Here is a 72,089-nt window from a genome sequence, read left to right on the forward strand (position 1 = left end):
ATTTAATGGGGTATAGGAAGAAACACTCTACTAAAAGATACAAAGTTGTCTCTAATAGCTTTTGTTTTCTATATATGTTACAAATGCATTGATGTTTTTATATTTTTAATAATTTTTTATGCGGGTTGGTTCGCAAGCCATCCCTTATGTGGGACAAATCAATAGATTCAATCCACATTACTTAAGTGAAGGGGCCAACCTGACCCATATTTCGTAGGCCAATGTGGGATGGATTTGCATTGTCACCCTATGTTCGTCTTTAATCATATAATATTATATACTCTTATATCAACACACAATTAAAATATCAAATAATAAAATAATCAAGGTAATTTAACTAAAATACATTAATATACATAATAATTTATTATTTAAACTATTTAAATATTTATCTAACTCATTTCATAAATTCAAAATAATTCATATAATTTCAAAAAAATTCTAAAATAATAAAATAAACAAGATAAGGTAACTAAAATACATTAATATACATAATAATCACTATTTCAACTATTTAAATATTTATCTCACTCATTTCATAAATTCTACATAACATATAATTTTAAACAATTTCTAAAAACTTCATTACTATCACCTAAGACTAATATCTATCTATATAATAATGATTTGTTTAACTATGAAATTTCTTCTCATTTTAATATTTACTCACAATCCAAATTATCAATATGGTAGTTTTTGAAAATTTTCACAAGACTTAATACTTCTCCCTACCTTGGATAATTAGAAGAAAAAAAACTTCATTGACTTCTCACCACGAATACTTTTATGTAATTATGGATGATGAAATTAATATTTCATATAATGATAAATTTGGTAAACGAAATCAATAACCAATTGGTTATCGATTTTTAGATAGTATGAGAGAACCATAAAATTATAAAAAAAATTGGCCACTAAATTTTTAATTACTTTAAAAATATCTACTTGAATATATATATATATATATATATATATATATATATATATATATATATATATATATATATATATATATATATAAACGGTACACTTCATAATCATATATACTTCTTGATGTAACATCCCAAAAGTACATTTAACTATTACAATACCACTTCTAGTGGTTTCTATATAAATTTGGAGTTTTTAAAAAATTTCCTAATACATAATTAGAGCTTATAGAAATACAAATATTTATAATATAAGATTCAAAAAAATATCTTAAAGCCCTCTAGAACCTCCGACTCTTGTATGATGATTTGCTCGTGTACATAATACAATCATCGTTGTTCACAACACAATAAGAAAAAAAGTAAGGAAAAGCTAGTAAAAATATTTTTTTATAATATACACAATTCAATCAAAAGAGAAAACCAATTAATTTCTCAATTATTCCATCTTCTTCAAATCCCAACATAAATCTCACATGGATCTACACATCCAGGATATTCAACAAACAACAAACATAATAACAACTAACGTCTTCCGGAAGACCCGTATTAAGTCCTACCAGAGACTAACATCTGATCCAAAGATTACCCGCGAATCCAAGATAAAGGATCGGGTTAAGTTCAATACAACCCAAGTCGTGCATCTCATATGTCACGGTGTGCATGAAATCCTCCATCATTTTATCACCACCTGATATCTTATTGTATGTGACTTAGATCATCAATGAAGCTCAAAGATTTTGTTACCACACAGGCATCAATACTTAATACACAAACAAACATCTGTCCATACATTATCCCAAATGTATGAATTAAATTTCATATCATTTTCAATATCATTCAAAACACAATCCAACAACATCCAAAATCCTATTTAACAAAAAAAACACTTAAATACTAAACCATAAAAATCTAATATTTCTACAAGTTTCAAATAATATATAAACAAATAACACAATATATAAACAAAAAATATGTACAAATGTGTGTGTGTGTGACATATTTTTAATGATACCTAAATATTTTATTATTAAAATGAAAATAACATATAAATAGAAAGTTCAGTTATTCAGGTTTTATTTCAAAAGAACCACCATCTCTCTAAAAGTTTCATTTTTCCTTTCATCTCTCTTCTCTCTAAGATTCTGACCTCCTCGCTCATTAGCTTAATGATCAGAGTCCATCATTAGACTCTAGACAGCAAAGACTACAAGACTGCCCGATTAGAATCTCTGATAGAGTAAGTTCAATTTTACTCTTCTCTTTGAGTCAAATTTTGAACTTGTAGGTTTGTCTCGATCTAAGTTTACGCATGTGACACTTTTAGCTTTAGGATTAGTCTTTGTTAGGTCATAGTCCTAGTGGTATAGTTAGATTTTTTATCCCAACTTTGTGGTGCATGTTAAGCTACTCTTGAAGCTTTTGGTAGGTTTAGAGCTCTTAGTAAGCATCTGTTCAAGTAAAGGCAACAAAAGCCAGTTTAAATTGCTAATAGAACCCTAGACTATAATATCTGGATGTAGGGGTAACGTGGTCACCAATTTAAAATTTTCTTGCATGATTTCTTGTTTTTATGTAGATTGGACTTTGTTTGAAATTGAAATGTGACATTTTAGATATAGTAGATGTTGTAGAATGTATATGAGTCTGGAAATGAATGAGTTAATGAATGTATTTGAATAAGTTGCTGTATCAATTTAAATGATTTTTTTTATGAGAATTGGTTGTTTAATTTTAAATGATTTTGATTTAGAAATCATATATATATATATATATGTATAGATTGATATACTAGCTCAATGACTCAATGAGACTGCTTGTATAATTCTGAGCAGGAACTCTCAATGTAATGTGTAGATTTATAAACTTATCAATTGAATGAAATGTTGGTTTAGAATTTAACAGGTATAACATGTTTATGCAAACAAATTTTGCATATCTCGCTCAACTGAGAATAAAATGAAAATGAGGTGCTTTCGGGTCCCTTCTCGCTCAAGCGAGTAAATTTTCGCTCAAGCTAGATTATAAAAAAAAAACTAAAGTTTTTATATTTTCTTTTAAAAGATTTGTTTATTTATTTCTATATAGTTTTACTTATAAATTAAGTAAAGTTTTATTTCATGTATATTTAATTGAAAAAATCTTTAATTAGATATTTATATGATCAGTAAATAAATTGTTTGTTTTGGAAATTATAAACTTTGGTATGATTTATTGTTTTATTTTGGATATTGTGAGATTCAGAATATGAATTTTAATCAAGACATAGTATTTTCAGGAAAGAAAATATCATGTTAAGATTGTTTAGGATGTGCACTGACTAGGGATTCTCCTAGAAGTATATATTCTGAGATAATGAAATCATATAGATGAAGTTATTCATGTGGTGAGAGTCGAAAGAGGTTCATATGAATGAGTAAGTTGTTTGAAAGATAACTAACTTGACCTGTTATATGACTTAACCCTGTCATACTAGGAGAGAGATGATATTTAGATTATTTATGTGCATAACTGTGTGGATTTCACAATGATATATATAGTATGACAGGTGCAGATCTCTGAGTCTAAGTCAACGCACGAATCTTCTGGAAGTATAGTCAAGTGTTTATGTGTGATGAGTTAGTAGAAGTCTGACATGTGAAATATGACTTATGAATTTTAATAGACATTTGATGGTTTGAGAAATTGTATGAGACTTGATGAATTATGTTTATTAATTTGAAATTGAAATTATATAGAAGTTTTTATATAGCTAGCTTACCTTGTTCTTTGTTTGTGTTTGCTTATTTATTTGTGATGATCGTGTTTTACATGAGAGTATATGAGATTGCAGGTAATATAGTTCCTCAACAAGCAGGAGGATGCGATAGTTTTAATTTGAATGCTTTGTTTTGTTTTTAAAAACTTTGGGTGTATATATTAAAATTCTTATGAAAAGAGATATTTTTTTGAAGATACAATAGTTGTATATGTTAATTAGATATTGCCTGTTTTAATTTTATATTATTATATATGAGTAAAAAAATTAGGAATGTTACCTGTATCATTCATAATTTTTTCAATTTAATTTTTTTTAAAATATTTATTATTTTCTTATTTGCGTATTCTTATTAAAATAAAATAAAAATAGATTGCTAAGTATTATAATTTATTTGATTTTCATAAGAAAAATAAAAATCAAATTACAACGTGAAATAAATAAAAAAGTAACAAAAAAGACATAATGAGAGTGAAAAACATAAATTTGTTTGGTGAGCCACAAATTTATAGTAGGAGAAAAAAAATCTAAATAATTTATATATATATTAATTATATAATTTTGTTTTGCACAATACTTACCCATGGAAAAACAGTTTTCAAAACAAATTTAAACTATAATATCATTCTTAAAATCAATTATAAAGATGAATAAATTTTATATATAGATATAATATATTCATATTTATTAAAATAAATTATAAATCTATGCAAATAATATTTATTTAATTTTAAATATTAGTTTACTTACGTTGTCCATTATTTAGATTATTTACAGATCTAAGTACTATTTAGGATCCAATATTTAGATTATTTACAGATCTAAATACTATTTAGATCCAATATCTCTAAATTTTTAAGAAAAATCATGTAATTTAATCATTAATATTAATAATTATACTAATTTTATAAAAAAAATAAAATTACATTGATTAGATATTTATGGAATTTTACTTAAATTTCTACTACATTTTAAAAGAATTAAATTTTAAAAAAATAAAAAAATAAAATAATATATGTTAATAAAAGTAAAATCAGTAATTAATTGTATCCACTAGTAGTTACAAACTATTATAGATATATAATAAAAATAATTCTTTCAAAATTAAAAATAAAAAATTCAAACAAAAGAGGAAGGGTAATAACATCATCAAAAATTATTTCCAAGTTTAAGAAAAATTCTCATTTCTAAAATCTTTAGACTGAATATTAAAAAAATAAAACTTTTAAAAATTAAGGTTTAGGAAAATCACATAGATGTACAACAGTTATTAGTATTTATTATTTTGCATTCAACATAAACATCAATAGAATCCTATTTCAAATTAATTTAATTTCTTAAAAATTTTAATTGTTTTAAAAATCTTAAATGATTTTTATTCTGCATTTAAAATATTTAAATAGATATGTATTTATTATAATTTTATATTTTATTTATTTAATAAATAAATACAGAAGAATAAAATATGTTAAAATATTTATAATTATGATTATTCAGTGGTTAAATAGTTTTCTGAAGATTTGAATTGAAAATTGGTATAAGCTTGGTTAGTAAAAAAATTAATTAATAATTAGTTGTGGATGAAAGAAAATGATGAATGGAAATAATGTAAATATATATGATAGAAATATTTTCTCTTATCAACTACAACTATGAGTTCTAACATACTATTTTATTAAGTTACAATAAAAATACATTAAAAAAATTAAATTTATAACACAATTAACATAATTATATTAAAACAATTATGTGATTTGATTCATTGTCAGGACTTACAAATCACTAATCTTGATTTGTAACTAAAATAAAAGGAATATAATAATGAAAAAAATAAGGAGAATAAGAAGAGAAAATCTTGTAACAAACTTAAGAAAATATTTGTTTTCTAATATCTTTTTTCTTTTCCGCAACAATGTCGTATTGCAACGTCAGAACACATCCATCCTCCCCTGTCAACACCCACATCAACAATAACATTAAGATATTCTACAGAACTTACGGTGGCGATCCAATCAAAGTGTTCATTGTCATAGGCCCTTCATTATTGCTCCATTTTTTTCTTAATTTCTTTATAAATTTGTTCTTGAACGGGAAAGAAGGTCGTGACAACATCCATGTAGCAAGTTTGACAATCACGGGATATCGAAACTCTGTACCTATGCAAAAATCTGATTGCTCGCGAGTTTTTGTATTCAAGTAACGGTGTGAGATATTTTGCTTCTCTATGTTCTTCCTCTTCGGCTTGCACTTGTTGTACAAAGATGAAAAACATAGTAAAAGAAATAAAAATGAGGAACATTAATAATTAAACAATCAAAATTTATAAAACTTGCTTTGGTTTATTAGAACAAAATAAATAGTAATGACATTGGTTCAATAAGAAATACATTTATATTGACGAGAATGGAAAAACAAACTTAATTGTTTGTGGTTTACATTCATTTTTTTATGTTTCTTTTCTCTCCTCAACTTATTTTTTTTTCATTTTAGTCTCTTTTTTTCATACTTCTTTCAAAGTTTTCTTGCCTTTTTGTCCCGTTCCAGGAAGTTAAAGTAACTGTCCATCAAACCACGTTTCAATTCAAAGTTCAATTTGACTCATTCTTATGTAATGCACGTCTCTCAAACTTCTTTCAAATTTAATATTAACTTTTTTTTAGTTTTAAATTTAAATAATTATAAAATGACAAAATAATCAAAATAAAACAATAAAGTGAAATATTGATATAAGGATAAAATAGAAAAAAAATGTGTACACCAAAAACAATGACGAATCATCTTTATATATAGATACAAATTCCTAATAATATTGATACTAATAGTATTATTAATATTAATGCTACTACTACTATTATTATTATAATTAATATTATCGTTAATAATATTATTAATAATATTATTCTTATTTTATTAATGTTAATAATATTAATACTTTTTTAATAATAATAATTATTAGTATAAATATTATAATTATTTTTATTATTATAAATATTATTATTATTATTATATTAATATTTTCCAACCGGTAATATTGATGCACATTTACCGATGGATATTATCCATTGATTTTGATTTTACCGATGAATTTTATTAATGAATTTTGTGTTCATCAGTAATTATCAAGATTGTCAAACTCGAGAGTTTATGTAGACTTGTGGGAGTTTCGTAGATTCGACTCGTAAACTCGTAAGAGTTTACTTTATTTGAAAAAATATTTTAATAATATAATTATTCAAAGTAGTTAAAACAAATAAGTCCACAACACTTAAATAACTACATATAGTAGTGAATGAGAATTATATAACTTCAAAGTATCTCAAATAAAGAAGTTCATACAAATACTATAAAAGTTAAATGGTTAAAGTCATAAAAATTAAATAAAGTAAAAATGGACAAATGTCAAGTTTCTATGTCAAATCCTTTAATGATATCATGTTCTACTCCATCATCTTCTTCATGACAATCATCATCTTCTCCTAATGAAAATTGTACATCCACACTAGCATCAAAAGTTATATTATCAAGTCAAGTGCATCTACAGTTGGATCTCTTGTTCCTTCATCCAAGTGAACATTTTGACCATTATATGCACCTTGAACTTGCTCAATCTCATCTCCCTCCTCAATTATCCATCCATCATCTGAATGAATATCATTAAAGGGAAGAGCAACTGTTTTTCTAATTTGCTTATTTTTCAACTTCATGTAGTACATCACATACACCAAATCATTAATTTTTTTTATGCAAACAATTTATTCTCTTTGTATAAATCTATAATTAAGTAGGAAATTTAGTAAATATATAAAATAAATAAAGAAATTGTAAATTGTAAATAACTTAAATTACCATTTCAAATGAACTCTAATTTTTCTCACATCAAAAGAGCCACAAGTCAAGCTTAGAACTCAGATAATAAACCTTTCTAACTCTGAAGTTCCATCCCCAAACATCTCCTACCATTCTTCAGGAAGTAGTGCTTTCCTACATTCATTTGCATTATCAATTACAAAAAGTCATCTAGCTTATTGAAACTCAGCAAGTTGCAAATTAATTTTTCTTCTTTCTACAACATCCTTAACCAATATTTTCATGTACGTATACAACCCTTACTTCACATTCGAATCACCAACTCTAAACTCAGGTTCATAAGGGAAGTGGGGATTGAGATAATAAGCATATGCATGCAAAGGTCTATGAAGTTGATTATCCCATCTTACATCAATTATTTTCCAAACATCTTAATAACTACATTCAATATCAATTATCATATATTAAAAATAATTTCACCAATAAGTAATTAAATTTTGAAAGATATACGCCATAGAACTTTTACCTTTTCTTAATATGATTAAAACTGCTCTTAATCTTTTCCTTTGCACAATCCATCTCTTCATATTTGAGTGCACCAATCTTAAAACATCATAAGATGGGTGACAACTTTGAGGCACATGGAGACATTCTTCCAAAATTGACTGTCGAATATCACATTTTTCAAATTTTCTCCTCACTTGTGAAGTTCCAAACTTGTTTGTTTTCCATTCTTCACAAACATGGTCAATAATGATGCTTTCAATTTATGAAGAGTCAAATAAGTCGTGACAAATCTAGTCACACTCAGTCTTATCAGACACCCTTTGCATTGCAATTTATTTTCCAACCAATTCAACAACGTCATCCAACATCTTGAAAACTTTATTTGATGTTTTTTTATATGTTTAAGGTGTCCAATGAATAGATAAAAACAGTCACTTTAGGACTATTCACCAAGAAGTTACAAATATAATGTTTTTTTTTTATCTGTCCACCCATTAGACATAATTGTGCAACTTGTTCTCTTCCACTTATTCTTATATTCTCAAAGTATTAAACCAGTTTTGTTAACTGCTTGTTTTGAGAGCTTTTCTCTAATATCATGATAAAATGGAGGTTTATAGCAAATTCCATATTTTCCAATTATTTCACTCATATTTGCAAAAACTGGAATTTTAATTAAATTAAATAGAATGACACTTGTGTAAAAAATTAAGCAACTTGAGCATCCACTTCTTCTTTATAACCTTTTTTCATCATTTGATTTATGGTAGCTTGAACTTTCCCTACTACTATCAACTCTTTCTTTTCCCTATAACCAAATATACGTATTTCTTCAAGCCCCTCACCTTCTTCATGATCTTCACCGATTATATTTAACTTTCTCTTCTTCAATGAAGCTTGTGTAGTTTTTACAACAATTTTTATCATCAATTTTTTTATTTCTTTTGAAACAGAAACACAAGGTTCAAAGTCCTCCTAGTTTCAGCAAGATGATGCTTGAATCTAAATATTCTTCCACTCAGAAATTTTCAACAATAATTACATTTCACCTTTTTACCATTTTTATTAAATATATTTGATGCTTCCATCCAATATTCGATATATTTTTTTAAACATTTTTACTTATACTTTTAATAGATGGAGATGGACTTGGATTTACTCTAGTTAAGTTTAATCCACTCTCAGACATTCTTAAAAATTCATGAAATATTTTTAAATTAAAAACAAAATTCAATTGATTTTTTTAGTAATATTTATTATATGTACTACTCCAATCTTTGCCAAATAAAAAAAAATATACACCAAGTTTTTCCCAACTTCATGCACCCGAATTAGAAAATAAAAATAGAGCACTGTATCCTAGTTGACCAAAAAAATTACACCAGAGTTCTCTTAAGCATAAACCTATACTAAAACCTAATTCCCACTTAAAAAGAGAGCACCGTCAACAAAACAAACAACAACACCTCTAACCTGATATGAGATTTATTTTTAACTTTAAATTCATTAAAGTAAATTAGTATATAATTTATTTTAGTAGGTAAATTTTGTTAATGTTTCCACATGAACATTATATCACAATCAACTTTTAAAGAAACAAAATATTTCTTATAAATGAAAAAATAAAAATTAATGTGTAATAACATTTTAGAACTTATCTATATATTAAAAAAAGCATTAATATATATATATATATATATATATGTGGGTTTATTGGCCCATTAACACTTAGCAGGAAAAGGGTTTTGGTGAAACCCTAATTCAACCCTTCTTCTACTCTGTTTTCGCATGCCTGCAACTCCACCGTGTAACAAAGGAAGCTCCACCATTTTGGTTTTCACCCCTCGCCAAGTTTTGTTAAGCAACCAAACCATGAAGCACACTGCTCAGAACGGAACTCCAAACTCGAAGCGGGAACCCCTTCACCAATCCATTGCCCGTTACTTGGAACTCCGTGGCTTCTCCAAGACGCTAAAAAAATTTCGCTCCGAAGCGCAAATCGAGGTCAATTACATAACCGAGTTCGACTTTCATTATGTTGAACCCTATTTCTATGCTTGAACAACTTTTAGTTAGATATAGGATATTTCACAAAAAGACTGTAATATTGTGCAATTGGCTTCGAACTTTTTTTAACTTCCATTTCGTGGTTGTCGGGGGAATCTTTAGTAAATCATGCTTGTTTTCAGCTCATACAACGTGATATTGATTCATTAAATAAGTTGGAATGCACAGGAAATGGAAAACCCCTTTCTTGAGCACATATATAGGTTCTGTTTGGGTTAGTTCCTCCGTAAACTCCAGTGAGAAAACAAAATACGAAGTCACTAAAAACTAAGTTTCTCCTATTTAGAGAAGTTAGATGAGAAGACTTTTATAATAGTTGAGTGCACAAGTTGATTTTAGATTTGTGAAAGAATCTCAATTCGTTTAATCTTCTCACTTTTATCTTCTACAAGTGGTTTTGATGATGTCCAAGTAGGGAGACTACGAAAATGAGCTTTGTATGCTTGATGCCACGTTTTTACCAGAAATCCTCAATGTTCCATGTTTTTTATTCCGTATCACTGCTGAGTAACAGATTTCATACCACTGGGTCTTCCTTCCGTGTTTTACTTTGCTGCTCATGTTTGTGATGCAGAAAAATGATCTGGAGGGATCGCCAGTTGATCTAGAAGAAATGTACCTCAAGTACATTGAAGCATGGTAAGACTATTAATGTTAGCTTTGCATTGTGAAGTAGTTATTTACATCACATTGTCAATATTACGGGGAATGAGTACTCATGACTGTGAAAGCAATATTTAAACTGTGGCCTGCAACATCCTAAGAAAGATTCCAATTTATGGTTTTTAAGGATATAACTGTAAACCAACTAAAATATCATTATGCCAATGTAATATTGTTGCTTTTGGAGAATATAACGAGTGTTTTCATGTTTGAAAGTTTTCTTCATTAAAAATGTTGCTTTTGAAGAAGTTCCTTTGTTAAAAATCTGTTTGACCCATATGATTTTTTCCTGTTGATTTTAGTGAGATTATCTAGAATATTTCCTATCTTAATTGAGAATATTAAGCAGGAAAAAGTACAATTGTGACTGTCAAATATCTTCCAATCCATTAAAAGTAAAAGAAGGCATAAAATCAAGCTGCCAATGAAAAATGTATATTATTGATTACTTGTCAGAACGGATGCTCCTTAAAAAACTGCCAAAGTCCAAACTATAGCTCCAGGGAGAATATGTAAACCAAATCATATTTCTTGTGTAAGGGCACAGAGATGCCCCCTGAAGATGCTGTTATTCTGCTTCATTTAAATACACTGCTGAATCCTATGATCTGCAGATTCACTCATTATGTTTCGTTATTATTGTGAAAACTCTCTAAGCATACAATACAAAACTCTTCCGAATATTCTTTGTAATACTGAAGCTGGCCCGTTAGATGTCACCTGTGAGAATCCATGTTTTGAATAAACATGGTTATTACAAATTAGAATGATTGATTGAACAAATAATTTGAAGAGGCAGTGCCATTCTTCTAATTTCTGATGCACCAATTAGTCTCGCATGAATGATGTTTTGTATATTTAACTGATCATTTCTGTGTCATTTGTATGTTAATTGAGTTTTTCCTTGTTTTCATTCTGTCTTTTTTCAGTGGCAAAGATGCTAAGGCAAATATCAATGATCAAAATGAGCAAGGTAAGCTTAAATTCTTTTCTTGTCTTCGTTACTTCCTTGACAGTTAAAATTGTTGCTTTGTGACATAGAGGTCATGGTAAATATTGGAAATGGTCTCTTCAGTTGCTAGGGCATGGTTATGTACGTGTACCCTCTTAGACTCTATCACATTAGAGCCTTGGCCTCTGGGACACCCTTTTATTGTCATAACATTAAAAGCCTTCGTATCTCATTACGTTACTTCCTAAGCTCTGGCAATTGAATCTTTACATTGCCACTTTTGCTTCTGGATAGTTGCAGATGTGCCGGAGAAAAACAAAGAGGGTAAAACCAAGGAAAAGAAGAAAAAGAGAAGCAAGTTAGTTTCTGAGTCCCTTGCTAATAATGTGGAAGACAATCAATTGGAGTCTGTTACTACTGTTGCAGATGATAAAGGAAGCGCTGATGTTTCCACAGATGCCAAAGTTATTAATGGTTCTGAGATGCAGAAAAAATCTAAGTCGAAGTCGAAAAAGAAAGACAAACGAAGTGGTCAAAGTGATGAAATAGCTCATACTGAAGAAGAGAATATTGAATTGTCAAGCAAAGAGATGACACCCGAGGAGAAAAAAGATTCTAAGAAAAGAAAAAGATCAATTTCTGAAGAAAATGGTCAACAGGTTGCAGATGTAAAGGTAGATGAAGAAAACAAACGCAGAAAAGTAGAAAATAAAAATGCATCTAAGAGAGGAGAGAAGTCAACTACAACAAATGAAAACCAGGGAAATGATTTTAATTCTAATGAAGAAGATATTTTGGCAAGTGGTCAAGTAGGTGGTGATCAATTACAGAAGGCCTCTAAGGAGCCAACCAATGGAAACTTTGAGAACACTGGAGGGAAATCTTCTGTACAGAGGTCTCAAAAGAAACAACAAAAGGGATCAGTTGAGGTATGCTTTAACTTACCTGTTCTCTATATATGTCACTTTCTGCTTGCTAATATATAAAGCTCCTCTGAATGAAACTCCATGCTTATTTTTCTATCGTTTTAAGATAGAATAAGCCTTTTACTTTTTGCATACTTGCCTTCGCCAATGTGATTGGTTTGAGTTAAGTTAGCCTTCATTATTTTTGTTGAGGAAATATATGTTTGTAATAAAGAATCACATCATCAATCAATAATAGGAATACTCTATTAGACTAAATAGAGTGTAAAACTTAGGTATTGTTCCAGTTTGTGGTGTAACTTTAAATTGAAGTTTAGTATTGTAAATTCCTGAAGTTTGTCCAAATGCCCATAGTTTACTAAGTTTCCAATATCTGCTGTCTGTCTGTCCTTTTTAGGTTTTTGCACTGCTTAATTTTATGTTTTCTTTCATTCTTTGCCTATGATTACTGTATTCTCCAATTTTGGTTTGTTTAGTTATATGAACCTAAAATAACAGTTTCCCTGATGAAGCTAACATGGTGGAATTCATGTGTTTGTGATGTTATGACTGTAATTGCAGCACAAACCAGTGAAGGCGGCATTTCAGCGAGTACAAGTTGACAAGATACAGTTTACTGATGAGAGGCTTCAGGATAACTCGTACTGGGCAAAGGTGTGATAAATTGATCACTTCTTTTTTTATTGCATTTGGTGTTGTAAATTTCTCCCTTGTTGCATTCTCCAACAAATTGGTGTATCTGTCTGCAGGATGGTGCCGAGAATGGTTATGGTGCTAAAGCAGCAGAAATTCTTGATCAAGTTAGAGGAAGGTTTGTGATTTCATGAGTGGTGATTTTTGGCTTGCATGTTTAGCGCTTTTACGGACTGTGTAAATTATAAGCATGGTTGCATTAGTTCTATTTTAACTTAGATTTTCATGTCATTGTGTATAATTAGAATTGTCATTCAGTTCTAAACTTCTGTTCAGCTCACTCAATATAATTGTTTAAAATACAGAGCCATGTCTTTACGCACAATATCTTTAACATAAACATTCTAGATCTGTCTTTTCTCTCTGATTTTTGTGTGTATTGACATCGAACTTTTTTTCTCTGATTCAGGGATTTTCGTCATGAGAAAACCAAGAAGAAACGTGGAAGCTATCGGGGAGGCTATATTGATGTACAATCTCACTCAGTAAAGTTTAATTATTCTGATGAGGAATGATGACTGGGAAGCATCTAGAATTCTTATAACTCAATTTTTGTGATATGAAATTTTGTGATCGGGGAGAATATTACAGCCAATAGACATTGCTAGCTTGTGGTAAACAAGTTGATTTTCATATGCATGTTTTCATTGTCTTTTATGCCTGATAGATGTTCCCGAAGGAACGAAAAATTTTGTTGGCAAAATGAAGCAATCTTTGCCTGAATGTGATAGTAGCTGAATGAGATCTTTATTTGATTTTCTATTATGTGTGGTTGGTCGAGTGTTTTTGCAGGTCAAACCGTGATATTAATTTGAGTTGAAAGTGTATCAGCCACATATTTTTTGGTGTGCACTGTCAAATGTGATGCTAGACGAACTTTAAATTTTAAATCATAGTTCTACTATTTTTAACAATTTATTTTTAATTGTAAAAGTAGCATCTTTAAAAAGGTACTATAGTCAATATATTGAGAATGTATCCATGTAGATATATTGTATATTTATTTCTTTGTATCGTATGTATATTTATTTTTTTGTATCTTATATTGGCATTCTGATTTAGTTTTTTATATTATATTGTACTAAAAAAGTGATAAATTTCATAATAGAATATAATATGAAAATAAGGAGAGATCTACAATCCAATCTACTAACCAAAAATAATATAATTTGTAACTAATAATATGATACATATAGATAAAAAAAAATATTCGTAATTAATAACTATGGTACACACATTTCTCAGCACTAATAGTTGATTCATGTGAATTTAAATTTAAAATATGAAAGGGGTAAAATTTATTTTTTTAAAAAGTGTAGTAGAATATGAGATTATTGTATTGAATTTTATTCTAGGTTTAATTGGTATTTTTAATACTTTAAAGTATAATATATAAATTTTAATATACAATTTTTTTAATTTTTTTTATATTCGTTCTTCGTTGTAAAATAGGTTTCTATAGATTGTATTTTAATTATAGTGAACATGAACTAAATTGTATTTTACTAATATGTATAACATTATTTAAAATAAAAAATAAATATAAAAAAGAGAAGTTATTTTATAAACTTTGTTTAATTTATTTAAATTTTAAAAACTAAATTTATAAACTCTGTTAAATTGACTATTCTACCTTTATTCTAATACAATGTGTAAGAGAGGAACAGTTGAGAATTTTGAGAGGAAAAAAAAAGTTATTTTCATTATTTATAAATTATATAAATTGATAATAAATATTTATATGCATATATTTCAAAAAAAATTTTAAATAGAAAGATGTTTTTTCAAGACTAGTTCAAAAGAATTTATTCTTTATTTTTATAATTATAATAAAAATTTATACAATAAATTTGAGTTTTGAGAAATTATTGTATTTATCTTTTTTAAAATTATGTTAAAACCGCGTTAGAATTATTACAAATTTAATAAATATTTTTTGAATTGAACACTTTATCGATAAGTATACAATGAATATCAACACCGATAAGACACGTCATTTAAGAAAAATGTCCGAACTTAGTAGCTTCTACAATATCTTACAAAAGATAAATAAAGACACAAAACAAAGTTTTTATTTATTTTTAAAATAGGATTGGCACTGATTATTCTAAAGTGCTTAGTTAGAGACAATTAATCACTCTTGTGTCACTAAATGTTAACAACAAAACACAGCTAAGATTACATGAGATATCATAGCAAGAGGAATCATCTTTCACAATTCAAACTCTGAATATTAATTTTGACAGCACAACAAGAACTGTGCAAGTGGTGTCTGAAGAAAAATATGAAAAAGGAAGACAGCAGAGAGTACTTTGAGTTTATCTGCGAAAGAAAAATTATGTAAAAATATAACATAACTCACTATATTGCTAAAATCATGGAGAAATGTGTATTTTTTTTTATGAAACAATAGATTGCGTAACACCCACAATTAGATACGAGACTTCACAACCAATTATCTCCAAAAAAAAAAAAAAAATTATGGCCGTTTTTATTTAATTTTTATTACAATAATAAATAAATAAAATTATTAACAAATAACAAAAATATTTTTGTTCAATTTTTTTATGAAACAATATTCATTTTCTTATTATTAATTTTCTCTACCTAACAAATCATAAAATAGTATTTCTACTTTTGTGCCTATTGCTTAACATGCGTTTCACTCCAAATGAACGTTGTGGAAAAATAAAAGGAAGAAAATTAATTAAATAAGTGGAATGAAAAGTCTATTAAAAAACTAGTTGTTTTGCTTTGGAAAAAATTTCAATTATAGGACCGTGGTTGACTTCATATTAGTGGTCTAGGTTCTCTACAAATCTAATTATTTACTTTGTTTTTATCTCACTCTAGTGTTAATTTTATGAATATATTATCATACTAGACTAATTAAGGTTATGCTTTACTCAACTTTTTATGGTTATAGTTATTCTAAAATTGAATTTTAAAATAATAATATAATAAAAATGATTTTAAATAGGTATAATAATTATTGATATATTTCAATTTTAGTATAATAAAAAAATTACAATCTTATTATAAAAAAAATAATTCTTTTTAATTTTTTAATAATTAAATATGTGTTTGATTAGTGTCAGAAATATCACGTCGAGATAAGAATATTTCATAATATATAAATAGTTACAAACTATATATAAATTAGTAAAATTACATACTAATTTAGAAACCATTTATCAATAATAAAATATAATTTAGATATCAATAATTTTTTAGTTTTTAAAATAGTATCTAATTTAACAATTAATTATTTTTATCTCTAATATTATTTTTTATTTAATAATTTTTTTATAGTATATAATATAACAATAATTATCTTATTGTCTTCGAACTCAATTTTCTTTAATCAAATAAATATGCTAAATCGATTATATCAAAATATGATACATATCCTATTATATTTGTGTACCTAGTGCACGTAAATTGTTTGATTATTTATGATATCCCCTAGACTCAAATAAAAAAAAACTAATAAACAATTAAAGACGACCTAGAATATCAAAGCTCGTGTATACGTCAATGACTTTCAGAAGTCATTTGTCAAATTACCGTGAATTTTCGGTGGATGCAATTTTCTTGTTCGATTATAGAATACATGAATATAATATAGCTAGTTTCTTCAACCACTACAATGCCATCTGCATCACACTATTTATGAAGCAATTGAGTGTCAACAAGACACCCCAATTGTTAATCTAAGTAAGCATTTGTCTTACATTGTGAATTATTTTTAAAATTAATTAATGTGTATTCCTTCTTCTTCTTCTTCTTCTTTTTGTTTACTTTCTCTTTATTAGATTATAATTATTATTTTAATTTACTTATTTTAAATTTTTAGAAAAATTTTAGAAAATAGAAATTAAGTCTAACTTAACATCACAATATTAATTTTTAAAATAAAATTTACATATATATAAAAGATTTGTTAAGTTATTGTAATAAGAAAGTAAAATTTAAATTTAATTTAATTCTACAAAATTGAATTATAAAGTAAGGTTTTTATTCTTTTATTTATTAGAATTTTATTTTATTTTTAGTCGATTGATTCTTTAGCATGCTTTATTGTTGATGATTCCACATTAACTAAAGATAATTAATGACATTTCATAGCATTCAAGTAAATGCAAACTTGAATCTCCAACACACCACCTCATAAGTCCAACCAACTCTTGCTTCTAATACCATATTAAGATGCAGACTTTAAGTTTTACTCAACTTTATAATATTGGTTAATAAGATGAGATTTACATTCACTTTAATCGCATAAGTGCAGAGAAACTCCACCACTGTGTTTTTTTCCTCTTTCTTTACTCTCTCTCTCTCTCCATATTCTCTTCTCTCTTATTTTCCTCTCCCAATCTTGAGGATTTAAGGAACATTATACCCTATCAGATTTTCAAACAGAGTAAGTTCATTTTTGCTCTAAAGATCCTTTGTTATCTGTTTTTTCTTAGGATTTAGTCATTAATCTTGGTGGGGTCAGTTGAGAAGATTAATCCTCTCAACTTATTCTACTATATACTGAATTTTTGTTATGTTTGGATAACTTGCATTAGGCCCTTAAATTTTGAAGCTTATCCAGACTAAGAGACAAAATATTCTAGAAGTTGCTTGGAAAACAAGCAATTAAGGTAAGAGAAGCTCAATTTAATTTTTTATAGCATCGTAGTCTAGAAGATTTGGATATGGAGGGGACGTGGTCCTAATATTTAATTTCTCTTGCAGAGATGTTGTGTATTTATATATTGTGTTGTTTGTTTATATATTATTTAAATTGTAAAAATATTAGATTTTGATGGTTTAGTATTTAAGTGTTTTTTTATGTTAAATAGACTTTTGAATGTTATGGATGAATGATATTGTATGATAAAAATGGTATAAAATTAAATTCATATATTTGAGATAATGTATGGACTGATGTTTGTATGTGTATTGTATTGATGCTTATGTGATAACAGAGATCTCCTAACTTCACTAATGATCTAAGTTACATAGAGTAAGATACCAAGTGGTAAGAAGCTGATGGGGGGGTTCATGCACAACTTAGGTTGTATTGAACTTATCCCAATTCTTTCAGTTGAATTCGCTGATAATCTTTGGATCAAGTGTATTGTTGTATTGAACATTTCAAGTATGGAATAAAGAAGAAGTCCAGATCATATGAGAAGCAACACAAATTTTAAAGATAAAATCATATATCTTTAATATTTGATTCTTTGTTTTATAGTTGCATTAACTATATAAGTGTTTGATTATCATATAATGGAGATGTTGATGCTTTAAAATTTTATTACCTGATAATGTGTGTGGTAGAATTGGATATCATAGGACTTTGTATACGTGTACATGAAGTTTGTCAATAACCATATAATTTGTACAAACATTTGTATGTTAAGTTTAGAATGTGAATAACATTGATTGATCTAAGATTAGTTCTGAAATCTTGTAACAAAATTAGGTTTAAAGCGAAGATGGATAATGTGCTTCTCTGTTAATAACAAAGAGTGTGATGAATTTGCAAAATGTTATTAACCTTTGTTAAGGTATAGGAGATTAATTTGGCAGAAAAGAAAGATGAGATGAGATTAAAATAAAATAAAAATTGGCTAGAAATGATTGGATTGGAACTAGGAAATTGCTAAGAATTTTCAGTGTTGTACGAGCTGCTTAGTTTCACATGGGGTTTGCCTGTTGGACAGTTCTTGTTCTGTCAAAGCTCAAGCATCCTATGAAAATGAAATTGAGGTGTGACTTTCTTTAAATTTTATTAAACATTTTAAAGTGCCACTAATTTATATTTGGATGTTTTAAAATAAAATAACTTATTGATAATATTATCATCGAATGTGAAAATTATTAAAACTTATTTTAATTTAAAATTAATTTTTAATGTCAAATTAAATATGTGAATATGTATTTAAAATTTATTAGCCATTTATTAACTTTAATAAAATTTATTTCCCATTAGATGAATTTTCTACTCTTTTAGAAGATATCAATGCCATTTCTCTTTGGGTAATAATACATTTCATAATCTAAATTTTTTATACAATATATTGATGGAGAACTAATAGGAGAATTACAGAAAAATTAATCCAAAATTTAGCTTCCATAAGTAGACAAATTAAAAAAATTCAAAAAAACTAAAATTAGATTTAGAGTGTGTTGTGTCACGATCCAATAAACTCACAATCACATTATAATTTCTAATACTATTGTTTTAATTTTCTTATATCATTTAATTTTAAACTTAATTTTTATTATATACATTTATTTTTAAACCAACATGAAGAATTATATATAATTTTAAAGTTCTCAAATTATATTTTTCATTCTTCTTTAATAATCCAAAGTAAAATCATAATGGAGAGAGAGAATCCATTCTTGAAGTAGGTGACATAGCTATGTGCAGAAAATAAATCAGACATATTTGAAAAAACTTTGATACAAGGATTTAAAAAAAAATATATTCATAAATTAAAATTAAATTATATATAAATTAATTTTAGAAATTATTTCAAGTAATTTCTCTATTTATGTATAAATTAATTTTAAATTAAAAAAAACTTATTTTATTTTTTAATTTTAATAGACATACATTTACATACTACATGAATTATATATTAAGATAAATTTAAATTACATAATCAAATATTCATCAAAATAATATATATAAACTTGATTATATGATCTCTAGTTACTTTTTATAAAACACGTTTTTATAAGGTTATGTATTTTAAGATTTAAGGTTTATATATTTTACATCAAAACACGATTATCAAACATAAAAAAATGCAAGGGTGAGTTAACATATCCAAATCAATATATAAAAAACAAAAACAATTGTATTTACCAGAAGGAGAATTAGAAGAAAATTACCTAGCCTTTTTTTTTAAATATTACACAATTATTTTTAAAAAAAAAATTTAAAGTGGCTAAATTTAAATAAATAGAAACAAGTCACAGACTTGAAATCATTTTTTATATTTACATGTTATAATAAAATTGAAAGAAAAAACATTTTAAAATGAATCATTAGTTTAAATTGTGATGTACGAAATAAAGAATTGATAAATAAGAAAAATATTAATAAAATAAAAAATGACTACATTAATGCTATAATTTATCAGAAGTATAAGTACACATAATAGTCCAAATTTAAAAATAGTGAATGAAAATAATAAACAATATAATAAAACAAAAACGGATACTGTACAAATCGAACTACTGTAAAAGTCTATATTTAGCGCACGGACATGCAGTAACATGTTTCGTACTTTAAAAAAAAATTAAGATAAAATTTAATTAAATCTGAATAAATTTAAACATTTTTAATTAAGTTTCTATTAAATAATAATAATTTTATTGAGTGATCAAACTATTTTCTATTTTCATATAATTATCTTGATTCTTTTATTTTTATTGTCAATAGATGATATTATTTTTTTATCTTTAAGTTACTGATTAACTTGTTATTTTTTTTTAATTTCTTATAACTCATTATTCAAATCATTACTTATTTCTCTAAGGATTAATTGAAAAAAATTAAAGAGGAAAAACATGAATTGATTAACTTGTCATTTTTTTTATAATTTCTTATAACTCATTAGTCAAATGATTACTTATTTCTCTAAGGATTAATTGAAAAAGATTAGAGAGAAAAAACATGAATTAATTATGAATTGAGCAAAGACTAACAACTAAATCCTCTGGTTAAAGGCAAATGATAAAATCAAACACTAAAATACTTTCATAAAAACAAAAAATATCTTGAATACTTAATAAAACAAATCCTGACAGGAAAATAAAGAGTATTCAGATCCAATACAGTAATGATGATGGGTGCGATCCTTACTCCGAAATAAAAATTTATTTTCGTTTTTTTATTTTTTTTAAAAATATAATAAAAAAATATGATATTATCAATTATTTGATTTGATATGTAAAAATCAGAATATAAAATAAAAATTCAATGAAAAAATAATTAAAAAATAGAAAATCTAGAAATAAGTTAAAAAATAAGAATAACAAAAAGTTAATATTAATATTTTAAATTAACTAATAAACTAAATGTATTTTAATAATTTAAAACAGAGTTAAATACAAAAATAATAACAACTACAAAAAAAAATGGGATAAATATATACACGTTAATATTGTCTACATCTAATTTAAAAAATTAGATATTACTAATATTTATATAAAATGAATATAAAATTGTTCTCACAAAACTAAGATAGGGTTGTAAAATACCCTTCTCATTTGTAACGCAAGGTACTGTTTCTATATTTTCTTTTTACACACTCTGTGACCTCTGTTACAAAAGAGTAAGTACATGTTTTTGCTCATACCTTTTTAGTCTTGGTAAGTAAACAATTAACAAATTTATAGTAGAAATACCTTATTTCATCTGATATTGCTGGGGATCAATTATTGCACTAACTAATGTGATCATAACAAAAAAATAAAACATAATAATAGCAGAAGAATAGACTGAGCCTAGGGACCCCACGTTAAATTTCCAAGAAGTTTCGTGTGTTTTTTTTGTGTACTGAGAAAGGGAAGGGTGCAGTGTGTATATTTAATGCAGAGAGATTGCATTGCTTAAAACTTAAAGATGAATTTAAAGAAGAGGCAGATTCAAAACTTGTGGTGAGAGCAGAGGGAATACTGCGTGCTTAAGTTTGGTGTTTGGCTTCATCACGGCCTGTTGCTGTTCACTTCCATCCATGGATCCATTTATCCCTTTTCCTTTTCTCTGCTGCACTGAAGGTATGATTCCATTAATCTTATCTCCTCTTTTATTCATGTCTTTTAATCCCTAGATTAGGGTTCAAGGCAAGTACCTAGCTTTATAATTATAATAATAATAAAGTAATTACTTTTATTCATACTAACGGGAACACAACTTTATCCTAGATTAGTATTTTTTTATTTTTTAAAAACAATTAGTCTTAATAACATTAAAATGAGAAGTTAAAGAGTAGTGGAGAGAGAAAGTGAGAAGTAGATACCTATATAGGAGAGAGAAAGTGAAAAGTAGGATATGTGTGTAATGGAAAATCATAAAATCGATTTCTTAAATCAATTTTAATAAAAAAAAAATATCAGTTTAAATCAGAAAAGTAACGTACCAAATCTTCCCCCTCCTGCTAAGGTGGTTCACAAAATATTACAAATATATTTAATTTTTTATTTAATTGAGAAAAAAATCTTTAAAACAGAAAAGTAACTAATCAATCTCTCCACTCTCCAGGTAAATAATAACAAATAAAATCAATTTTAAAATTATTTTATTAATTTTTGAAATTATAAAATATCCAAATAACCAAAATAAATTAATACAATAAATTATTAAGTAAAGATAAAATGGAAAAAAAAAACTAAGAGCAGTTAAGGAGAATAAGAGATGAAACAATGACCATAATATAATAATAAAATTAAATATTAATATAAGGATAAAATAGGAAAAAAAATTAAGAGGAGGGGAATCCCTTTATATATAGGTATAGATATAAAAACTAAATAATCGGTAGTTAAAAATCATTTAACAATAATATAAACTAATTTTTTTAGTTTTTAAATAGTAACAACTAATTATTATTATTTTAAATTAGTTTTTAATTTATGTTTTTTTTTAAATCTTAAACTCGAATTAAAATAAGAGAACTTAAGAAAATTAAGTTTTTGGACTTGAGAGCATTAGAGTTAACAAGTTAGGTTCAAATTTGAAAATGCTCAAACCCTTATATAAATGCTTCGAAATTTATGAAATGATGAAGTAAATAAATAAATTAAATTTTCTAGTTAATTATTATTGTTTTACGAATCTTATTACTATATTTTTTCATGTTTCTAAATTTCACTGACTAATTAAACTTATGACAACATAGTGATGGGTTAGTTTGTTTAAATAAAGTCTTGTTTATATCAATAAATTTAAATATATTTATGCAATTATCCATTAAAGTTGTGGTTTGAGTTTAAAGGAGAAAAAAAAACCGAAGGGTTATTGTCTTGCCTTATTAAGTAGAACTAGGAGTGGATGGTGAAGAATCAATAAGAGAAAATAAATAAATAAACTATATAATTGAGGATCGAATGTGTCTTTGACTGAAAAAAAGAAATACCAAACAAGACATAATTTAGAATATGCGCACCAGAAGACAAACAGTTGGATTGAAAATAAATAGTTGAAGTAACATTTTGTGTAGAAAAAAAAATGCTAAGATACTGTAGAGAAAGTGTAAAAATGACAAAATGCAAAGCTTGATTAAGAAAATATATTAAATAAATGCCACCCAAAGGAGGATTGAGAAAAAGGTTTATGAAAATCATTACAAAGTATTTAATGGTTAATGAGAAGAAGATAGAGAAATTAAAGGATTTCTTTTATCTTTATTTGGAGGGGAGTGGAAAGTTGAGGGTGAGGGAGAGTGGAAGTATGAGAATTTAAAAAAAAAGTGTGAAGAAAGTTGAGTGTATTTGGATTGAGGTATGTTAGAATAAATCTGTGAAAAAATATATTAAAATAAGTGAGTGATGTGATAATTATTTTAAATTATTTTTATTGTTGTATATTGTAAGATTACAAATTTACCCTTCTATATAAAAAATAGAAAAAAGAAATATTAATTAATTTAAATGATATTTTAGTTAATTAAAATAATTTTTATTATATTACTTAATTTGTATTATATTATTTAATTTGTATTATATTATGTTATATATAAATGTATATCAAGTATTTTAAAAAATAAGAAAGAAATAATTATTAGTTTTGTGCATATTTTAGTTAATTAAAATAATTGAAAGTTTCAATTATAAATAAAAATAATAATGTAAAATTAAATATAATTTAAATATAATTTTTGTTATTTTGAATTTTATTAATTGAAATTAATTTTGTTAGTTAAATTAATATTTTTAGATGATTTTAGTATTATTAATGATTCTTTAAATTATGTTATGTTATATATAATTATTATTAGTCATAATTTTTTTTATTATTAAAATTAAATTTTAAAAGTAAATGTGTATTTAGAACATCACCATTAATTAGTCGCAAAATTATATAAGTCATTAATAATAATTTAAACCTAAAACTCTAAATACAATGCACCTGTCATCAATCAAACTTTGCCTGAAACAAATTTTATTAAAAAATAAAAATAAATATAAGAAAATCAAAGATTTGGAAAAATGATATCATAACTGATTATCAGTTCTCTTAAAAATACCACATAATCGATTATCCAAATATTTAAGAGGCATAATCGACTTTATTTACAGTTATAAATCCAACATAATCGATTATGCTTCACGATAATCGATTAAGTTGATATTTACACAGCGTCCATAATCGATTATGACACGAGCATAATCGATTATTCATTATTTTTAACTACATAATCAATTATGTTGTGCATTGTTTTTCAATGATAATCGGTTAGACACGAAATTAAAGTCACAGAAACCTAACTTGAGGTCAGAGATAAACAACCAAACTCACTCTCCTATCATTATACTTACTCACGAGCCTCTCCAAACCCCCTAAACCAGTGCAAAAGTCTATATGGTGATTTGAATTTGTTGTGTGGTTTCTTAGCTTGGAAGAAGCAATTTATATACGTGAATAAGCATTATAATGCATCTATTCTCTCACCAACTAAATTATGTATTGAATTTACATTCAACTTTAGCCAAACAGATTCCTTGAACCAAAATGAAGAATCTCATGCAAGTGATAAATCTTATTACTAATTTAATCTCATTATTAAGGGATATGATAAATAAATTCATATTGATATATATGTAATCTTAATTTTTTTATAATTTAATTCATTTAATACAAAAGCAAGAAAATAAAGTGAGATTCCAAAAAGTCACTTAATTTGGCTAATTACATCGACACATAAAAAGTCGTATAAAATTGGATGTAAGTTAATAATTGAATTAGTTTTTTGTTCACAAGTGTGTGAATTAAATTTGAACAATTAAAATTATGAGGGTTTTTATAGGTGTCCGTTGATTAAATATATGGACTAAAATCAATAAATTCAAAGTATTTCAAACTTGTCTACCAGCCAAATTAAACAAATCAAACGTATAATTAATTCTTTTAAATTAATATAGTGCCCATACTTCTCATCCTACTCAATATTTATAATTTTTTTATCATCTTAATGTTTGGTCTTTATATATATATATATATATATATATATTTGCATGATATTAATTTTTTTCCTTTTAAAACCATATTATTACAATTATTAATTTTCTATTTTTTATTTTTCAATAAATTTAAATACATTAAATTTGAAATAATTTTATTTTTAATGGTTTGATTTGTCAACGGTTTTATTACTACTCAAATTTATTGAATTTTTACTTTATTTTTAATTATTATTAAATATAAAAAAATATTAAATACACCAATTATCACCAAATAACACAAATCATGTTGATAAAAGAATTTTCTGCAAATATCGATAAAAAAAATCATTATAAATTTTAACTAGAAAAGTAAGGGTGACATCTATAAAAAATAGTTTCATAGAAGATGGTTGAGAAACCTTGTCAAATATTAATCGAGAAAATAATTATAAGATATACAAGCAGAGAAATTATTCTAAAAATATCATCTAGAAAGTGATTTCTATGAAGGACGACTAAAAACATTTTACTTACATAGTTGGGACAATCGTTTTATTAGTATCAATAAAAAAAACTTCATTTAATTTTTAAAATATCTCTAATTTAGTTAATATATCAATTAATTATTTTTTATCTTTAAAATTAATTTTAATTATTTTTTATCTTTAAAATTATTTTTTATTTAATAATTTTTTTTAGTAAAACTATCTATTCGGATACGTTACCCAATAATAATTCATTTCACAGTTGATATGATAAAGATAGGAGAGATATGTAATGATAATAATTTCATATAACAACAATTTTATTATAATTTTATTTTATTATAAATGTATTGTTTATTGTCATGTTTTCGATGATCTTACAATGAATCCACCTGTATGTGCTTACATATAATTTAGTCGTAACGAGATATATCTTATTATAAATTGTGATTATAATTTTTATCCTACCACTATACCACTAATGTAAAAAATATTCTATTTTTCTAATTTTAAGATATATTATTTCTGTCTTCAAAGTGATTTATACAGGGAATAATAACAATATTTTATTTATAAACAGCTATATATATTACCTCTAATATTTTATTTTTAAATTAGAGAGACCAAAACAAAATTTAAAACAGACATTAAAAAATTTAGGAAGAAAACATGTACGCATGTTTTACAATAAAATTAAATATAAATATAAAAGTATATCATTTAAATATATTTGTTACTTTTTTGTTCCCTATAATTTTATATAAAAACATGTGAATAACTATATTAGAAGAAATTCACTTTGAAACACTATACTTTTTATTTTATTTTAATATATTTTAAAAAAATAAAAATATTATAGATCACAATAGGAAAAGATGAAAAATCTTTTTTTTTTAAAAGATACTTGTTAACTTGATTTTTATTATGTAAAATTAATTTAAATTAATCAAAAGTAAGAAAAGTAACCCACCTCATAAATATTAGAACTAACTCAATGGTCAATATTTAAAAAAAAATGGAAACGAAACCAACAATCTCAACCTCTTCTATTTTTCTTTATAAAAACTAACAATCTCATTGAAATTAGAAAAAGAAAAAAAAATAACAAAATAGACTTTATGTCTCTAATCTCAGCAAAATGTCAATTAGTTGAAAAAAATAAGAAAAGTAAAGATTCTATATTTCTAAAGTTGTGATGCACATTAATTTGGAGAAATGGATACTTGTAAGTTATTCATATCATATATAACATATGATATAATAAATAATCATAAATTGCAATAGAAAATTTGGGTAAAGTGAAGAAAAGAACCTATGTTCTTAGGAAGAATGAAAAAGTTTTTTTTTTTCTTTTTTTTGTTGAGAAGGTGAAAATCCTTTTGGTCCTCACTCTTTTGTACCTTCACAACCCTTCAATTGAGAAAGATGGGTTTCCATTCAAAATTCAACAGTAAAACTGTTCTTTGTTTAACAACTGCTATGAAATTCAACAATAAAACTGCTATTTATTCAATAACTGCTCTGAAATTCAAAATTCAACATTAATAATGAAATGAAAAAAAAAACTCAAAACAGTTTAATAAAATAAATATCAATATAAAGATAAAATAGAAAATAAAAAGTCAAATATTTTTTATTTAATAATAATTATAATAATATTTTTTTTTTAATTATCATAAAAGAGTAGACGCGTGTGTTTTGACTGGTAGATAAATAGAAAATATATTTATTATAATATTTCTTTTATATTTTGTACATTAAATAATACTATTTATTTACCTTTAAATCATCTCTCAGCGTAAAGTTATACTTAACATTAATTGGTTGAAACCTTTTTACTATTAAGTAAATTTAGGCAACTTTTATGTTTGACGATTAGATTACATATAATAAATTATAATTAAATAATTCTTATATAAGATCACATGGACTATCTTAGAAAATAATGAAATTAATTTGGCACAATTAATATATTTTGGAAATATTAAATTAAGTAGATTTCAATAAATACGTAACCTATCAGAAAAATCATTGGTGGAAAACAACCTAAGTTTTCTACGAAAGAGTGGTTGATTGTATATCATAAAAAATCTTGATACAATAACAAATTTCACCTTTTCACTATCTAAAGTATTAATTGATGATATTAGATAATTAATAAAACATGATATATTTTTTAGTGAAGTTTATTAATACGATCATTGAAGTCTCAATAACATCAGTGTATCTTCTACTACACATCCATAAAATGGTTATAACATATTGATAAAGGACAAACACAATCAAGAAAAAAAAGAAAAGAAAAATATAAGTTATAAAAGAAAAAAAAAAATCTTATTATATGCATGAAATTATTAGATTATCTTGATCATTACCTTAATACCTCCTTTATGATGCATTCTACCGTGATAACAACTTCCTAATCATTCTTCTATTTTAAAGACTAAAAAGATAAAAAAAATTAATAAAAAATGAACATTTATAATTATTTATACATTTCCTATCATTTGTTTATGTAGGTCTTACGAGTTTAAATAGAGAATAACTGTTTTGAAACATGAATATCCATTTTCATAAATACTTAAATTTTTTATTTATTTTTATATATTTTTAAAAAAATGACTGATAACATGGAAAAGCCCCTTTCTAGTAGTACGGAATCTATTACTACAAAATGTAAACATTAGGATAACATGTTTTAACCAACAGCAACATGCTTGAACAATGTCAAAACAACTAAATTATACACATTAGAACTTAATTCTTGGTTGGTGAATGAACAAAAAAAGCAAACAATTAGTTGCAGAATACCTTTAAAAACGAGAAAAAAAAAACACTTTTTGTTTTCCCAGATGCAGAAGGCATGTCACTATTCTTTACTGATATACCTTTCTTGATCCTAAACAAAGTAAGTAATGGAAGTTTCAAGGAAAGAGGGATATACTATATGCCACCATTTTCTGAACCAACAAATAAAATCAAAACTCTGCAACTGCATTCTTCAAATACTATCTACCTTCATTTCATTCAAACTCTAATAGCAGCTAACACATATAGTACACGGTTTTTCTCTGTTGAAGATAAACTAAGGTGTTCATTTCCGAAGAGAAGGAATAATATCTTGCATGGAGCTGCAGATTTGTTCTGAATGCAAAGTGCTGCAAATGATGTGAACACATTGCTCCACCTTAACTAGTTCAAGCCACATCATTCAGTAAGGTAATAATCTCTCTTAGACAATCTTTTACTTCTATCTATCTTCTTATCCATGTAATATTTTAAACTTTTTTATTTATGAAATATTGTTAAAGTAAAGATGAATTTTACTCTTATCTCCACATTTATATTTTTCAATAAAATTCAAATAATAAAAAATATATTTTAAAATGGGGAAGCTAAAATTTAAAAGAAAAGAGAAGTCAATGGTATATTCGTATAAAAATGTATTATTTCAATTAAAATAAATACTTTGAAAAGAATTAATAAATTTGAATGAAATAAAAGTTGAGATAGATTCATTAGCATGAGAACAAAAACTAGAATTAATGACTTCGTGTTGGAATTCCAATTTGTCACCAGAACCGCTTACATTCGGCCTTGATGCACGAAGATCATGCTTTTCGGTTATAGTGACACTTTAATTTGTCAGCCACCATCTTTATTCACAAATAGTATTATACTTATATATATATATATATATTTTTTTTTTTTTAATTTATTTTTTTTCAAAATCATATTTGATGTAAACAATTTTTCTTCGATTTTAAACTAATATTTTATTTTGAGTATTTATAATTTGATAAGTTTAAAAAATGTTAAAGAGGTATGTTAAGTTGATTATAAGTTATTTTAATGTATAAATAGTAAAAATTGGTTTGGTTTGCATGTATTAATTAAAAAGTAAATAAAATCATCTTACCTTTTTCTTCTCTTACTATTAACTGGCGAAATCTGTATTCACGTTTTCATTGAATTAAAAAATATTTAATTTTATTATTTTTATTAACGAAACACAAAAGCAACAGAAACACACAGAAGCAACAACGTTTATATATTAATACCCGAATTTTTTATTTTTATAATTTATATATAGTTATGTTTAATATTAAAAATTAAAAATTTCTTTTTATATATTTATATATTTAATAAGATTTATAAGTAAATTATCTATTCCATTAAAACTAAATTCATCAATTAAATATATAAAATTAGATACATAAAATGACAAAGAAAATATTTTAAAATTTTTAATGTTATCATTAATGTTACATCCGAATTAATATAAATATACTATTGCATCATCTTTCACTTTGACCATCTCATCATCTTCAGATCAATAACTATCTTGTTTTTATCTTCTCTTTGTATTTCCTTGGATTAATGACTTTTACATCTTCCTATCCAAAAAATCGATGAACAAAATAGAAACATGTAAATAACCTTAATAAAACATTTATCTCCTTTTAGTTTTAAAGGCTTACAAAAAAAAAATTTGAAGACAAAAAATAAATAGTGAATGGTTAATACCATTGTAATGTCTTATGAAAAAGACATTGTGAATCTTACTCATTTGAGGGTGGAGGAAACAAATTGAGTGGGGGAATTGAAGAAGAGATCGCGTTGAACGAAGAGCCAAACTTTATGCGTTTGATGACGACAACTGCAAACCAATACAAAAACTATATATGTTGGAGATCTCACATCGATTAGAGATAAAGACATTTCATTGCATATAAGTGGATCCAAAACCTCACCTTATGAGCCGGTTTTATGAGATTGAGTTAGGCTTAAAACCCACTTCTTAACATGGTATCAGAGCCATTTTCGAGTCTATCACATCGATTAGAGATAAGGACATTTCATTGTATATAAGTGGATGCAAACCTCATCTTATGAGCCGGTTTTATGAGGTTGAGTTAGGCTTAAAGCCCACTTCTTAACAATATACAAAAAGGTAATGCATGTAGAGAAAATTGAACAATTGGAACAAAACTAGAAAAAAATTAGGATAAGAGTACATATTTACAATCAACATAAAAGAGAGAAGGGAAGTGAGAATGGAAGATGTGTCTCATAGAGAAAATGTTGTGAGAGAGTGAGGTTTGAGATAATTAAGAGAGAGAGAAGTGAGAAATTTTTGATAGAAAGTAAAGTAAGAAATTTTTGATAAAGAAAAAAGTGAGAAGTTGTTAAGAAAGTTACTTTTAATTTTTTTGAATATAAAATTATTAAAAAATAAAAGTGAATACTATAAAAAAAAAAGAAATGAAAAAAATTTCCAAAATAACAATAAAATGATAAAAAATTTCTTATTATATATTTTAAAATAATAAAACAAATTTTTGATATACTTACAAAATGGAAAAAGTGAATATGTATAACAAAAAACGGATTAAGAGGAGAATCGTCCTTCTATATAGGCATAGATTCCAATTACTAATTCTTTCAGGTTTACTTGTTTTGAAAACTTATTCTTAAAGGCAGTTGTTGAAAATAATTATTTAAAAAGTAAAAACGAAAACTATTGAAGTCTTTTTATCGTCAAATTATTCTCGGGGTGTTCAACAAGATCTGCATAGCTGTGTGATGGAAAAGAAGAATGTAAGAGAGTATTTTATTGCTTGCCAGCAGTGCCACCCAAACGAAGTATGGAATATAGGAGTGAGCGAGAGTTTTTATGCCCTTGCATTATTGAAAGGTTGTTTGTTGAGATTTCACTGAATCAACTAAGAACTGCTGCAAACACAGAGTAACGTTCCATTGAATATTTTATGACGGTACGGTTCGTATTATTCACAGGCCATTCTTCATTTTCACGCGTGAACTCCGAAGAATCCAATCTCATGGCATTGCATCAGTCAGTGCTCACTTGCCACTTTTGATTTGTGCCACAAGTTAGTTATTCGTCTCTTTCAACCATTATTTCAATACTTCTGCTTCCTGCATCGTATGTCAAAACTTACTTTGTATTAACTAAATATATTCAATTTTTTTTGTCATTGTCGTTTCCAAAAGTGAAGGTTCTGATTCTCGTGCTGTTGTGGCTATTAAGTGGACTGAATCAAACTGAACCGCTTTCCACTACAGGAAGTGTTGCGTTTCCTTTTTCCTGGATCAACTGATAACACGAAAAGACTTCTATTAGAAATTGGAAAAAAGCTGACTCAACAATCTTGGAAATGAGAAAACAAAAAGTGAAAGAGAATATAACTTAGGCGCGTAAACTGTATACTGCACTTAAATCGTGAAACGAAATTTCCTCGAAGGAGGGAAGCGATGCGTGTATATATTCTATTAATGAGGGGTGATCCTTTTACATGAGGTGGAAATCTCGTGAACGGAAATGGAAATTAATTTAATTGTTGTTTTATACGCTCTTGCGTTATTTATTGAGAATAATAGAGTTCGTTTTTTTCTCTGAAGGGTTACAGGTTGCGGCGGAAGAGAAAGAGGAAGACGAGGAAGAAGACGAGAATATAGCTATCGGCCAGACTACTAATATAGTCTCTTTATTTTCCCGGTAAGTCCACGGGCTACTATGCTTATTGCTACATAGAAAATTCATACACATTATGACTATGTAAGCCTAATTTAATGGTGCATATAGAGAGAGATGTTTTAGGGGTCTTAGTTTCTAGAGATACGTGTTTTACTTTGTAATTGAAAGTGATTGATTTGAATTTAGGGGTCAGTGATAAGTGAACTGTGACTTTGAATTATTAAGAAACGACAAATATCAGTTGAAATTTCAAAGGTGGAGACTTGAACTGCTTTCTTCTCTTTTGTCGAACATGCTTTGGATTGGAGTGCTTAATTCTGAAGTAGAAAGACTGAATTTAGGTTTTTTTGTGATACGGTGGTGTTTGTTCCGAGAGTGGAAGAATGGTTGTTAATAAACGGTTATTAGCGATATACTGTGAAGTAGTAGTAAGGCATATTAGGTAGTGACGGTGTCATCTTTCCTGCGACAGTTTTCGGAAGCATGAGTTTCTCCAAGGGTTCTCCTGGCAGCCAGACGCCGGGTGATATTGAGGCTGGGTCTCCCACTGGCTGGTCTGATGATTTTGATGGAGACTTTTCTGCTGATCCATTTGATCTTACGAGAACAAAGAATGCTCCGGTTCAACGCCTCAGGCGCTGGAGGGTATGTGTAGACATTATTTCTAATTCCCTCTATTGCTGTTGCTATGTTTTGTCATTATTTTCAATAATACGACTAATACATTTTGTCTGCTTTTGAATTTGTACTGAATAAATATATTATTCCCCGTGGGCATGAGTTACTGTTTCAATGAAGCTGGTTAAAACTATTTGTGGTTTTTACCTGTCCAATAATATTGTAGGGGTTGGGCATTTCTTGGTTTCCCTAGTAAGGATATTGATGTCTTGTCTTGTAGGATTTTGGTGCCGCCCCCTACATGGGTGAGGAGGGGATCCACTTGTTGAACCAATATGTTTTACCAAACTTTACTGTGAACATATTTGGTTAAATTTCCCCATAAACACTTTTAGGAGAAGAAAATTAGAAGGAAAGATGAAATAAACTTCTCCATAAAAAAGTTAATTTATGTATGAATTAAAAGTCATCAAATAGAAAAATTAATATGAAATAATTTTTACAGATTTGCTTATGCACGAGTTAATTTTAGTTTCTAGGGAAACTCATTTCGTTGTTAATTCTTATTTTTCTACTTTGGAAGATTAAAAAGTTTTCTCAAACAAACTCTATATGGTTGATGCAAACATAAAGAGATATAGAGAGGGAGAGAGAGTGCTTCCTATCATTTTAATAGTCAATAAAATCTAAATTAAGACCAGCAGAGGGGGAATGAATCCTCTCAGTCAGTCATGTGTTTGGCCATGCGAAGAGAGACAAAGACATGGAGAAAATAGGGCCTCATTGGGGTGTTGTTTAGGGTCTATTGAACTCACATGAGAAGATCCATTCCCTATGAAGTGAGAGCAGGGGCTAGGCGAATACTGGATTGACTGTATGGTTTCAAGAAGACATGTTTAAAAAGATAAGTAGCTCAAAAGATACCAAGTTCACGTACTGACTGATTGGTTATAGCAATATAAATTTGAATTTTGTTTCATTTAAAGGTCTATATGGACATTTTTTTTCTCTGCCAATACAAAATTTTAGCATTCATGTACCTACCTGTACTCATTGAGGATATTCGAACGTGTAATAGTTTAATATTAGTACTCATCTTCTGTCAAACACAAGTACCTTTTCTGTTGTGGAGTTTAGGACAAGTTTATACAACCTGTTTCTTATAAATTTTACCCGTTGAGTAAGAGGTCCAAATTTATAGTATTTTGAAGTATGGAGACTAAACAAGGTTCTGTTTAAGGAGAGGACTGATAAAAATATATAATATTAAAGACAAGGAGCGGAATGAAGTTTTGTTGCCAAAGACTCAACATTTTTAACAACGGATCTTTAGTAGACTATTAGAGTATTAAAGACAACACAGTACACATTCCAATTAGCACAGTTTTGGGATCTTCAGTACTGTTTTGAACATCTTGTGAATCTCTTCCAAAACACTGTACTCCAAAGGATTTCATTGGAAGTATTACTTTGAATACCTTTCTATACTTGCAAATAACATATTTGAGATATTGTCAGGACTACCTGCGGGAGTCCAGGATTCTCACTATCTACAAACGGCAACATCAAAAAGCTCAGTTCTTAATCCTTCTAGAGAAGCTCGGTAGTGAGGATTTAACCCCACCTCATAAGTTTGGGAAAAAGTACTTGACAGGCTGGCTGAAAGGCCTGCTTTGAGCCTTTTGATATGTTCACAGTCCCCAGCTATGCTTGGTAACATAATATTTTGATTATATGTATGGAGTCAAAAAGGGAAGACATAATATTTTGATTATATGTTTGCTGGACGCCAGATAGTGAGGGCAATAGTCAATTTGGAAGCTACAGTAGGATCAGTCCATATGTTTCTTGTAAAGGTCATTGAAGTATAATATGCTTACACCCTTATTGCGAGATCCAGTTTCAGAAAATTTTGGTTTAATTCATTTTGATCTGAAGTACCTTCCTTGTATTTCCAAAATGCTAATCTTTTGTTAGGTGTACAGTTTAAAGAACACTTGGATTGGATTTAGGGATTTGAGATTCAGTTAGGGTAATAAATTTGGACTCTAAAAGACAATGCAAATTGCAGGGTTTAATTTTTATTAATGGGACAAAAGCAAGGAGAGATTTAATGTAACATTTTAAATGTTAAGTGAGTTGATGGATGCCATTAGTAGTTGCAAATAAAGCAAGAATGAAACTGGAGACCAGAATATTAGAGTGATGGGTATTTATTGGGAAGACAAAAAGAAAGCAATAAACTTGACTATCAACTCTTCTAATTTAATTTTCAATTCTTCTGACTTTTGAAATTTTCAGATGTTACAGGAAGTAAAGAAATCATTCAATTACTAGAAAAGTTTATATTTTCATATGGGAAAAAAGTTCTGTTTGTGACAAGAAAATAAGTACTACTTTCACTACAGTTCTGGTAGTTTGTTCCTAATAGACACTTAATGATTGTCTTTTTAATGCTAGTTTGAACATTCAAGATATATATTATATTTGCAATGGCTCTTTTTGAAGTTGCAACTGCTCTCTTGCAAAATAAACCGCTTTTTCCAAAACTGTCTCAAGACATAATACAGCGCATTTCTTGATCTTGCATCAGGGACTTGAAGCCACCTCCGTTTACTATTTCTTCAGTATCAGAGTCCTATTTTATAATAATTGCGTTAACATCAATTGCTACTTGTTTCTGAGTATTTTTGACATGCATTTATATTTTATCTTTGGGAGACTATGTTTTTTTGATTGACGAAACAAATAATTCATTTGGTGTTTTAGCAAGCGGCGCTTGTCCTCAATGCTTCTCGTCGATTTCGTTACACCTTGGACTTAAAGAAAGAAGAAGAGAAGGAGAGAGTACTAAGAATTATTATAGTGCATACACGGGCCATTCAGGTTCGGTTCTTCAATTGACTTTCTTTATTATTCTCATGTTACACGTGTTAAGTGAACTAATTAATTAATTTACTCTATTAGGCTGCATATCGGTTCAAGGAAGCTGGGCAAATGAATGGTGCGTCACTAGATTGTTTTCACTATTATGTGTAAAAATTGTAGTACACTAGTTAGAACTTACTCTCGTCTCCTATATTGTTAGAAACTCATTTGTTGTTCTGCAATTTATAAAGTTTACTTTCAATATTTTTACTTATCTTCTGTATCTTTTTCTTTGATTTCTTATTCTGCTAATCTGCATCTGAGTTCACTACTTTGGTCTGTTTAGCCATGAAGGTTGAGAGTTCTAGTAGTTTGTGAACAAAATTGATTGGTGTTTTTTGTACCTTTGTACTACTTTTGCTCATAAAGAAAGGTTGCTTTAGTCTGGTGTACTATCACCTGATTAGCTGCATATTGACATGGAAATAGTCTGAAATAATATGTGCCTGGCATCACTGATCTCCTTTGATAAGCCCTGCTAATGTTAATGACCTAATATTCATGTCAGTTGCTACATGTGTCTGAAAAACCTGTAGCATAGAAGTCAAGTATTTGACATAGCTGATTTTTACTGATAATCGTTCCAAGTTTTGTGTCTGACATGTTTAATGTGATCCAATTATCCTTTTAGCAGATCAACTTCCTTGCAATGTCAATTGTAATTTTATGACTTGTCCATTCCCTTTTATATAGTTTTGTTACTATACATTTGCTTGCTATTTTCAGCATAAGTAATGTTCAAGAATTACTGTTACAGAGATTTTTAATGGTCTTACCAATTTATGATTATAAAAAGTGTCTGTATTATTGCCTTAATTCTAAACTGTTTCTAGTATATATCCAATTATTTTTTGTGATTATCAAGCCTTGGACGTATTTATCATTTGGGGGATTCTAGTGCTATCCTATTTTATAATGATAAAAGGTGTTTATAGGATTATCTTAATTCTAAAATACCAAAGTTGAAAATGCTTTGGTGTGCTGAGGCTTGATGCTCCCTAGATATTTGTTAAATCATTTTTACAGTGAGTTGGCCTGGTATATTAAAAGCGTAGACAGTATTTTCTTTCCAATATCAATGCTCAGTGCTTTTAACTGTTAGGACTACGAACTATAAAACCTCATTCAAGCTCCACTGGAGAATTTTCACCTCATTCAAGCTCCACTGGAGAATTTTCAATTGGACAAGAACAACTTTCTTCAATTTCAAGGAATCGTGATACTACTGCTCTGTGGGAAAATGAAGGGGTAAGTGTAATGAGAATGAAATCTCTAATTATATTGATTAGTGTCATCATATTCACGTGATTTTTCTGAATTCTCTTTATAAGGTTGTAGGGTTATCAAATCTGAATTCTCTTTATAAGGTTGTAGGGTTATCAAATTTATTGAAAACCAATTTAGAGAAGGGCATTCGAGGTGATGACGACGACTTGGTAATACGGAGGAATGCATTTGGCTCCAACAACTACCCTCGAAAGACCGGAAGAAGATTTTTGGTAAATTTTGGTGCACATTAATCATTTGAAAACCTCTTTTTATTGGAGGGTTATTGTACTGATGTCGTTTTTGTTGCTTTAGATGTTTATGTGGGATGCTTGCAAGGATCTGACCTTGATTATTCTAATGGTAGCCGCAATGGCTTCATTAGCACTGGGGATAAAATCTGAGGTGAGATTGGTTGAGAAAGTTGTGATACAATTCCGTGTTCTTATGTGATAATAAAAAAAAATCCTTTCAGTAGTTTGTCTTTTTACGTAGAGTAGATAGTCTGATTCCAAACTTATGCTATTTTTTATAAAAATGTGCATGGAAATATTAACGTCCTGTACTTTCACAGTCACTAATTGCTGCAGTTTTCACCCTTCACTAACTCAGCCCACACACAAATTAATCCTTCCACTGTGTGCTGTTATATTTCCCCTTTCATTGTAATTCTGCCTTATTGGTATTCTTTGATAGTGTCAGTTGCATGCTAGATAGTTTTTCTTTCCCTTTTGTTTAATCTCTATATAGATTTCTGGTGTACAACCCTTCTGTTAGCTTAGTAGCTCTCAGACTAGTACCATGATATCATCTATATACCAGGCTCATCTGCTTTTTATTTGACTAATGTAATGTTCTACCAACAAAAAAATCATTTGACCTTTAGTGTTCCTTTTTTCATTCCTTCATAATTCAGTATTAGGATTATGTTTTTGTTAATGCGAAGAATTAGGTTCATCTTCAGAATTAATTATTTCAGGGTATCCAGGAAGGTTGGTATGACGGGGGAAGCATTGCTTTTGCAGTTATTCTTGTTATTCTTGTTACAGGTATTAATATTTTCATAGTTTATAATGCATCATGATCAAAGCATTAAGATTCCGCTTCTGAATTTTTGATTGAATATAAATGGATTTGGTGTAGACACAATTCCATTATCAACTTTGTCATTGTTATCATAATAATTGTGCATTTAATAATACTCCCCTTTGATGGGCAAAACATCCTCATTTGTTTCTCCATTTTTGTAGCTATAAGTGATTATAAGCAGTCTCTTCAGTTTCAAGATCTAAATGAGCACAAGAGAAACATACGTTTGGAGGTATGTTTTTTGGCTTAGATATACTTTGTCATTATTACTAACTACTATACTGTTATCATCATATATCTTCAATTTTATGTTTTGATTTGTGTTGAGTAGGTCACTCGAGATGGTAGAAGAGTTGAGATCTCCATATATGATGTTGTTGTTGGTGATGTTATACCCCTTAACATTGGTAACCAGGTATTTCTTTTGCCTTTTTTGCATAGTCACACCTAATAGTTTCATTTCTTGTTATTTAGTTCTTAATTTATCTTTTCTAGGTCCCCGCTGATGGAGTTTTGATTACTGGTCACTCTCTTGCAATTGATGAATCAAGTATGACCGGGGAGAGCAAAATTGTTAGTGTTTATTTCTATCTTGTGGAGAATCAGTTTAACTACTGCTCGCTTTTCCTAAGTGGTTAATAATATTTTTCAGGTCGAAAAAAATTCTAATGATCCTTTTCTGATTTCTGGTTGTAAAGTTGCAGATGGCAATGGAACTATGCTGGTAAATTTTGGACTTGCGTTTTCCCTTCTATTTTTCTCTATTGTCCTGTCTTGATTTTATTTACAAAAGTAAGGAGTTTCCAAGGGGTTGTTGATATAATTAATAAATAACCTATAATTGGACATTAACCCTTGTAGCTTAGATGGGAATTGTCCCAAGGGCCAAAAAAACATGTAAAAAACCATTTTGGTCTTTGAAAGGTTTGAGGTTGATCATACTAGTCCTTGAAATATGAAAAATGGATCGATTTAGTCCTTTTTTTGACATCAATTTAATTTTTAAAAAGAACTAAATTGATTGACATTTTCATCTTTAAGGAATAATAATAACTTCAAATCTTTCGTAAACTAAAATGTTGTTTTACCAAAATGCTAGAAGCTTTTCCTAGTTGGATCTGTAAGGAAGTTTTCATTTTTTTTTGGAGAAAGTCACTCTGAGATGTCAATTATTCATTTAGTGGATACTGTTCAGGAAGGGATTCTGGCTACTGTTTGACTTTTGAAAACAACAGGCAGAGGGAAATTAGATTGGTGAAGTATTGATTAAATGGAACTGAACTTCTTTCAATAATTCAATATATGAAATTGATTGTATTTTTTTTTTCTTGCCCACCTATTTTATTGATTAAACAATTTTTTTTCTGATGTTTCTTTTTTGTTGGTTGGTTTCCTTCCTCAGGTAACGGCTGTTGGTATTAATACGGAATGGGGGCTTCTAATGTCTAGCATTTCAGAAGACAATGGTGAAGAAACTCCTTTGCAGGTCCCTTTTTTACATGCAGTTTGTTTTTCGTTTTTGCTTCCAATATTACGTTTACCTATATAAAGTTCTCAATATAGGTACGCTTAAATGGTCTCGCCACCTTAATTGGTATTGTTGGACTCTCTGTGGCTGTTATTGTTCTGATAGTGCTGCTGGCCAGGTTTCTATATGTTTCTTTTTCTTTCTATCTATGCTTTGTTTTAACATTCTTGGAATTTCACATCAACCTACTTAAAATTTAAACGCGTGGCTTGTTTACTGCTAACTCATTTGGTTAACTGTCAAAATTTGAAAGCACGGGAAAGTTGCTATTTATTGAGTTAATTATTGAAATTGGTTATTTTCCATATATTGAAAGTTTAAGCATCTTAATTGTCGACCCTGAAAGGGCAGGACTATACGCCAAACAGTCAAAGTTGAATTGGATACCTTGCCCTTTAACCTAGTTTTATTTTTTAAACTTTTTTATATTTTTTACTCATGCCTTAAATGGCCACCTATAAACACAGGTATTTCTCTGGGCATACTAGAAACCCAGATGGAAGTGTTCAATTTATAGCGGGCAAAACCAAAGTTGGTGATGCTTTTGATGGAGTAATCAAGATATTCACCATTGCGGTATGTGCATTAATTACTAAAATAGCCGATTGTATATGATTCATAAGATAAATATTCATATCCTTTCACAGACTTTAATGTTAATAACTATATGGTGATTGTAATGTGTTGAATATGTAGGTCACCATTGTAGTGGTTGCAGTGCCTGAAGGGTTGCCTTTAGCAGTTACCTTAACGTAAGTTTGGTAAATTTTATCTCAATTTTACCTAGTTTTGATGGATATGTGGGAACATTAACAGTACTGTAATATGATTTATAGATTTTATCCTTTGTTCTTTTAATGATTGTACCAAATATTGGTCCAGTGTAGATTTTCTGTTGTTTCATGATATTTTTCTATCTTATGACTTTTTTTTTAGTTTTAATATTATTTTCTTATTATTATACGATGCTTTTATTATCTCTATTGTATCCATTTTACATTGTCAATATTTTCTTTCATATTTCTATGACTTGTTACTCTCTCTTTCTATCTCTGAATCTTATTTCTCTCTTCTAACACTGTTTCCCATAAACTATTTTGCAGACTTGCCTACTCAATGAAAAAAATGATGGCAGATAAAGCTTTGGTATGCCAATTTTTGTTTGTGCTATTGAATTTTGGTGTATCTATTTGAAAACGCTGTATAATATAATACATTGAATTGCAGGTGAGGAGGCTCTCCGCCTGTGAGACAATGGGCTCAGCCACAACCATTTGTAGTGATAAGACTGGAACATTGACTATGAATCAGGTTAGTTGTGATTCAGTGTTTAAATCTTATTTATAGTATTTATTCTAGGTCGCACATACTTGTTGGAGAGCACTTGTTGCAATATTTTTATTCTATTGTGGCATATCTGTTTCCCAGCTTATGTGAAGTAGCAAACATATCAACATGTAAGATTAGGAGTTAAGAATAACTAATTAAACTAACACAACGAATAAGCTATAAAGTATGTGTGTGTGAGGGTTGACCAATAGCTATTTATTTTGGTTGAATATTTCAAAGTAGTTTACGATGAAAATAATGATGTGTCCAGCAAATTTTAATTTCACCAAAATTCTGAGATAGATGACTGTGGTTGAGGCTTGCATTGGTGGGAAGAAGATCATTCCTCCTGATGATTCACAACAATTCTCTGCTATGCTACGCTCTTTGCTGATTGAAGGTGTTGCACAGAACACTAATGGAAGTGTTTATGTCCCTGAGGTATGATAGAAAGGTTTTACTTTGTTCAGTTCCCCCCAATAATAATTTCATAATTGACTGGTTCTACTACTTTATGAATAATTCTATTCGTAACAGGGTGGTAATGATGTTGAGATTTCTGGATCACCAACCGAAAAGGCAATTTTAGACTGGGGAATTAAGGTCTGCTTTGAACTTTAAATTTGGACTTCATTTTAATGAGCTTTATGCAACTAGTTATGATGACTGTTCAATCAAATTTCAGCTTGGGATGCGTTTTGATGCTGCCAGATCAGAATCATCAATTATCCATGTCTTCCCCTTTAATTCAGAGAAAAAGCGAGGAGGAGTTGCAATACAGATGGTAATACTTTATTGGCATTTTAATTCAAACGTGTATTTTTTTTGGTTCTGTTCTAAACTGATATGTTATTAGGGAGCTAATATATTATATGGTGATGTCTATATGTTGTTTTTCACCCAGACCTATCTTTAATAATTTTTATACGTTTCCGCAGCCTGACTCTGAAATCCATATACATTGGAAAGGTGCTGCTGAGATAGTCCTTGCTTGCTGTACAGGGTATATTGATGTTAATGATCAGTTGGTAGAGATGGATGAAGAGAAGGTTTGAGTAATTAGTTAAATATTTAGATCAATCGTTAAGCAAAGGCATTGGTTTTTCCTCCCGATTAAATTTTTCCTGTTTGGAAATCTTATTTGATTACAATTTTTCCCTATCTTTTATCATAACATACTCTAGTGAAACAAAAGCTAATACAACTATTAGATGAACTGTTGGATGACATTTAATACTTGTTTTTGACTGATTTTGATAACAATTTTCCTGGCGCGCAGATGTCACAATTTAAAAAAGCTATTGAAGATATGGCTGCTGATAGTCTACGCTGTGTTGCAATTGCATATAGATCATATGAAATGGAGAATGTTCCAACTAGTGAAGAACTTGCTCACTGGTCATTACCAGACAATGATCTTTTTTTATTGGCTATTATTGGCCTGAAGGTAATATTACCTCTAAAAATTAGATTGTCATGGAGTTGAGAACCCACGAATGAGAGAGTTGACAAATAGAATGAAAGAAAGAATGGAAAGGAGCTGTTATTCATAACTTGAAAAATGCGAAATTCTCCTTCCAAGGGGTTCCCCTTTCATAATATAGCTACTGCTCAGTTCATAAACGTTATCTTCTCAGCACGATCCTCTTCCCTTGCATTTCCCTATCTATTTTTTCACTAACTTATGTAACTGTCAAAACTAGATATTTCGTCTGTCCTCCCCTTATTCTACCGAGTAAATACCCTTCAGTCATAATGCATTGTCATCTTTGTTTTGTTTCCAGTATTATAACATCTTGATTGTATTCTTGACTTACATGTTATTGCTCACATATTTTCTTTTTAGTTTTGTGTTGAATGTTGGTAGCGCTATTATTTATAATTTGCTCAATTTGTCATTCTTTCTCTGGCATATCTTGTTTAGAGTCTATAGTCATTCTTCAAGGGCCTATACTTGTTGCATGACTTCCAGACATTAATTTCTATTATTTATGTTCTTACAATTTGTTTTTTTGCCAATTATGTGTTGAAATGCAGGATCCTTGTCGACCTGGGGTCAAAGATGCAGTGCAGCTTTGCCAAAAGGCTGGGGTTCAGGTATATTTATACATGCTTTTGATGTTGAAAGTCATTTTGTTCTATTAAGAGGCTTAGGTCATTGAGGCAGTTATTACATGTTATAGGACTCTATTTGTACTGCTAAGTGGCCAATGTTTCACCCTCTGATGATTTTTATTGCGACAATGATTTATTTACGAAAAAAATAAAAATAAAATTCATTCCTCCCAATAGATTATGTGAAAACCATTTAGTTTTACCAAAAGTAATCTATTCTAAAGGGGTATTTCTAAGAGCTTATTTCAGTAATCTTCATGGAGTAAGTAAAAACAAGCTCTTTTTAGCTTCTTTTAGCTAGTTTCACAGTCAAGCTGATGAATAGGCTCTCATTTGATAAGATTTTATTGAATACGTGCTTATTTAAGCTACTTACCCAAACTTGCCCTAAATTCAGTGGCATTAACTCTTCATTTTGTCAAAGCTACTCCTCATGAATCTTTTGAAAATTGAAACTTCAAAACAGTTTCACAAGAGGATAGTCAAGTCACTCTCCCTTTAGTCAAAGCTGCTCCTCATGTGTTTTGTGAAAATTGAAACCCCAAATAGTTTACTATGCCTTATGGAGTTTTTTGCATGCTCCTCTTGACATTTCTACTATAGGTCAAGGTTCTCTGTTTCTCACAATAAGAGTTACTATTAGTAAGCATGATATATACTATAATCCTCTACAGTTCTGATTGTCTAACATGCTTGGATTCCTCATATGAAGGAACCTTGGTTGACATCAGGGGCCTTAGGCTGCGCTACATGCTCTAGGGAAATATGAAATTCAGACTTAGGGCATAATCCATCTCGAGAGTTCCTTAACTTTCTTATTGTTCCTTTCCAATTAGTCCGCTTTTTCAGGACCATCACTCATAATTGTTATCACCTACCCAATAATGTCTTCAATTTGACAATCCAAATTTTAATTCTGTTAAACTACATATAAGCTACCAGTGAACTACCAACCTAATCCAGAAATACAATTCCCCTTCTTTTTGTGACTCTGAGCTGATTGCTGGTAGAAATTGCTAGTAGGGTAAGTATGGCCTGACAGCACTGATGGAGTCATCATATTTCAGTTGCAACAATGACTTTTTCCTGTATTCCAGTTATATATCCGATTTTTATATGAACAGGAGGTATAAAACTGCTTTTGATAGCATCTTTGTGAAGATAAGACCGAATGATTTTATTCAATCTTTGCACCGCAACTATTATTATTAATTGTGCAATTTTAACTTGTTTAATCAATCAAGAAAAACTACATTATAATGTAGTCTTAGTACATACTGTTGATTATATTTAGGTAGTTGCATAGTTAAGAATAATGTGCTCTTACTACAAAAGGCTTAACCTGAAAACTGGGAAGGGGGGGAGGCGCTGATACATTAACTGTTAGATAGAAGCAAAAGGAAGGATTTAAGATGCCTATGAGTACCTCACGATATCTTTTTTTTTAATATTTAAAACCATATCGTTGCTTTTGATATGACAAAAACACGTTGGTCAATTTTTCTATTATAGGTTCATCTAAACTTCCTTATCCTGCAAAATGAACACTGTTTCAGAAATGCAGTATGCAAGGCTTGTGCAGTTTTCTACTTATGAAAAGTACTAATTTGCTTGTTTTGGATCTTTAATCCCAGGTAAAAATGGTCACCGGTGACAATGTTAAAACCGCAAAAGCAATTGCTGTGGAATGTGGAATTCTTGGTTCAATCTCTGAAGCTACAGAGCCAATCATCATTGAAGGAAAAAGATTTCGTGCCTTGACAGATGAAGGGAGAGTAGAAATTGTTGACAGCATATTGGTATTATCCAACAACTATAACAGCCTTAGTGTTGTAACTGTTTGACCTAATGAGATTAAGTATCTATTTATGTTATAGGTTATGGGACGGTCATCTCCTAATGACAAGCTTTTGCTTGTGCAAGCATTGAGGAGGAAGGGCCATGTTGTGGCTGTAACTGGAGATGGAACAAATGATGCTCCCGCACTACATGAGGTTTGAAAGGCATTTCTTACGTTTTTGGGGCATATGCTTACATTTTTATCTTAGATACATGTTAAGACGATGTCAGTAATTATAATGATAAAATATACGAGTATAATTGATGCCAAAATCGTTGTTGCTATGTCGGTTTTATATTCAATTAGAATATATTGTTCTGACACTTTTTGGTTCAAATTATATGAACTATTTTTTGTTTTCATGGTTGTGTTCGTCACTCTATTTTTGGATTTTTAGGCCGATATTGGTCTTGCAATGGGTATACAAGGAACAGAAGTTGCTAAAGAGAGCTCTGATATTATTATTTTGGATGACAATTTTGCTTCAGTTGTGAAGGTTAGTCCTCATTTCTTATCTGAGATATGTTGGAAGTAATCTTGAAGGACTATTTCTGGCACTAATTGAAATGCATTATTAGAACTTTTTGAATACTTTTGTGAGAGATTATTTTAGTATTAGAGTGCATTCCACAGCCTCATATTATTTCGTGTAAGCTGATTATGAATCGATGTTTGAATCATAAGTGGTATCACCGTTCAATATCCCTCGCCAATTCAGGTTGTCAAATGGGGGCGGTCTGTATATGCAAATATTCAGAAATTTATCCAGTTTCAGCTTACAGTCAATATAGCAGCACTTGCTATAAACGTTGTTGCTGCATTTTCAACAGGTGACATCCCACTAAATACAGTACAGGTTTGTTTTCTGTTTGTCACTAACTGCTTGCCGCTCCCTCATTTATTCAGAAGGCAATCCTTATGAACTATTCCTTCATTAATTTCTAACAGCTTCTCTGGGTAAATCTTATCATGGATACTCTTGGAGCATTAGCCTTGGCAACTGAACCACCAACTGATTCCCTGATGGATCAGCGTCCAATGGGCCGAAGGTAATTTTTTTGTGCTTAGCATTTTTTTAATGGAAGAAAGAAAATTAAAGAGGGAAGAACAATGTACAAGGTCAAAGATATATATCCTTTACAAAATACCAACACAGCAGGGTACATATAAATTGGGAAGTAGAAACTCATTGTTGTGGTAAAAGGCTTTATGAATCACTGTGAAAATAATCAGTGGCCAAAAGCTATGAAGATGCTAGTGAATGCTGAATTTATCATATACTTGCATGGATTTTACATAATGCACTTGTGTACAATCACCTATTGTTGAACTCCATTACCGAAACATCAGATGCAGTGACTATGTCTTTTTATGGTTTTTGTGTTATAAAATTGACAGTATCTTTTTTGCTGTACAGAGAACCTCTTGTATCAAATATTATGTGGAGGAATCTGCTGATACAGGTGAATTCTGTTTCTCATGTAGTAGCACTCCTGTCGAATTGAAGCTGGCGGGGATTTTATTTTGATGTGGACCAAGCCACAAACAACAAACTAATGAATGTTAAAAATATAATGCATTACTTATGCCATATTATTTCTGCGGTCTCTGAATAGTCGGTAATGGTTGGAAACTTTCAGGCAATGTATCAAGTTTCTGTGTTGCTTATACTTAATTTCCAAGGTGTGAAGTTACTGGGTTTGAGGAATGAACCCAACCGCCCTGCAATCAAAGTGAAGAACTCTCTGATATTCAATGCATTTGTTTTTTGTCAAGTAAGTCCTTGTCATATCCAGTTAATGTGAAATTACAAAGCTCTACGTTTCATATATATTTTTTTTGGAAAGTGGTGGGTTGATAATATTGTTGAAACCAAGACCAGTTTTTCTATCAGTTAATTTAGGTCTCTTCATTAGATTAAAATATACGAAATACTTATAACTTAATTGTAAAAAATAATTATATATATATATATATATATATATATATATAGAAAATTTTAAAAAGAATATTTGCCATACAAACCAAATAATAAAACAAAGGAAGTTATTATGTCTTTTAAAAGTTGAAAATGATGTGTGTTTATTTTCTATCATAGTTGTGATTAAGGTCATCCTTTTACAATCTTTATTATTCTCAAATGGCTTTAGGTGTGTTTATGGTGTATAGCACCCAATAGGTCTTGAAAGAGTGTAGAGTTCATAATAGATACGGAATTGTTTAAAGTTCAGCAGTTTAGTGATTTGTTCACTGTAACTTTATGTTTTGGGGGAAACAAACTAATCCACATGTAGTTTGTTAATACTAATGAACGGGGGTTCAAAGGCAATTTTACAATGGCTTCCCTCTGCCATTAGTAACTCTGCTGTTGCTTGATTGTTACCGGACATATTATTGCCCTAAGGACTTTTGATAGTATACCACTTATTAAGGTGTACGCGAGGAAAGATAGAGAGGCATAGAGGGAGTAGTGTTATAGATGAGGTGGCGAATAAGGGAGTTAGTCATTTGAGGAGTTGTTGAGGATAGAATCTCGGGACCTCCGTGAATGAGCCGAGTTGTACATTCATGGAAATGATGTCTACCCATTTTCTTGCGCTTTTTTCCGTTGTATTCTTTCATTCGCTTCTTGTTACTCTTGTATACTGGTATCAGAGACATTTGAGATATCGGGGTTAATGGTCAAGTAAACGGATGGAGAACCGATTATAATTCTTGGAGGGGGAGTGAATGCAAATGGAGAAAGAGTTGGGAAGGTGATGGTCGACTGGTATCAGAACCAGTTGAGATATGGGGGTTAATGGTCAGGAAAACGGATGAAGAACAGATTAGTGTTTTTGGAGGCAGGCCTTCAAGATTCGTGTATGCAAATGGAAGATGAGTTGGAATGGCGATGGATGCGAGGTTGAGGGGTACTGAAGCAGCAGTCCAAGAAATTCTTGACCATTGAGTGGGAAAGATGGAAAATCAGGAGAGATTCAGAGGGACATAATGAAATTGGGACGTGGAGTTCCAGGAGGCAAGAAAGCCGAACTCATTGAATGGGAAGGTGGGAACTACAAGATCAAGTGTAAACTCCTATTCCAGCCTATCGTAGTAGTGAAGAAAAAGAATATGGTACATGCAGATTGATTGGATTATGAACTTACAGTGCACTAAATTAGATTACATTTCAGTGGCAAGGCGAGAAGGACAAAATCATTGAATGGGGAGGCAAACCAGTTCAATTGGACCTAAAAGGTACTTCTAGAGTCACCTCAAAGAACTCTCCCTTAACTGTGGTGTGCGATTCAAGGTCACAAGGTCATGGTACTAGTTGATTGTTGAGCATCTCATAATCTCATTGCTAAGGAGACAATGACAGCTTCGGTTCGGGTGTTCCCCATGGGAGACACAGCATAATATTGGGTCGAAGTATGAGATGAACATGGGGCCAAACACTAGGAGTTTGCAAGGTGTGAGGTTGAAATTGCAAGGGCTACCCCATTCATAAATTTGGCTGTTTGTTTCTTTCCTGCATCCTAAGAAATTTCTTCCTGCATCATTTTTGAAGAAGATTGTTTTCCTCCTTTTAAAAATACTTCTGGATTGTTGTTTCTCAAATATTTTCAGAACATATTTTCTAGAACACATTTTATTAATTTTAGATTTATCAATTCGGAAATCAAAAAAATATATTTCAAAAATTATGTTTTGGAATGATTTTTTGTTTTCTGTATTTCCTATTATGAAAATACTCTTTACTTACGAAACTTGTATTTTGGAATCACATAAAACTGTGAAAGGGTAATTTCGGTATTTCAAACAATGTCGGTATTTCAAACAATGTAGGGGTGTAGGAAGAAAAATGTAGGGATGCATGAAGAAACTCCCATAAAATTTTATTCCAGATAGATGGGGTGGATGTAGTAATGGGTATGGGAAAAATAAGGCCAATTTCAAAAAAACTCAGTGAAATCACCGTAATTTAATTTATTAGATCAATCCCTACTCTCGCGGGGCTTAAATCTAGTTAAACTTATTAAGTTATTTGATCATTCAAAGGAACAACCCTAAAAGGGTATGTCTATTTTTGTGATTTGAATCCTTATGTTCAAATTTAGAATTTTTAATGTTAAGGTTCAACATTTAGTTCTTCCCTTGATATCTAGGACTATTTAAATAAGCATGAAGAACTACTAAAATTGAACTGAAATATTTTTAACGTTAACAAAATGAGGGAAATACAAAGGAAATTGTCAATCCCTCATTTTACTATCATAATCCCTAGAAACAAAGAACTACTCACCCATAGTGTTAATCACGAAATAACTCGTTAAAAAGTACAAGAAAAGCATAAAAAAGGATAGGAAGAACTTTATTTTCTAATCTCTGAATATTTGCATTCTTTGTTGGATCATCATTCACCTTGCTCTCTTTGATTTCCAACTTTCGTTCTTGATCTCCAAATGCAAGATGGTTAAGCACGAAGACGACTCCAGCAAAGGATGAGATGAGACTCCCTCTCTAAACTTGCTCCAATCCCCTTTTCATATCTGGGGCGTTTTATTTAATTGTTTATGGGCCCAATGATTGAGAACTTAGTGATTCGTGCTTAAGCCCAATGAATTTCATATGCCAATCCCAAATAACAAAAATACTTAATTGAACAAAAACAGTACATAAATTCCTAGAAATCTAAATAAAAATACAAACTCCTAATGAAATTTTACCTTAAATAATGTTAGTTGCACACACATCAAAGCAGCACAATGCTATAAGCTTGAAGGAGCCAACAATCCTAAATTGAGTCCCTTGTTCCAGCCATATCATATTATTAGTGAAAAAAAAAGGATGACACAAGGAGATTTTTGTGTCGATTATATGCCACTATATAAGATTATAGTTCCATATAAATTTCCTATCTCTATGATTGACGTAATGTGGATGAATTGGCTGGGGTAGCATCGTTTTCGAAATTGGATTTGAAAGTTGGGTTTCATTTCATCAAATAAAGAAAGAAGGATGAGGAATTCCAAGAACAACTTTATTGACTAACGAGAGACAGAATGAGTTCCTTGTGTTGCCATTTGGACTCATGCATGCTTTCTATACTTCTCGATGCTTGATGAATGAAGTTTTAAGACCTTAATCATTAAGAAGTACATGAGGAAATATTAAGGGTGATGCAGGGATTTCTGTAGACAGAGTAATAAATAAAGAGACGAATAGGATAGGGATTTAGTTTGAGGAGTTGTTGAGGGGAGAGTCTAGGCCCTCGGGAACTCCATGAATGACCGGAGGCATTCATTGACAGAAATAAAGTCTACCACATTTTCATTTTCATGTTATTTACTCTTGCATCAACGTTGGATTCCTCTGTTTTTCGTTTCCGCTATATCCTTTTGATGTCAGAAGAAGGTTTTGGATTCATGCCCAATTCATTCTTCACCTTTTGTTTATTGTTATTGTAGCATCTTATATTTGCACTACATTCTGTTGATTTTTATTCAAATGATGACAAAGAAAATGTCCTTCCAAATCTGCAGGTCTTTAATGAATTTAATGCCCGAAAGCCAGCTAAATTCAACATATTCAAGGGAGTCACAAGAAACTACCTCTTTATGGGGATAGTGGGAACAACTGTTGTGCTCCAGGTTAGCTATAGATACTGATGTTACTACAGAAATAGTAGGAAAATTGCAGAGAACGAAGTTCTGATTACAATGGAAAATAAAATAGTAGGAAAATTGCAGAGAACGAAGTTCTGATTACAATGGAAAATAGTAGAAAATTTAGATGTAGAAAGGTAAAAGAAAAACTCTCCAAGAGCATTTGCCTTCTCTCCCCATGGAATTATTGACCCCAAAAACTACCCAAATGACGACACACCCCCTGCACCACCCCCATTCCCTTATTCCCGCCCCCTTCATATTGCTGCATCATTATCTCCAATACCCTGCTGTCCAATGTCCTTTCTGTTTGAGACATGCATAACATTTTCCTCTACTCCCCTTCCCAAACTAGCCCTATTCCTCTCCCTTCAAGAGTATACTTTAATAGGGAGGCCATGGTGTTCAGGCACATCAGTTAGTCATGTTAAAGTCTTTAGTTGTTTGCTTATATTTATAACATATTGGTAAGGCTACCGTAACTTCGTTACTGTTCGCAGATTGTCATCATTGAATTTCTTGGAAAGTTCACTAAAACAGTCAAGCTTAATTGGAAGCTGTGGCTCATTTCTATTATTATAGCATTTATCAGGTCAGTTGGTGATCAGACGTGCTAGAATTCATAATATATCTTGCTCTTTGCATGCTATTTTCTTCTCCGATGAGTTTTTGTTGGAGATTGAGTTTGATGAATGCTTGGGGGGGAGGCCTTGATTGTTTTTAATGCTATGTATAACTCGAAAGGCAATTATGCGTTTATGCTAATCCATGTTCCATGTGCAAATGCTAACTGTAATTTTCCTCTGCTCCCTCTTCCTTTTTCCTATTCTCTCAGCTGGCCTCTTGCTGTGGTTGGAAAACTGATACCAGTACCGAAGGTTGAACTCAGTAACTTTTTCCGAAGATATATTCGAAGATCTTAAATAAGCATGGAATCCGAGGCGTCTCAACTGAGATAAACAGGCTTCTCAACTTAGTCAAATCTAGTTTGCCTTCCCTCCGTCTCATTTATTGATAAGTTTACCTACATTCTTCCGGCGATGATAAATAATATACTATTGTACAGAGATTCTACAGATTAAGAAAGTTGGATTTGTTTTATACGTAGGTTCTAACAAGATCAGCTTTGTTATATTCGGAAATTCAGCTAGTCTTCGTTATTTTGCCACCAGTATTTTTCTGTATGACAAACGCTGATTTATTATCTCATATATTTAGAAAGTTGTAGAGATTTATATAATTAAGGTCCATTGTTTAAATTCAGCTTCTTTCTTATTTGTGTTTACGTGTATATTTTAAATTACATAAAATTGAGGTAAAAAGATAAAGTATTTAAGTGAAAATATCTAACAAAGAGAATGTTTGTTATAAGTAAAACAATCCAGGTACGTCCATTTTTGAAGCTCTATCAGCCGTGTGGTGCTCTGAAAATAGTCCCGCAATCTTAGGAGATCCCATATTAAGTATTAGTCCCCCAGTTCCTTATGGCCATATTTAAACTGGAACAATAAAACATGTCCTAATGATGACACCAAATAAATTACAGACCACGATGATTCTTGGTAATTAATTTCCAAACAGCTACCAAGTTCAGCAAGAGATTCACAACTATTGTATGTCAAACAAGTCTGTGATACAGCGTGTTTGCGAGCGGATTAAAATGACATAATTCTCACTAATGGCGTATTTACACGCCATGCATCAATTTCAGACAAACATCTAGTGCACGCAAGTATTTCTGTGTGCTTATTGATTGCACCAGTAATTTATTACTAGAAACTAGTAGATAATCTAGACCTACCTACATGATATTGATCAATTTCCATTTCACTTAAGTTTTACTCTTTTTTAAATTAAAGAATATAATTACATGTCACGTAAATATTGATCAAGAACCATGTAATCATTTTGCGTAGCTGACAGGAGTTTACTTTGTCAGGTTTTCATAGAGTAGACAATGAAAATGGTGCATGGCCTGCTCAACCGTTGGAGCATATCTACCGACAGAATATGCTGGGGACTGGAGGCCTTTCTGGACACCTTCACACAACACGATATCTTCTATCTGCTCATCAAAGACCAAATATGGGTATATATCTATCTATCTATCTATCTATATATATATATATATATATATATATATATATTCCAGCTGAGGAAAATATCTAATCAAGCCTGGAAAACCAATGCTTTTACCTGCACTTTCTCACTATCTCGTAAACTTTTTTCTTGGAAATCTCTGTCATTCTGCTCGGTCAAAGAGAAGCCAGTACGTGTCAGTGTTTTAAATTGCAGCAATTATTTTAGTAAGTGTTTATTTATTTTCTAACCCCAGTGATTGTGGAGTGAAAACTCACAAACTAAGAGACTCCATCCTTTAAGGAATGGGGCCAGTAATATGAAGATAAATCCTGAATTAATTTCTGAAAAAAATGTATTAATGAAAGCCTCGAGACTTCATTATGTTTTTAGCCAAAATCCATCAAAGCTACATAGGTGTGGTTTTGGTATAATATTACTAACATAAGAAAAATCATTTGAAGTATGAGGGCAAAGATTTGAACTTCTCATTTCCTATACCCTGGTCATTAATCACCAACTCTTTCCGCCTAGAGTCCCTAACGGTGGCTAAGTTTCTTCAAATCTAATTCCATGAACAGTAGGTACAAAACTATCAGCACAAGGTTCATTGTAATACATTGGAAGAGTATTTTTTTATGCCAAATTGAGTAGAATCTGATTATCTATTCATCACCCATAAAAGCTTGTCTGTTATGAATAAAATGTCAGCGAATAAAATTTTCTGCTGATAGACCAAAAGGGAGCCCATACAGGAAAATAACTTTTTGTATCCTTAGTCCAATGGGGTTGATAGTGCAGTAAGTTAACAGCAGATACATTTTAGAGACTCTGAATCATAGATAGAATATCAGGTATTATATGCCTACATAACTAGAAGTTACCTTCAGAGAGCGTTCAAGATAGTAGTCAAATATTACTTTACATTTGTTGGGTCCTAGTGGAACCACAAGATTGGTGTCCATCCAAGGTCCGTACCTATGAAGGCCAGCAAGCACCCCAGTTATAAAGCATGCTAATTTGCAAAACAAATTAATACATTGAATATATCAAAATTTCTTGTTTAAATGAATAAGATGACTGAAAAAATGATCTGCAATGCCTAAACAACAACAAAGCAAGCACCTATTAATCATGAAGTTTGGGTAAATAAAAGCGTATATAGCTTTTCTTCCAAGTCGATCATAATTCTCTTCATTTTTCTCTGAGCTACCTTCACAACTTTGGATGCTAACCTTTTCAAACATCTGTTGTCTCATTCATAAACAATCTTTTTAGAACATAAGCAACCAGATGTGTAACAAAAAAAAAAAAAATCCAGTGCCAAAAGAATTTATTATTTTAGCTCACTTTAGAAAATTATTTTAGTTAGTAGACTGATAAAGAAAATTCTTTATTCTGGTTGCAGAAAAGGATGAAAAAGTCATGTAACAAGGGTTCCAAAAAACCATCTACATCACTCAATTTTTCATGCTACAGTACAATAGCATGTAAAATGAAAAGATTTTCTAAAGACAGCAAAGAAGCTTACAGTGATAGAATAGGAATCCATCTTAAGACCAGAAACAAGGCCTTTATGTGCATACGGCACATGATAGCCACCATCTAAGTAGTTATCACAGAATACCTGCAAAAAAAGACCCTGAAATTGCTACAGTCCTAGAAAAGCAACCCATTGAATCATACAAACAACATTGTGGATATAATAAAAGCTGATGTTTAAAATTTCTTGTAGAGAATGTTCACTTGGGAGATAAAGCAAACAGGTTTACCTACTATACGTGAGAGTGAAGTTTCATAAACCAGGTAAAATATCTGGTCACATAATTATAAAGAAAATGAAACCGTAGCTCACGTAATAAACAATAACTTCCAGGAAAAAGAATCAATTGAATCAAATAGTCAATTCATACCTTCCAATTGCATTCAATTGTGTATTCACGTCTGCAAACATAACTTAGTGAAGAATCAATTCCACTGGAACTCAGTACTTCTGAACAGCTACCCAGCCATTCCTTTGACACATTATGACTATCAGCTTCCTTCTGAGAAACATTCTCTTTTTCCAGATTGAGAAGAACAAAAGGTCCCCAGGTAGCTGCTTTGATTGGTAAAAGGCCAAAATCCTACCCTTCATGATCACAGAGAAATCAGTTGACCTTTCCCTCTGAAAACTATATAGTACAAGAAACTTATCATGGAACATATCTGCATACATTTACATTGAAATTTCGCATTCCTGATATTCTAGTGGCCTTTCTAAGTGCTCCATTGAAACCATAAGTCCATCCCTGCAGAAATCATCGTATTTTCATATCTAAGTTTTCAAAACATAGAAACCTATCAGATCATGATAACTAAGTACAGCCATTACCTGTGAAGGAAAGCTTGACAATTATGTTTTCAATTTCACAAGGATCATAATAGAGAGGAGATCTATAGAGAAGAGAATCAAAATAAGTATACTAATATGCATATTTCTCACTGTTGGTAAACTCACATGATAAGGGCAGACAAAGCAGGACTTCTTTCCACTTCCATAAGCAAGAAGAGAAGCATGATGACGACAGACATTGTGAAAGGCACGGACCATGCCACTGTCATCATGACAGACCACATATTCCACATCTCCTAGTCTGAAATTTTTAGTCACCACTTGATTCTCAGAAACTTGGAAAAAAAGAAAATGAATAGAGTTGACAACAAATGACAAAATGAACTTGAGTCTACGTATTTCTATTGAGGAGAAAATAGATGCATTAGAAAACAAAACCTTCCGGTGAAATAGTCACGGGGATCCTTTATCTGCTCCGTGGATCCTGTAGTAAAAATTGAGTGAAATTTTGGCTGACAAAAAGTCTCTTAAGGTAAAAAGTAGAAGTCATAATTGAAACTTGAAATGGCTTCAAACTCCTTTGTAAATACTTGTATAAGAGAGAAAAAAAATGGTTTATATATAAACTAATATGTAAATTTATTTTATATAATTTCTTTAAATTTTTACTTTTAATTTATGTATAAATTACTTTTAACTTAATTCCCTTTTACTTTTCTCTCAAACGGAGAAGTTTGATATTTGTGCAACCAGAGAAAACTAATTGAGGCTAAAACTTTGATGAAGTGGACCTCCAAAAGTATTTCACCGTAGAAAACACATCATAAAAATCAAAATAATTTTCTTCTTTTCGATCATCGAAACTAATTAATGGATTGAAATTCCACATCTAAAATTTGTTTTCCTCTATATTCCCCGCAGGGTGAAGAAAGCAGAACGAAAATACCCAAGAAAAGAAGGGAAAAAAAGGTTGACTCTTTGGGCAGAATAAAACTGACCCACTACTTGCCAGCCTCTGTAGAAGACACGATCGAGCTCAAGGTGGAAGAAAGAGGGGTCAGTGTACCATGATGTTGGGGGGGTAACGGCTTCCTCTATGGGAGTCTTCGGGTTGAAGTGGTGGACAAGTCTCTGAGTCTCAGATGTATGGACATCTGAATTGCGAATAACGCAACGAGTGATTGTTAAACTTTTGTTTGGAAAATTAAGGTTTATGAGTTGGCCTTGCCGAGGAGTAGAGGTAAAGGGTATCAGCTGCGTGCTCATCGCCATTTGCATCTTCGTTACACTTCACTTCTTTTCCTTTCTTTCTGCACTGCTCACGCTCTGAATTACACCAATCACAAGGTAATTGCTTCCTTCACCCTCCCAAATTTATATACGCATCCATTATTAAATTTCAGAAAATGAGTGGATGTATGTCTAAAATGATTGGGTGAGGAATCAATTGCTTCACAATAAAATAAAAAGGCCATACTAACTAACATTTTTGTACCTTGGTTTCTCCATTAAATAAAAATAAAAATAAAAATAAAAATACTTTTTCTTGTAAGTTAAAAAATAATGTATGTATATATACACACATATAAGGAAAAGAGTAATTTTCCCTTATTCTTTTACAAAATAAATACTTTAAACTTTAACTATGTCTTAATTTATATTTAAAATTTAACTTTTTTTTTATAAATAGTAAGGATGGGAATGCAAGTATGTCTGTATAAGTCCGTCCTGTATTTGATCCACAAAATGTGGATTGAATTGGTTGGCCCTGTGTAGAAAATATGGGTTTATTGATTTTATTGGTCCGTCCTACATGCGGCTTAGCCCACGGACGATCACCCTGCATAAAAAAAATATTTTTTTAAATTAATAAATATAAATTTTGAATAAAATTATTTATTTTTATTAAGTTATTTTTTTATTAAGATAAATTAAATAAATGATTTTATAATATTATTTTCACGACACATACGTGATAAGATGTTATGATTTTTAATGAAATTTGAATTTGAATTGTATTAATAAATTAAATAATAAAACATTTCATTAATATATAATTTTTTAAAAGTAACACAAGTAGACAAATGCTTACTATTTTAATTTATATATATATATATATATATAAAATATTATATTTAATTTTTATTATGAAAAAGACTAAGTCTGACTATTATATTTAATATTAATAAGTATTAAAATCTAAACAATATATGTATTTCAGAAAGATAAAAAAATACTATTAAATATTAAAAAAATCATTATTGAATTTCATGAAGGTGTTGTAAATTAGGAATTGAGGATAGTTTCTTCTTACACTTCCATGTCTTCCTTCTTGTACTCCATACTTCAAAAGATACTCAAATTATTCTTTGACATTTTTCATTGAATACTTTTTTTTAATTTCAAAACGTAGAATTTAGAGACTTACTGGGTTATAGATTTTGGAAGTTTAAATTTTTGTTTTTGGGATTGTACAATCTTCTAGATTGCACAATCCATAATACAAATTTGTATTCCAGATTATATAGTTTGGAATGGATAATTTATAACTTTTTTAGAATATAAGGTGTTAAGAAGAAAATACGGGGATGTAGAAAAAAAAATTTAAACTTTTTAAATATTCAGGTTATTTGGATCAACTTGTCCCACACTTGGCCTATATGGACTGCAGGATAAGACCAAGCGGACCAACAAGTTCAAATAGATAGTTTGTCCCACGTTTGTTTTCTCAGCTGGTCCATGTCGGACCACCCTGCTTTGCCATCCCTAATAAATAGGTTTGTAAGACCCGAGAGCATCAGACTCCCACCTTCTTTTTTCTTCTTCTTTTTTTCTTTTTCTCTCTGCCTTTCCCTTCTCTTTTCAATTTCTCTCTCATACCTTATCTATTCCAAAATCTGATTACACAATGTTGTAGTTGAGGAGTTAGGCTACATTTCTACCCGATCATATTTTCAAATAGAATAAGTTCATTTTTACTCTAAAGTTCCCTTATTCTCTATTTTTCTCTATGATTTAGTCACCAATCTTAGTGGGGCCTGTTGAGAAAAGTGTTTATCTCAATTTGATTAAGTTTATACTAAAATTTGATAATTTTTGGATAACTTGCTTTAGGTTCCTAAATTTTTTGAGTGGTTCCCATGTCTGAGGTAGAATTTCCATTAGAATAAGGAATTTCAGGTAAGGAAAACTAACTTTAATTTTTAATAGTACCCTAGGCTAGAAGATCTAAATGTAGAGGGGATGTGGTCCCAATATTCAATTTCTCTTGCAGAGATATTGTTTGTTTATATATTGTGTTGTTTGTTTATATATTATTTAAACTTGTAAAAACATTAGATTTTATAGTTTGGAAGTTAAATATTGTTTTTGATGTTGGAAAAGTTTTTGGATGTTATGAATTTTAAAATGTTATATGATAAAATGATATGTATTATATATGAATGATGAAAATTGTATGCAATTGAATTAATATATTTGGGATAATGTATGGATTGATGTTTGTTTGTGTTTTAAGTATTAATGTTTATGTGGTAACAGAGATCTCTGAGCTTTACTGATGGTCTAAGTCACATAGACTAAGATATCAGGTAGTGAGAAGTTGATAGAGGAGTTCATGCACACCGTGACATATGAGATGCACGGTTTGGGTTGTATTGAACTTACCCTGATCCTTTCTATTGGATTCGTTGGTAATCTTTGGATCAGATGTTAGTCTCTGGTATGACTTAATTAATACGGGTCTTCTAGAAGACGAGGTGAGATTGAAATGAAATCCAATGATTGTGATTGAAAATAGATCCATGTGTGGTATATATGAATGATGAAATTGATATTGAAATTTTATATGACAATATTTAAAGAAATGTTTATAAATGATTAGTTTGATTGGTTCTTTTTGCATGAATTAAATATGTTATGGATTTTTTTTTTATTAACTTACCATTGTTTTTCTTGTTGTGTTGTGAACTGTGATGAATATACTACGTACACCAAGAGATGATCATATAGGTGCAAGAGAGCCTTAAAGGCTTTAGAGTTTTGTTTTGAGCTATGAATTTGTAAATATTTGTATTTCTATAAGTCTTAGTCATGTATTAGGAATGTTTCAAATTTATATATTATTTAAACTTATAGAAATATTAGATTTTGATTATTTTATAAATAATCTCATTTTTAAGTTATCATGTATTAACATAGAGAATCTACTTATTCTATCAATAATAACATAATATGAAACTTCCCTTAATGAGTTTAATTTTAAACTAAAAGAAGAATAAACACATAATGTTAAGTTATCGGTGAAAAACTTAATTTTGAACTATGTGATTATTTTGATTATGAGAATAAAACTTTAAGAGTTAATTCTTCATTGATGAAGAATGAAGAACACAGTCAAAAAAAGAGAAAAAAAAAGGAAAGGAAAAAAAATCTAAATTAAGAAAAAGAGTCAATTTTAAAATAAAATAAAATAAAAAATTCAATATATAAAATTAGACCTTGTCCAAAATATATATATATATATATATATATATATATATATATATATATATAAAGCTTTCTATCAGTTTTAATCACGGGCTTAATTATGGTTATTATTAAATCTATCAGCTTAATTACAAAAAGTAGTTTAAGTATAGAATTTTAAACAAATGTACTACAAATCTATCTTTTAACTTTCGAAAATAATAGAAAATAACACGAGACTCCAAATCCAACAAATATATTTATTTAAAAATTTAAAAATGTAGAATCAAAATACAGTTAGAATCAATACAAAATATATCTACACAAAAAGTTATGACAAAACTAACAAATGTCATATTAGTTAAAAATACAAAATTAAAACAATTATATACTTTAATTGCAATTTATTACAACTAACAGAATGATTTAAAAACAATAAAGTTCACTATAAATATGTAGACTTTTGTGTGTGATCATTGCTCGAGTTGTTTTCTGAAATTTTCATCCATGAACACTTCACTGACTAGAAAATGACTGCCCTCTTGTTCCCACCCATTCCAAATCGTCAATGCTGGAAATGTTAAAAGTCCCTCACAATGGAATTAGCATTGTGAAACTGAAAGCCAAATATTTTCCTCTTCACACATCTGAGACTGAAGGTTTAAACTATCCATGTGGTGTATCAGACTATTCATTGTTAAAACAATCTCTGTCATTCTGCTGTTTGACTTATTTTGTGCTTCAAATCTATGGATTTTGCTTTTCACTTCAACCCAACTACAACCACGATTTGGTTTTAGACCTTTGTCTTTCATTAATTTTCGCACTCGTGCAGCCTGATTCCACCAACCAACTCTTGCATATAGATTCGCTAGCTGTTGAAGTGTAGCTGAACACCCCGGTTCCAGCAACAACCTACTCTCTGCTGCCTCGATACCAATCTGAACACTTCCATGAAGCCTAGAGGAAGACAGTAGTGAACCCCATACTACAGCATTGGGAAAAACAGGCATATTTTGGACGAAATCACGAGCCTCCACAAGTAAACCAGCTCGACCAAGGAGATCTACAATGCAAGAATAATGATCTAGTTCTGGCTGCACACCATGCTCAATCATGGAATTAAAGTAAACTTGACCTTCTTTGATAAGACCTCCATGTCTGCATGAGGATAATACACTGAGGTAAGTAACAGCATCAGGATTAACACCTTGCTTTAGCATCTCTTCGAAGAGACTAATTGCCTCTTGTGCAAGTCCATGCTGAGCATAGCCGCTAATCACGGTATTCCATGTGACAATATCCCTACCCTCCATATTTTCAAATATATACAAGGCCTCATCAATTGCCCCACATTTGGAATACATAGCAATGAGAGCATTATCAATGTGGAGGTAAGAGTGAAAACCCAGATGAATTATTTGACAATGAGCACATCTCCCATATTCCAGTGCTCCACTGCCCATACAAGCACTTAGAAGACTAGTGTACGTAAAATAATTTGGTCTCAAATCTGATCCCATCATTTGACGAAAGAGCTCCACACACATGTCAACACGCCATTCTTGTGAAAACCCAGCAATAATTGCCGTCCACGAAACTACATTTCTTACAGGCATTTCTCCAAACATACGGTATGCATCGTCCAATAAGGCACACCTGCTGTAAAAACTTATTAAAGAACTTCCAACATAAACATTGGCAATGAACCCAGTTGTTATTGCTAAGCAGTGATACTGAATTCCTCCCCAAAGGTCACGCTTGGACCCACATGAGCTCACAGCTTGTGACAAGAAGCACACATCAACTCCGAACCTTTGTTCCATCTGTAGAACAGAGGACTGAATACTCATTTCAGTTGTAGTCCTAAGAGTAGGTGAATTGTGACCAAGAGGAATGGTTATGGTTGCATTGTTTTCCAACATGTTGTCAATGAGCCTCAGATGGCTTTGACGACTCTTGACATCAGTACCACGTTTTTTGGGGGATACAAGGTTAAGGACTCTTAGTGCATTAGTTAAGCCTTTGTTTGATTTCATGGGTGACCATTTATGGGAAGAGAAAGGCCTAAAATTTGGATTCCTAAGACAAAATGATGGATTCCTTGTAAGGAATGCATTCATTGATTCAAATTGAATCCTTTGATGGAACAATTTTGTGGCCATTCTTACCGGATTTAGGCCTCCTGCTGCTGACAAACATGTAAGATATGCAGAAAAACATGACAGTATGTATGTATGTTATGGTGGTTAACCTAAAATTCAGAAATTTACGATATTTATATAGTTTTCGGTCCACTTATTTAAGTAATTCAATAATTTTATTTCAATTAAAAAAATATTATTAATAAATTATTTCAGTCAAATTCTTTTTAAACATTCTACATTATCTTTTCTATATTCAATAAAGAAGTTAAACCATTCATAAAAAATAATTATTCATATAAACAATTTTCTACAATTTTAAATACCACAAAATCTATGTTGAATGAAAAAAAAACATTTTATTGATAAATAACTCATAAAATAATTAAGCAATTTTCGAATTAATGTTTTTGTCTCACATGTGTAAGTGTTAACATAAGGTTTTATTACTTTGTAATTTTATTTTGTGCTTCTTTTAACATTAATTTTAAGATTCATTTTAAGTATCCATGACTATTAATTAACATAATAAAAGGGAAAGATATCAAATAAAAATCTGATAAGTATACAAGGAACACCAATAAAATAAAAAATACTATATAAACATAAGATGGAAAGATTTTAATATAAAAAAACTTTAAAAGCAAATAAGAAGATCATAACTTGTTTAGAACAAATAAATAAATTCATTATAATAAAAAAAAACTTTAACAATAGCACAAATTGTCCAACAGTTAAGACCGATGAATAATCTTACTCATGTTATCCTAAAGGCCTTTTTAGTCCAACTTTGAAATTTTTTGAAGCTAATAAAATAGTAGACAGCTAAATTGATAGATAAAATTTTGTTAGTTAAAATACTGTTAACTAGTTAAAATAGTTAAAAAAAATTTGTAGTTAATTAGATATTAATTTAGAAAATAATTAATAAATTTGTATTAATAATATAAATTAATTTAAATATTATTAATTTTTAATTTATAAAATAATATATAATTTAATTAATATAGTAATTAATTATTTTTCATTTTTAAAATTAGTTTTTTTTAATAATTTTTTAAGTTGTGGATTTTTTTAAGTTCTTTTTGGTTGTTATGTGAGTTATATATATATATATATATATATATATATATATATATATTTGTAGTAGTTTTTTTTTTAGAAATACAATTATATAGGTAAAGTTTTGTATATGGGCTGGCTCAACTTAAGTGACTTATTTATTTTATTTTACTTTTATTATTGATAAAAAATATTTAAAATAATTATTATAAAATTAATGAACTTAGTTTTATGTTATGTAATATGTGGGTTTTCTCACCATGGGACTTTTTTTTGTTTTTATCAAAATGGGGTCGTTGTCAAAAAAATTACAAATATGGGGCAAGTCGTGTCAATTTGGCACGACTTCATATGTAGAAGTCGTGCCAAGTTGGTATGACTTTGTCACGTCAGTCTAAAGTCGTGTCAACTTGGCACGACCTGCCACGTCAACCTGAAGTCGTGCCAAGTTGGCACGACTTTGTCCACATCATTTTTTAAAAAAAAAAAAATTCTTGTTTTTAAATAAATAAATATATTATAATTATGTAATATTTGAAATTAATTTGATAAATAATTTTTTTATGAAAGAATAAATACTTAGGTAAAGAAAATGAGAAAATTAATAATCAAACTTGAAATTGAATTTTATTATCAAGCTTGTTTGTGTGGACAATTGCTTCTATTGTGACCTTCGGTTTTGCAATATGAACATTTTTTTTATTTAGAATTGAATAATCTATTTCATGAATTAAATTAGACCTCGTAAGGTTGGAAATATTGTGGAGACTATACACTAGGGTGATAAATGTCGTTAGCTGTAAATGACAATGAGCAAACAACAATTACATGTGGACAAGGAAGACGTATAACTTGAAATTCCCCACAATTCTCTATTTATTTTCCAAATAATTAATTCTCATTTCTATTTATTTCCAAATACAATAACAATTTTTTCATATTTTTTATTAATCTAATAACCAAATTAATATATTACATTATCGTCAAACATGATTCATACACAATTATTCATTTTTTTATTGCTTAAAACTAACACCCTTATAAAATTATGTATCAAATTAATTTTAAACATTACATAACTTACTACTAAATATATAAATAAGAAAATTAAATATATATATATATATATATATATGACATGGACAAAGTCGTGCCAAGTTGGCACGACTTCAGGGGTTGACGTGGCAGAAGTCGTGCCAACTTGGCACGACTTCAGACTGATGTGATTGAAGTCGTGCTAAGTTGGTACGACTTGCCCAGATTTGTAATTTTTTTGAAAGCGATCCCATTTTGGTAAAAACAGAAAAAAAAATGCCTCATGATGATCAAAACCCCCAAATTTAATTAGAGAGTAATTTAAAATTTAATGTATATTGTTAGTATATATATTTGATAGACTTATACAAGTCAGGATCACCAATATGCCACAATCCTGATGTATTACGTGCAATTGAAAGGTATCACTACAAGAAAACAACGATTTTGCGTGGGTAAAAAAAAACAGACGCAAAAGGTAAAAAACAGACGCTTATGCGTCGAATTTTTGTCGGCCACAGTTCCGACGAAAAAAGCTTGGAAGCAAATGGAAACTAGCCTGGGGCAGAAAGTTGGACGCATGTTGCATGGGCCAAGCCCATGCAAAATCTGGGTGGACGCGGGACGCATATGCGGCGGCTTATAAGTGGGCTAAACCGACGCACAATTTAAATATCGCTTTTGTGTCGGCTTGGTCGACGAAAATGAAATATATATATATATATATATATATATATATATATATATATATATATATATATATATCAAATGTTGCGTGGGCTAGGCCCACGGAAAAGCCGGTGCATATTAAAAAAAAAGCTAGTGTGGGCCAGTGGCCGACGCATAAAGGGAAGAAAAAAAACAATTTATTTTGTTTTCTAGCCAGTTTACATGTAAATAGCCAGGCTACCTGTAAAGAATAAATATCAACCAATTCAGACAAATTACTATCATTCACAATACATCCACAAACACATCCAAAGTACAAAAGTAATAGAAATAGTTAAACAAAATCTTTGATCAATTCAAATATTCAAAATGATATGAATACTTAAAAAAATATTACAATTAAAATTGTACTTTACAAATTTAACTAAAAGTAGCAAAATGAATCCCATAGTGATGTGAAAACTTGTAAAAAAATATAAACAATATAAATAAATGAAATAATTAAAATACTTAGTATATAATAAAAATGTCAAATAGTTAAACTTACAATATAGGATACACTTTAAGGAACATGTTGATCATCCTGCTCTGGATCATATTCATGATCGAATTATGTTGTGCTATTGGAAGCAGTTTTGTCATGTTCCATTGAGATAAGTTTATCTTTTATAACCTTCAACTCATCCTCCAAGTGTGCATACTTCTGACTCCACATACTAAGTTCAGCACGAAGCATTTGATTTTCAATCACATGCTCAGATTGTGAAGTGTCGGAAGCAGATGCTTGAGTGAGAAAAGCGACTCCTTGGCGGAAGTTAGCAGCTAAGTATGTCGTACCATACACCCTACCTCTACTCTTTCGTCCGACAACTTCCTTCCATGTTTAAAGCTTAGTTGCAAGATCAAGTTGGTGGACATCAGTGTTAGAGTCCTGAGAACTATTTGCTTGAAGGGCCTTCAAACGCTCATGATAGTTTTCCTACACAGATCATTACGAAATAAAAATGTTAGAAAATTAAAATATAAATATAAAAAAAGTTAAAAGAATAACTTGCATAAGTTTCGCGAGCACAAGTATCAACTCATTCACCCTTCTTATTTGTGTGGGTGGCCATAAACAGTTCTTCAGGTTTTAGAGGACGACCATATTTAATGTTGTACAATTAAAAGCAGTATAGGTTGCAAATGTAAAATGATTTTCATGTAAGGCAGTGACAAGTACTTACCAAGGTAACTGCAATATCTGAATGTGATTTTCGACCTGTAGAGTGCATTGCTCCACCACGAACTGAACCCCTATTGGCTTTATTTTGAGTTGATTTATCTTTGAATTGTTGTGAATCCCAATAATTTAGAAGTTCAGCACATGCTTGCTCTCCTATCCAAATAGGCCAGACAACCTTTGCCCTAATTTTGGTCAACATGTCACAAAGTCTTTTTTTGACTTTAGACTCGTAGACCTTTTTAATTTGGCATTCATCATAGGGTGCCCAAGTGACTCTAGTCGGTTAAAAATAAGAAAATAGTTACTTCACGTCCACAAGAAAACAAGTGACGGTAGTTTTGTCAAAAATTAAAATTACCTGAAAGTGTATAGTTAACCCTAATAGGTGACGGTGATATATTTAAGTGGTCATTTATCATTAAATACGTGGATGGACTTTTCTAAACCTGAGTGGTTATTACGAGTAAAATAAATTAAGGTTTCGTTCATTTTTAAAAGTTTTATTGTAGTAACAATTCAGTTGTTAAATACTACCACACTAAAAATAGTTCAAATCTAGTTTTTTTTAAGAAACAGTTTAGTTATTTATGAAAGTTCAATTCAGTTTAATATTAGTTCAATTTAATTTATACTGCAAAAGAAAAATTGACTTTAAAAACTAATTTATTAGTTAATCACAAATTTAATTAGAGAGTAATTTAAAATTTAATGTAATTAATAGTTAAAATGTTGGTAGTTAATGTTATATATTAATAATTTTTAATTTATAAAATAATATTCAACTTAATTAATATATTATTTTTTTGTTTCTAAAATATTTGATATTTTAATTGTTTTTTTTAGTGTTAGTTTTTGTAGTCTACGTTTTAATATTTATTGTAGATGGATATTTTTCTTTTGAAACATTTGATTTTGTAGATTTTATGATGAGTATATATGAATCTTATATGTGGTTAGTTATATTAATTATAGGGTTGTTAAATTTGTTATATCGGACTAGGTTGTATGTTAAATAAATTTGAAGGAAATATCTTTGTTTGTCTGTGTAACTTGAAATCAAGAATAATTATAAGTCCAAGGCACACAAGGTTTGTTATTAGTAGAGTTAGAAAAATTATATCTCAAACACTACAAGAAAATCATGAAATAGAAACCAATTTTAAAGATAAAAAATAATTAGTTGTTATATGACTAAATAAAATATCATTTTAGGGACTAAATTTTTTTTTTTCTAAATTAATTTCTATTATTGTTAAATGGTTTTTGGTATCTAAAAAATAATTTATATTTTATGATTATTTTGCACCAAAGTTTAGAGACATGTATGCGATTTAATATATATTGTAAATTTAGGTTATATATATTTAAAGTTAACTTACAATATGTTGTATGTTGGTATCTACATCAACTAGTGATAATATATATATATATATATATATATATATATATGTATATATATTTATTGACCATGATAGGGTTATTTTTTTTGTTTTTACTAAAATGGGATACGTTTAAAAAAAATTACAAATTTAGGCAAGTCGTGCCAATTCGGCACGACTTCATATGCAGAAATCGTTCCAATTAGGCACGACTTCTGCCATGTCATACTGAAGTTGTGCCAACTTGGCACGACTTTTGCCCCGTCATATTGAAGTCGTGCCAAGTTAGCACGACTTCTGCCTTGTCATACAGAAGTCGTGCCAAGTTGACACGACTTCTGCCACGTCATATTTTTTTTCTCTTAATTTTATTGTTTATATATTGGATAGTAAGTTATGTAATGTTAAAAATTAATTTGATACATAATTTTCTAAGAGTGTTAGTTTTAAGGAACAAAAAATTGGATAATCGTGTATGGATCATGTTTGACGGTAATGTAATACAATAACTTGATTATGTGATTAATTAAAAAATGAAGAAAATTGTTATTGAATTTGGAAATAAATAGATAAATGAAAAATTATTATATTTGGAAAATAAATAGCGAATTATTGTTGTGAATTTGCAAAATAAATAGCGAATTATTGTTGTGAATTTGCAAAATAAATAGCTTGAGAAGTAATGATTTTACAAAACACGTAATGAGGAGAAGAAATTAATTTTTAACATTACATAACTTACTACCCAATATATAAACAATAAAATTAAAAAAAAAATTAATTATGACGTGGCAGAAGTCGTGCCAAGTTGGCACGATTTCAGTATGACATGGCAGAAGTCGTACCAAGTTGGCACGACTTTAGTATGACATCACAGAAGTCGTGCCTAATTGGGACGACTTCTGCATATGAAGTCGTCCCAATTAGGCACGACTTGCCTAAATTTGTAATTTTTTTTAAACGGACCCCATTTGGATAAAAACAAAAAAAATTACCTCATCATAGTCAAAAAACCTATATATATATATATATTATCGACGAAAATTAAGTAAATAGAAAAATATAAAATACAAATAAAAAATTAATCAAATAGAAAAAAATATAAAGTATTATTAAGATATTTCAGTTATATACAAGAGTTCACGTCTGAAAAGAAGTAGCAGTGTATGTATCTAAATGCAGAACATGTGGAAGGCAGGATGCAAAATATAGGGTCTGTTGGCAACAATTTGAAGGAATATACGGCACAATGAACATTGAAGGGAATAATAAGTACCTGTTAGAAGCAATGCCAAATCGCACATCACCACCGTCAGGAAATAAGCTGAAGAATGTTCCCTACTACAATGCCTTGATGTTGGACATAAGCATACTTCAGATGAACCCATGATTGAGAATGATGGGTTGAGTTCAATATGATTGATGTTGAACACAAGCAGCAGTGAGTGAAGTGAGACAGGCATCGTCTCAAAAGGAAATCTATGGAAAAGGGTGGAAGACCTTTTCTTCAAACTCTTTGGGTTCTTCAGACAAAACTCAAGCAAATTCGGCAATCCTAAAGAACTTATTTATTTAATGTCAATTGTATGACCTTGTATTAATTATGTTATACTGTCTACAGAATAAGGTTGAAGGCATGAGAGTCATGTGCAACTCTTGTAGCTAGCAAGAACTATGAATAATGCAGCTAAGTGTATGACAAAAGTTCTATGCATCTAGTGCAACAGCTATTCAGGATTATGCAGAAACTCTTGACAGCACATTATGGTTGGATGCAAAGTACATTTGGGCCAGCTTTTTATTCTGTTTTTGATTTTGTCCTAAAGATTTAGGATTGATATAGCTAAAGATTTAGGATTGATAAAGCTAGTTCCCATGATAATCTTTAGCAGTTTTCTTTTTAAGGTTTTCTGTCGAGCTTTAAGATATTCTTGTTAAGTTATCTTGTGATTCTGTTGTTGAAAGGTTTAACTCAAAAAACTCTAAAGTTTAGTAGGGATATGTATTTGATAAAGTAGGGATATTATTTAAGTTTTATATAAGGATTAGAGCATTTTTCAAATATTTCATTTTATTTATTTAATTTTTAATTGATAAAAAAGAAACCATAAACACCTAAACTTTTTATCTAAGCTGTCATAATCACCAAAAATTAAACTGTATACTTAATGTTTTCTGCTGAATGACAGTGTACCAAAATATATAAGTAAAAAAATCCCCACATCACCAAGAATTCACTATGTACCCCTACAAACCACTTCATTGGTTTTATAGCATTAGACAAATAAAAAAACTACTAATCTAAAGTTTTTGTAGGTATTCCAAAATGGGTTAGGTGTTTTTGATAACTTTTTTTGGCATTTTTTTTTATAAGGATGGTTGGTCTGATTGCCTTTTTTACATGGATTGGGACAGTTCTTAAATATTTTATTTAGTTTATTTTATTGTATGATGAATAAAAACAATATACTAACTTTTTATTATGGTTCAAAATGTCCATTGACGTAAATTCATCTGGTATGTCCATAAAGAATTTGAAGTTGATAGATGAAAGTGTAATCAGTGGATAATAGTTATAGGAGAATCGTGGAAGTATAGAAAGAATAAGATTTTTAGGAGTGGAAGTATAGAAAGAATAAGATTTTTAGAAATAGGCAAGTACATCACTTTGAGATTTTCTTGATGACACAGTTGAAAGTTTGATCGTGGGTGACAGTAAATGTACGTTTAGCTTGTTTTTTGTATTTAAATTGGTGTCTTTAACTTTTGGTTTGTATGCGATTTATAAAAGAAAAGATAAAAGTTAATAAAGAGGTATGAATAGTTGTACATATGGTTAGAAAATGTTAATGAATTGATTTGTCTTATACTTGTATTGTATATAAGGATTAGATATCCTAAAATATCTCTATTATATATTCTTTTATTGTCGATAAAAAAATTAAAGTTAATATTCAACGTGAATATTTCTATTTGCCAATTATATTCCTATAAACTACAATAATAGAAATTATTCATCCCTTGTCAAAGATTTTTTTTACTGTAAATAACTTTTAATGTAAAAAAGAATAGATGTTTTAATTTATAATATTTCAAAATAATATTATCAAAATTCAAACTTTGAATACCTAACCGTTATGTTTTTCTCCACCACCGATGAAAAATATATATGCATTAGTTCTTTCAGAGTATATACACTAGGTTTTTAACAGTTTAAACTAATTAAAAAATATATAGTAATTTTAATTTATATTATAAATTTAAAAAAAAATTAGGATTGTTTTGTTTGAAAGTAACATTCATAAATTATATAAGTTTCACTTTATATGAAATTTTTACTATGATTCAAACGAAGACGTGGTATTGGGTTACGTCTAAAGCGTACGGTATACATTTTTCATATTTAGATTGATGTCTTGAACTTTTGTTTTGTATGATGTCAGTTAAAGTTCTTAGTTGATAAATTTTTGTTAAGATGTTAAAAGATTAGATTCTCTTACCTGTATAAAAGTTGAGATATTCCTGAAATACCTTTTATTTATTCATTTGTTTTTTCCAAAAAAATAACAATGAAAGATATAAAATAAGGAAAAAATTAGTATAATCCGTCTAGATGAGTGACAAAGCATCTGTCTGCATACAAAAATAAACACTTGTTTAATGAGGAGCAAAGAAATTAAACAGCAACAGATAACAGCAAAAAAATAAAAATAAAATTGTGTTAATAATGAAAATGAAAATTAAAAGACTACATCATTATCATTGAATTGAAAGCATGAACAATTTACCAGCCCTTTCGGTTAATTTCTTCCTCAACTCATAAAGTGAGACCATAAACTGTTCCAACTCACGTTCACTCATCTGATCAATGGGGTCCTCCCACCACCTTCTGGTCATACCCTTAACCAATGCTTCAGTCTCTGTCAGATTCTTCTTTTCCAACGCCAAATTCCTCATTGCCTCCTCGTACTGCATGTTGCTTTCTTCATATGACCCTCTTGACGCTGATGGTACCAACACCTTCGCTCCCTTCAGGTAGTTACCAACAATGGCTTCCACATCTGGGTGCCCAAAGCAGAACAACTTTTCAGCAGGAGAAAACACAATTATGGCTACATTAACATTGCACAAAATGCACAGTTCACTCGCTTTCTTGAACAGCCCTACTCTTCTTTTTGAGAATGTCACTTGCTTGTTGCTCGATTTCTCAATCTTCTCTATCACGATCTTCTTCCGCCCTGTGTTTTTCTTCTTCTCCACCTGCTTAAACCTATCCATGCCTGCACCAAGATCACCGTTATCCATGCCCTAACACTGCTCACTTCTCATCAAATGATTTATGTCTCTTTATATTTATATTCATCATTCCTTGCAGTCAAATCCTACTATTACGCCTTCTATTAGATTGTGTATTTCTAAATATTTCTAATTACAATAATTCATTATTCACTATTGATTTATTCTCCTAATAAAATCCTACAATTACTTCCTGTCTTAGCTTGTAATTCAATTACATAATAATGTAAGTATATATTTTCTCTCAAAATAAATACAAAATTATAGATCCTTCATTCCTATTTTGAACATGTTTCATGTAATGAAAGGTAAATTAACAAATCAACTTAGGTTTTATTTTGGAAGAAAATATATTGTGTTTCGAAAACAAGTTCTGATTCCGTTTTCTTTCCCTTTTTATTGTACTATACATAAATATAAGACTGCATTTTTTTTTTTTAAATATATCCGAGTCAGTTAATAAAAGTAGTAACAAATATTTCTAAACATAATAATAAACACACGTTTAAGTTCTTAATCCAAGCCCCAATAGTTTGCCTTCTCAATTTATTCTTCTATTACAAATCAGAATATA

At 29.5% G+C, this 72,089-nt stretch overlaps 5 protein-coding genes across 28 annotated transcripts; 2 read left to right on the forward strand and 3 right to left on the reverse strand.

Moving 5' to 3' along the window:
• The first annotated feature begins 9,707 nt into the window (after positions 1–9,707).
• Positions 9,708–14,062, forward strand: LOC137807272 (suppressor protein SRP40). Of its 2 annotated transcripts, none has more exons than XM_068607810.1 (7): positions 9,708–10,005; positions 10,643–10,707; positions 11,661–11,704; positions 11,978–12,612; positions 13,171–13,263; positions 13,359–13,420; positions 13,712–14,062. In XM_068607810.1, the coding sequence occupies exons 1-7, from the start codon at positions 9,790–9,792 to the stop codon at positions 13,815–13,817; spliced, it is 1,221 nt and encodes a 406-aa protein (XP_068463911.1). In that variant the 5' UTR covers positions 9,708–9,789; the 3' UTR covers positions 13,818–14,062. The 2 variants fall into 2 exon arrangements, with proteins under 2 accessions (XP_068463911.1, XP_068463912.1); XM_068607811.1 differs by having other exon boundaries at positions 9,714–10,005; positions 11,984–12,612.
• Positions 14,063–21,866: 7,804 nt separating this feature from the next.
• LOC137807273 (calcium-transporting ATPase 10, plasma membrane-type-like) lies at positions 21,867–52,064 on the forward strand. Of its 22 annotated transcripts, none has more exons than XM_068607824.1 (38): positions 21,894–22,092; positions 29,042–29,180; positions 31,761–31,855; positions 31,977–32,283; positions 32,385–32,481; positions 32,933–33,105; positions 35,848–35,964; positions 36,046–36,082; positions 37,109–37,254; positions 37,374–37,505; positions 37,588–37,677; positions 38,252–38,321; positions 38,523–38,593; positions 38,693–38,776; positions 38,857–38,934; positions 39,014–39,085; positions 39,764–39,847; positions 39,925–40,007; positions 40,357–40,465; positions 40,586–40,641; positions 40,993–41,035; positions 41,117–41,200; positions 41,522–41,659; positions 41,756–41,821; positions 41,904–42,002; positions 42,157–42,267; positions 42,498–42,665; positions 43,256–43,315; positions 44,968–45,132; positions 45,211–45,327; positions 45,571–45,669; positions 45,892–46,029; positions 46,122–46,222; positions 46,591–46,636; positions 46,814–46,948; positions 50,702–50,809; positions 51,325–51,416; positions 51,660–52,064. In XM_068607824.1, exons 6-38 carry the CDS (start codon positions 32,944–32,946, stop codon positions 51,745–51,747), a joined length of 3,249 nt encoding a protein of 1,082 aa, XP_068463925.1. In that variant the 5' UTR covers positions 21,894–22,092; positions 29,042–29,180; positions 31,761–31,855; positions 31,977–32,283; positions 32,385–32,481; positions 32,933–32,943; the 3' UTR covers positions 51,748–52,064. The 22 variants fall into 22 exon arrangements, with proteins under 22 accessions (XP_068463927.1, XP_068463925.1, XP_068463914.1 ...); XM_068607813.1 differs by having other exon boundaries at positions 21,927–22,092; positions 37,338–37,505; XM_068607827.1 differs by having other exon boundaries at positions 21,927–22,092; positions 32,393–32,481.
• Positions 52,065–52,364: 300 nt separating this feature from the next.
• Positions 52,365–56,702, reverse strand: LOC137807276 (choline monooxygenase, chloroplastic-like). 2 transcript variants are annotated; one of them, XM_068607835.1, is made up of 10 exons: positions 56,237–56,702; positions 55,677–55,722; positions 55,404–55,539; positions 55,120–55,194; positions 54,817–55,029; positions 54,435–54,530; positions 54,029–54,150; positions 53,788–53,881; positions 53,021–53,071; positions 52,365–52,889 (listed from the first exon to the last, which is right to left on the reverse strand). In XM_068607835.1, exons 1-10 carry the CDS (start codon positions 56,514–56,516, stop codon positions 52,752–52,754), a joined length of 1,251 nt encoding a protein of 416 aa, XP_068463936.1. In that variant the 5' UTR covers positions 56,517–56,702; the 3' UTR covers positions 52,365–52,751. The 2 variants fall into 2 exon arrangements, with proteins under 2 accessions (XP_068463936.1, XP_068463937.1); XM_068607836.1 differs by having other exon boundaries at positions 55,126–55,194; positions 56,237–56,653.
• Positions 56,703–60,027: 3,325 nt separating this feature from the next.
• On the reverse strand, positions 60,028–61,943 carry LOC137807277 (pentatricopeptide repeat-containing protein At2g37320). Its single transcript, XM_068607837.1, has one exon. It carries the CDS (start codon positions 61,868–61,870, stop codon positions 60,308–60,310), a length of 1,563 nt encoding a protein of 520 aa, XP_068463938.1. The 5' UTR covers positions 61,871–61,943; the 3' UTR covers positions 60,028–60,307.
• A 9,035-nt stretch (positions 61,944–70,978) lies between these two features.
• LOC137805574 (agamous-like MADS-box protein AGL61) lies at positions 70,979–71,524 on the reverse strand. Its single transcript, XM_068605517.1, has one exon. The coding sequence runs from the start codon at positions 71,522–71,524 to the stop codon at positions 70,979–70,981; it is 546 nt and encodes a 181-aa protein (XP_068461618.1).
• Between the last annotated feature and the right edge of the window lie 565 nt (positions 71,525–72,089).

The sequence above is a fragment of the Phaseolus vulgaris genome, chromosome 3 (genome assembly GCF_000499845.2).
Source record: "Phaseolus vulgaris cultivar G19833 chromosome 3, P. vulgaris v2.0, whole genome shotgun sequence".
Lineage (NCBI taxonomy): Eukaryota > Viridiplantae > Streptophyta > Magnoliopsida > Fabales > Fabaceae > Phaseolus > Phaseolus vulgaris.

What these genes read in the sequence shown, in the direction of transcription:
- LOC137807276 (XM_068607835.1), bottom strand. Translation starts at nt 56,516, where the DNA reads ATGCAAATGGCGATGAGCACGCAGCTGATACCCTTTACCTCTACTCCT. An exon ending in CAATTGAATGCAATTGGAAG is followed by an intron (nt 54,531 to 54,816) that starts GTATGAATTGAC and finishes CTTTTTTTGCAG; the next exon opens with GTATTCTGTGATAACTACTT. An exon ending in GAGATAGTGAGAAAGTGCAG is followed by an intron (nt 52,890 to 53,020) that starts GTAAAAGCATTG and finishes TTTGATGAGCAG; the next exon opens with ATAGAAGATATCGTGTTGTG.
- LOC137805574 (XM_068605517.1), bottom strand. Translation starts at nt 71,524, where the DNA reads ATGGATAACGGTGATCTTGGTGCAGGCATGGATAGGTTTAAGCAGGTG.
- LOC137807277 (XM_068607837.1), bottom strand. Translation starts at nt 61,870, where the DNA reads ATGGCCACAAAATTGTTCCATCAAAGGATTCAATTTGAATCAATGAAT.
- LOC137807272 (XM_068607810.1), top strand. Translation starts at nt 9,790, where the DNA reads ATGCCTGCAACTCCACCGTGTAACAAAGGAAGCTCCACCATTTTGGTT. An exon ending in AACAAAAGGGATCAGTTGAG is followed by an intron (nt 12,613 to 13,170) that starts GTATGCTTTAAC and finishes CTGTAATTGCAG; the next exon opens with CACAAACCAGTGAAGGCGGC. An exon ending in CTTGATCAAGTTAGAGGAAG is followed by an intron (nt 13,421 to 13,711) that starts GTTTGTGATTTC and finishes TCTCTGATTCAG; the next exon opens with GGATTTTCGTCATGAGAAAA.
- LOC137807273 (XM_068607813.1), top strand. Translation starts at nt 32,944, where the DNA reads ATGAGTTTCTCCAAGGGTTCTCCTGGCAGCCAGACGCCGGGTGATATT. An exon ending in AGACCGGAAGAAGATTTTTG is followed by an intron (nt 37,506 to 37,587) that starts GTAAATTTTGGT and finishes TTGTTGCTTTAG; the next exon opens with ATGTTTATGTGGGATGCTTG. An exon ending in CCTTTAGCAGTTACCTTAAC is followed by an intron (nt 40,642 to 40,992) that starts GTAAGTTTGGTA and finishes ACTATTTTGCAG; the next exon opens with ACTTGCCTACTCAATGAAAA.